Consider the following 72,089-nt stretch of genomic DNA (forward strand, 5'->3'; position numbering starts at 1 on the left):
CCTGGATAAAGTCGGTTTATAACGTTTGAGAAATCAAAAAACTCTTCTGAGAAAGATGGTATTTGCCATCTGAGCTCTTCTGCATATAAGGTATGAGACCTTGGACAGGTTATAACAATATCTCAGTTTTTTGTTAACAACAGATCCTACCACCCAAGTTGTCCAGAGGAAGGAAAGACCTACTGCAGGTGTGAAGGGCTCCATTCAGTGCTTGGCCCATGACGAGCCTGAACCAATGTCAGCTGCTACTCATCACTGTTGTCCTCATCTCTACTATTAAATGTAGTTGGAATGGAATTTGAATTGGTCCATGGTAGTTGTTGGATGGCATTAGAGTCACATAGAGGAAAGCAGCAGATGAATTTGAAGAAGTAGAAAATAATTCACCTTTCTAAGAATTTGTCCATTTCTTCTACTCTGTCCATTTGAAAAAGGAACCCTCCTACACTGTTGGTGGGAATGTAAGTTCATGCAGCCACTATGGAGAACAGTATGGCGGTTCCTCAAAAAAGTAAAAATAGAATTACCATATGACCCAGCAATCCTACTCCTGGGCATATATCCAGAGAAAACCATCATTCTAAAGATACATGCACCACTATGTTCATTGCAGCCGTATTTACAATAGCCAAGACATGGAAGCAACCTAAATGTCCACTGACAGATGAATGAATAAAGAAGATATGTTACATATATACAATAGAATATTACTCAGCCATAAGAAAGAATGAAATAATGCCATTTGCAGCAACATGGGTGGACCTAGAGATTATCATACAAAGTGAAGTACACCAGACAGAGAAAGACAAACATATGACATCGCTTATATGTGGAATCTAAAAAAAAAAAAAAAAGGATACAGATGAACTTCTTTACAAAACAGAAATAAACCCATAGATATAGAAAAAAATGTATGGTTACCAAAGCGGAAATGTGGCGGGAGGGATAAATTAGGAGTTTGGGATTAACACGTACAAATTACTATATATAAAATAGATAACCAATAAGGACCTACTATATAGTGCAGGGAAATATATTCAGTGGTTTGTAATAACCTATAAGGAAAAAGAATCTGAAAAAGAATATATAAATGAAAAAGAATATATAACTGAAACACTGTGCTGTACACCTGAAACTTACACAACATTGTAAATCAACTATACCTCAATTTAAAAAATACATGTATATATAGAAAAAAAACTTTATGAATCAGAAAAAAATCAAGAACAGTAATTCAGTGAGGTTGGAACTTAGGAATGTCCAAAAGAGAATAATAGAAGTATAGATGGAGATGTTGATGGAAGAGGACTTTGCATGTGAGGACAGGACTTAAGAGTTTAACTTTGTAGGTAATTGGGGAGACACTAACGACTTTTGAGTGATACGATTCCAGCTCTGCTTTGTTAGGTTCATCTGGTAGCAGGATGCATATTGCATTTCACAGAGGTCCCTAGAGAGAGGCACAGCACCTGGGCTCATGGAATTTACCTTGCCATTTTTACACAATTGTCTATCAGATTTCAATTTTAAAAACATAGTATGTCAAAGTTTTAAAAGAGTGAGCCTCAAATTCAGGAATGCTGCCACTGTAAAATGAATAATGTGGTTGGAATTTCAGAGTTAGTTTTGAGCCAAAAACAAATGGAAGGCAAACACTGCCAAATATTAATTACATTCTGTGGTTACATGAGCTTTGTTGAGTTTTATTTTATTATATTGGAAGAGGTTTAGTATTTGGTCACAAAATTATGTCTTATGCCTGATAGATAAAAATGTTGGGAAGAAATTCCTTTTGTACCATTGTATCCATATAGTTATCTGAGCTCTGAAACAAAAAGTTTGAACTTCATAAAAGTAGAATGATAAATTTGTTTTTCTTTGTCCCCATTTACTAATAGGAATTTAGTTAATGATTCCTAATCCCTTATTGTCTGGACACTGAGAATACAGTTGTAGTGAAATTCCAATGCATACCTATTGAGAGGTAGTAAAATCATGATGTAAAAAGAGCCATGTGGTTTTGGTCACTATTACTGCTGAAAAACAAAAGAATTAATCTGAAACTCTTCATTAACCACTGCAATGCCCCTCACATCCGTTTTTAGATAATGTCTCTCTTTCAGGAAGAGAGCAGTTGGAAAGGATCACGTGACACATTCATTTATTTTCTAGTCACAGGAGAACAAACCACATATTTATGGCTACATATTGATATTTAAGTAAATTTGTGTTCCTCTTGCATGGCTGAAAACACTGCTATTTTCTAATTCAAATACTGCCAACATGATGAGAGATCCATGGAGTAGAAATTGTACCCCAAATGTGATGGAGCAATTAGGGTTGCATTTCTGGTGTGGAGCAAAAATATCCTCCTCGGGGGTTCCATGTGTTGGCACCACCCAGCTGTTGGAAGAATTTGCTGGATGAAAGCAAAAACCGAGGGAGAAAGAGAAAAAAACAGGTGGTGGGTCAAGAGCAGTGTGTCAGTGTGATGTGTGCAGGTGTCTCTGTGGATCCAGGTCAGACTGACTCACTTCAGAAGAGTCCTCCTTGGGCTGCGTTCAAAGTCTGCTAACACTAAATGCCAACTGACAGTGTGAAAAGAGTCTTAAAAATAGAGGAAGAGGGAAAGAAGGCATAGCAAGGCATCCAAAAACTTCAGAAAGGGTCCTGTAGAATATATGTATTTATATATTAATCTGTATTAATATACACTTAATATTCATATCACTATTATTTTAGTGTCATGTGAAAATTATGAAATACTGTGTGTTTTATCATGTCCATAACTTAACACACACACACACACACACACACAAACCCCCCAAAACCTTTGAGACCTTCTATTGTCTTTTATTGTGGTCTCACACCAAACCAGTAGGGTGTGCTCATAACTCAACATTCTGCTGGTGTTCAACCACCCTGGCCCTGTGGTGTTTTCAACACAGGTAAATAAAAGCAGTACACACTTAAGAGGTGAAAATGCCCTGTTCACACATGGCTCGGACAGTCACTTTCATGCCTCATGAAACTGACATATTAAGAGACACGTCTCCTCCTCTGGCTCCTCTGCTAAAATGTGGACCAACCTCTTCCCCAATTCTTTTCTTCACTTCTTCTGGGGAGCAATCCCTCAATCCAGGTCCCAGTCACCAAAGGTTCCTCTCTTCTCCCCTGAGTCTCCTTTGGGACAGCTGGCATTCTTCAGCTTTGGATACAGGAATCTTTCTGGTAGATAAACATTTCTGTGAAGTGAGATAAGCTAAAGTATGTGGCTGAATCATGGCCACACACCACCCCATGCTTAGAAACCATCCAATCATCTACTCCATGGCTTTCAGCTTTTTAGGAGAAAACCTCATTTCTCTTGCTGCAAAGTGAAAAAGCACCATAAAAAGCACCATTTGGCAAAATGGACTCAAAGGAGAACTGAGAGATGAAAATTAAGGATGAATACAAACAGTTCCTTCTTGGATAAAAGTAGCCAGCAGAACATTGCATTGCCTCTCTTTGAGACTTTCTTTATAATTTGTGTAGGAGGAATATACTTAGTAGTCTTTCGTGGCTGTGCATGTGAAAACTCGGCTGAAGCAGCCTGACAAAATGCACAGTGTGAGCTCATCTGCCTTTAAACACTGTTGGTGGATGTCTGTGTGGACCTCTCTTGTTTAATGTTACCTGGCACAGCTGAAGAGGACTGGACCCAAACATTTCAAAGCATACACAAATTTAGATTGACCAACTTTGTGTTTACTCACATTGCTGTTCTAGGTCTAAGTTCATTCTTCTCCACTTGAGATAGGAAATACCTGGTATTCTAAGACATCCTAGAGTTCTCATCTGTGTGTCTTTATTTGAAGTGTGAATATGCCTATTCATTTCTTTATTATTATTTAAAATTTTTTTTAATTTAATTTTTATTTTATATCATAGTTGATTTACAATGTTTTGTTAGTTTCAGGTGTACAGCAAAGTGATTCAGTTATACATATACATATATTCACTCTTTTTCAGATTCTTTTCCCATATAGGTTATTATAGAATATTGAGTAGAGTTCTCTGTGCTGTACAATAGGTCCTTGTTGTTTATCTATTTTATATATAGTAGTGTGTACATGTTAATCCCAAAGTCCGGATTTATGCCTTTGAATATGCTTTTTATAAATTGAGGTAAAATTGGTGTATAACTTTATACTAGTTTCAGGTATACAACATCATAATTTGATGTTTGTATACACTGCAAAATGGTCACCACCAGGAGTCTAGTTACCATCCATCATCACACAACTGACCCCCTTCACCATTTTGGCTCACCCCAACTCTCTTCCCCTCTGATAACCACCAACCTGTTCTCTGTATCTGTAAGTTTTGTTTTGTTTGTTTGTTCATATTTTAAAGATTCCACATATTAGCAATATCATACGGTATTTGTCTTTCTCTGTCTGACTTACTTCACTTAATATGATAACCTCCAGGTCAATCCACCTTGCTGCAAATGGCATTATTTCATTCATTTTTTAGTATTATTTTTTAGTATTCCATTGTATATATGGACCACATCTTCTTTATCTATTCCTCTGTTGATGGACATTTAAGGTCTTTTCCATATCTTGGCTATTGTAAATAATTCTGCAAGGAACATAGGCGTTCATATATCTTTTCAAATTAGTGTTTTCATATTATTTGGATAAATACCCAGCAGTGGAACACCTGGGTCATATGGTAGTTTTAACCATTTTGTTTAAGGAAAGTCCATACTGTTCTCCATAGAGGCTGCACCAATTTACATTCACACCAACAATGCAAGAGGGTTTCCTTTTCTCCACACTTGTTATTTGTTGCTTTTTTGATGATAGCCATTCTGACAGGTGTGAGGTGATATTTCAGTGTGGTTTTGATTTGCATTTCCCTGGTGACGAGTGATGTTGAGCACCTTTTCATGTGCCTGTTGGCCGCCTGTATGTCTTCCATGGTAAAATGTTAATTCAGATCCTCTACCCATTTTTTATTAACATGTTTTTTAATGTGGTAGAATCAAAAGTACATAAAACGGAGGTTACATAAAGTATGAGGCTTTATATAATTAATAAACGCTTTATTTAAAAACTAACTTACTAAGGAGTGGAGAGTTAAGCAGTGACCATCAGGGACCCCATGCAAGCTCTTCCTTACACCCTGTCCTGCAGTCACTCAGGGCCACATGACTGGCTCTGGCCCATAGATTGTTTGCAGAAATGACGTGTGTCTGTTCTGGGCTTCTCATGCCTGTCTTTCATTGTGAGCAGTCTCAAAGGCCGCTAGTTCCAGATGTCATGAGTACTAGATGTATGAGGGCCATCCAACATGTACCAGCCTTTACTGAGTGAGAAATAAATCTTGTGTGTGTTCAACTTTGAGATTTTAAGGAGTTTTCTGTGTGTGGCAAGCACCAACAACCCTGATTAAAATATGAGGATATCAGTTATTTTTACAAATTAAAAAGTTTAATTTAATTTTTACTTATTTACTTTTGAATAAGTAACATATTCCCAGAGTTCATAATTTAAAAGTTCAATGGCACACAGTGTGAAAAATCTCTCTTTTGTTTCTGAATCCTGGCCATTCTCCAGCACACTCCTGCCCTGGGACAACCAATAATCAATAATTTCTCATTTATATTTCCAGAGATATTTCAACTATATATAAACAAATTTATATGTCGAATTCCCCTTTTGTATACAAATGGAAGCATACCATAATTATTCTTCCTTTTGTTTTTAGTAATCTTTTATGTAATAGAGAAATTTACCTTTTGTCTGTGATATGTGTTGATAATGCTTTTTCTTACTTTGTCGTTATCTTTTGACAAATGCTTTCATAATGAAAAAAATTATTTTGCTTTAGTTCAACTTATGCAACAAGGTTAGAAAGATCTCTTTGAGATTATATATATATATATATACATATATATATATTTAAATTCTCACCTGTTCTCTCTTCTTTTATTATTTCTTTTCATACATTAAAATCATTGATATACCTGAGGTAAGGTTTGAAGAATGGGACCAACTTTAATCTCTTCCAGATAGCTACCTGGTTGTCTCGATTTTATTAAATACTTTGCTCACTGATTTGAAATGTAACTTTTATCACCTCTACTTTTCCAGATGTTCTGGAACAGTGTTTCCAGTGTTCTAGATGCACTGTTTATTCCATTGATCTCTCTCCCTGTTTGTGAGCCAGTATAATTTATCCTTCAGCTCATGCCAAGTTGGCTTCTGTACTTATTACTTCAGTGAAATTCCTCTGATCCACAGATGCTCAGTGTAGCTTATGTTTAACACACTGTGGAGGTCTGGCCATGGATGGCAGGTGAGAAGGATGGGGATGGGTCTACAAAGGAAGAAAACAGTGGTACCATGAAGGGGAGAACTCTTAGAGTCATTGTACCTTCCATGGACTGTGGCCTGAGTTAGTCATTTTTTCTCCTTTTTTATATCTTGTGCTATGGAAGCCAGGTATACAGAGCCCTGGACAGGTAGCACATTGGTGGGTGTCTACATTTTTTTTTACACCTTTCCCTTCCTGGCATCCACTTTGAATAATCTGCTGAAAACTTAAATTCCCTTAAATTAAGAATGGGGATTTTCTGGTTACTCATTTTTTTCTCCTAGAATAAGCCAACTTTTTTACAAAAAAAAAATATTTGATCACGAAAGATTTCAAGCAGATCGTAGTAATTATATTTTAGTTATCCAAAGTTCTTAGAGACTGACTGAGCAGGGTACAAATATAGTCTCATAGTTTTTTGATATGATTTATATCTTTTATCATTCAATGTCTTTGATATATAAGCATGAGAAAGTCTTTGAGAGTAATGAATAACTCTGAATAAGAGCATAAACAAGTTAAAAAAAATATTTTCAAAATTGCACCTAACTTTTAAAAAGGAAACTCTGGGTACATTAAGGCTTCTTAATAATTTTCTGTCAGATTTAGAAACTTTTCATGGAATTGTAATGAAAAGTTTATGTATAATATTTGAAGTTTTAAAAAATGGAGTTACTCTGAATCAATTCTAAGTATAGATACTTATCTTATTTTTCTTGTAAACAGGCCACTAATCATCTGTCTCATACTTAGCATTTGTCCTTGTTTTTGTCTGTGTGCTTTAATTTAACTGAAATATTATTAATGAATAAAAGTTCACATAATTTCTTTTTTCATCAACCTACCAAAGAGAATATTATAATTTCCATCCCTGTATTGCTCCTGCTAAAAAGCATATCAGTTACCTGTTGCCATGATCATGATGTATATCAAATCACCTCAAATTTCAGGAACTTAATATAATAATAAGGGTTTACCTACCCACCAATCTATAATCAGAGAATCTGGCTGGGCTTGGTGGGTCTATTCATCTGTTCTTGGGTGGAATTGTGCACAGGTCCAGCTAGGATGAGAGTGATATCAGGACCAAGCGTCTCCAGCAGGTCAGCCTGGCCATACTCTCATAGTGTCAAAGCAGGAAAGGGAGCAAATCCAGTTGGACAAATACCTTCTCAAGCCTCTGCTTGTGTCCTGTGTCCCCAAATTTCCATGGCCAAAGCAAATCACATGGCTGAGACTTCTGTTAAGGCAGGTGGGAGATACAGTGTTTCTTGCCAAAGAGCTTGAAAGCTGAGGGGTGAGAACTGGGGCCATTAGTGCTGTCAATCCATCACAATGAAGAATAACAATTCATTACAGCAAAAGGTGTGAATTAATACTTAATTCATTGTAATTAATGACCAAACAGTACAACGGTGGGAAAGGGGAGGAAAGAACGGCCAGTGGACTGGATGTAGAGGAGATTTTTTTTTCCTTTTAGATTGGGAGGAAGCAGGGAAGAGAAAGAAAACTGTGAAGGGATTGGATGGAGACAAAGAGCACTTGAATGGATGTTTCTAAAGACTTTTTACTACAGTCACTTTAATATCATCCAAGAGGTAGTAGAAAGAAATTCCTCTTTAATCACTTTTGGATCCCTGACTGTAATATGCCTGTGTCCCAGCCCCATCTGTGGACTCATGGTCTGAATCTCAGACCCTCTAGCCTGGGTACCCATAGCCAGGCTCCACTTGACTTGTTTAATGGATATGTTACTTTTTTTTTAAGATTAAGCATTATAGTTTACTAATTAATTCTAACATTCAGATTGTGCCCCTACATTAGGGACAATGTAGAATATTGCCCCTCAGGTTAAAATTTCTTCTATTTCTTTTAGAAACATTCAGATCTTCAGAAATTGCAAATTGAAGAATAAAAAACATTTGATCATCTCAATACATGTAGAAAAAGCTTTGGATAAAACTCCACACCCATTTATGATAAAAACTCTCCAGAAAGTGGGCATAGATGGAAAATACTTCAACATGATAAAGGCCATATAAGACAAACCTACAGCTAACATCATACGCAATACTGAAAAGCTGAAAGCATTTCCTCTAAGATCAGGAACAAGATAAGGATGTCCACTCTTGCCACTTTTATTCAACATAGTTTTGGAAGTCCTTGCCTCAGCAAACAGAGAAGAAAAAGAAATAAAAGTAATCCAAATTGGAAAAGAAGAAGTAAAACTGTCACTGCAGATGACAAAGAAAATCTTAAAAATGTTACCAGAAAAGTACTAGAGCTCATCAATGAATTTGGTAAAGATGCAGGATACAAAATTAATACACAGAAATCTATTGCATTTCTATACACTAACAATGAAAGATCCTAAAGAGAAATTAAAGAAACAATCCCATATATCACTGCACCAAAAAGAATAAAATACCTAGGAATAAACCTACCTAAGGAGGCAAAAGACCTGTACTCCGAAAACTATAAGATATTGATGAAAGAAATCAAAGATGACACAAACAGATGGAGAGATACACCATGTTCTTGGGTTGGAAGAATCAATATTGTCAAAGTGACTATACTACCCAAAACAATCTACAGATTCAATGCAATCCCTATCAAACTACCAATGGCATTTTTCACAAAAGTAGAATGGATACGTACTTAGAACCCCAGCGGCTGCGTCCTCTGGGAAGTTGAAAGCCTCCTTAAGAGTGCTGGTTGTAAGTATTGTCTTGCAGCTCCATACCAATCCCCCTACAATTTGCTTTGTGACCCTTGGACTGGGCTTCTGCAAGCCATAGCTGACCTTTGCCGCCTGAATCTGTTAGGTTCTGCCAATAGGGGGCGCTGACGGGGTTCTAGAGGAAGAGGGGAGAGCTCCTTCCTGAAGCTCTTCATCCCAGCGTGTGGCTAGAATAACTGTGGCTGGAGCCTTTCCAGTGTTTTCCCATGTTCCAGGGGCCATCACCCAGCTGACATCCCTCCACTGGGGGCTGGGCCCAGCTCTGCAGGATGATGCTCCTCTGAGCACTTTTTTATATTTTATTTATTTTAAAATTTTATTATATATTGGACTACAGTTGATTAACAATGTTGTGCTAGTTTCAAGTGTACAGCAAAGTGACTCAGTTATACATATACAAGTATCAGTTCTTTTTCAAATTCTTTTCCCATTTAGGTTATTACAGAGTATTGAGTAGAGTTCCCTGTGCTACACTGTAGGTCCTTGCTGACTGTCTATTTTATATATAGCAGTGTGTGCATGACAATCCCAAACTCCCAATCTATCCCTCACCACCTTTTCTCTTGAGGAACCAGCAGGGGTAGGAAACTTTTCTTTAAGGCTTTAGCTGATGAGTGACCTAAAGCAATGTAACTAACCTCAAGGGACCCTAGTTAAAGAGATTCTAAGGTTACCATCCCTTCTAGTTGTCCTAATATATATTTTTTCTCTGCAATGCACTCCCCTACACACACACTTGAAACAATTTTAAGTGTTTAATTTAGAAGCCACTTCTTTGTGCAAATTATTCTAGATAAGTGATCTAACAGATTCACTGAACCATCTGGTGACCAGTAAGAGGAACTGTCTAATAGAAGGAAAATATAAAAGTGAGGTAACAAAGTGGAACAAAAAGCATTGTTTGAAGTGAATGAAGCTTGCCTATGTAAGAGCATATTGGAAATTAAAAATGAAATTAAAATTCTTACAATAGAAGATGAATTTGATGTACATTAAAATCATTAACTCCTTAAAATTGCAAATAAGCCTTTTCTGATTCAAGGAGTTTCTAAAATTTTATGTTAAATTTGTAACTTTTTAGTTTGAATTTCCCTGGTTAACTGTGAATCTCTTCTTACTGGTTGTCTTCCGTTTGTATAACCCTCTGAAGAATGTATTTATAATGGCAAGTGTTTTCAGTGATGTGTCCGGGTAGAATCTGATCATGATAAAAATGGTTACTGCTAAATTTTAGTATTTAAATTAAAATGGGAGTTGTTGTTTTCCTGGTGCTTGGGAGCCCCTCCCTCAGTCATTGACATAAATTTGAGTGAACAAAAGAGCTTATGGAAACAGAAGAGGCAAAATGCAGATTTACTGGCCTTTCTGCAGTGGCGCGGGGACACGGGGAAGGGAATGTGACTTTGCCTTTTCTTCGACTTCTTAGTGATTCCCTGTTACCTGTGTACCTGGAGACTCTAATAGCAGACACATTTTCATAAGTACAATAGCATGCTTCATACTGGCAAGGCTGTCATGCATCCTGGGACCTCTCTGCTGTATTGTCATTAGAGAGTTGCCATAGAGATTTCATTGAAAAATAAGGTGTAGATGACACATTCATTTTCAAACAATTGAAAAATACTAGAAAAAGACCCCCTAATATAATATAATATATAATATAATGTAATAATATAATATAATATAATATAATAATATAATATAATATAATATAAACAAAAGTTTTTGAGGACCACTCCCAGACCTTTGCTTATTCTATTATTTCTAATCTCAGGAAAAATAATTTTCAAAATTAAAAGTAAATTCTCAATCATACCATGTCACTGTTTGATTAACTAATTTAAGGACTCAATGTGTGTGGGCCTGTTTCTGTTTTGTAAGTTCATCTGTATCTTTTTTTAAATTTTATTTCTTCCTTCCTTTCTTCTTTTCTTCCTTCCTTCCTTCCTTTCTATCTTTCTTTCTTTCTTTCTTTCTTTCTTTCTTTCTTTCTTTCTTTCTTTCTTTCTTTCTTTCTTTCTTTCTTTCTTCTTTCTTTTCTTATTAGTTATCCATTTTATACATATCAGTGTATACATGTCAATCCCAATCTCCCAGTTCATCCCACCATCACCACCTCCTGCCACTTTCCCCCCTTGGTGTCCATATGTTGGGTTTCTACATCTGTGTCTCAATTTCTGCCCTGCAAACCGGTTCCTCTGTACCATTTTTCTAGGTTCCACATACATGCGTTAATATACGATATTGGTTTTTCTCTTTCTGACTTACTTCACTCTGTATGACAGTCTCTAGATCCATACACGTCTCTATAAATGACCCAATTTTGTTCCTTTTTATGGCTGAGTAATATTCCATTGTATACATGTACCGCATCTTCTTTATCCATTCATCTGTCGATGGACACTTAGGTTGCTTCCATGACCTGGCTATTGTAAATAGTGCTGCAGTGAACATTGGGGTGCATGTGTCTTTCTGAATTATGTTTTTATCTGGGTATATGCCCAATAGTGGGATTGCTGGGTCCTATGTTAATTCTATTCTTAGTTCTTTAAGGAACCTCCATACTGTTCTCCATAGTGGCTGTATCAATTTACATCCCCACCAACAGTGCAAGAGGGTTCCTTTTTCTCCACAACCTCTCCAGCATTTTGTTGTTTGTAGATTTTCTGATGATGCCCTTTCCTTTCCTGGAAAGGAAACCAGGGCTTTCTATCTCTCCACGTACACAGAGAGGAAAGGCCATGTGAGGATGCAGAGGAAAAAGATGAGAAACCTCAACAGAGGTGCCAACCCTGCTGGTGCCTTGGCCTTGGACATTCAGTCTCCAGAACTGTGGGAAAACCCATTTCTGTTGTTTAAACCACACAGTCTGTGGTCTAGTGTTATGACAGCCTGAGCAGAGGAATCCAAAGCATGAGCATTGTCTGGGAATGAATAAAAGTACTAAGTTAAAATAGACTCAGCATGTTAATCATGCAAATTATAATGTCTAGGCTAACAACTAAAAAAATAAAATAAAGACATATAATGATAACATGTTAGTAGAGGGTAAAAATTTAATACTAAAACCTGATTCTTGGGCTTCCCTGGTGGTGCAGTGGTTGAGAATCTGCCTGCCAATGCAGGGGACACAGGTTTGAGCCCTGGTCTGGGAAGATCCCGCATGCCGCGGAGCAACTAGGTCTGTGAGCCACAATTACTGAGCCTGCGCGTCTGGAGCCTGTGCTCTGCAACAAGAGAGGCTGTGATAGCAAGAGGCCCTGTGCACTGCAGTGAAGAGTGGCCCCCACTTGCTGCAACTAGAGAAAGCCCTCGCACAGAAACGAAGACCCAACACAGCCATAAATAAAATTTAATAAATAAATAAATAAATAAATAAAACCTGGTTCCTCTCATAGAAGATAATCAAGTTGAAAAATGGATCAAAGAGTAGATGGGACAATTTGAAAGATACTTAGATAATGTATGTAAAATCTATAAATATTTACATTAAAGATAAAAATTTGAATATATCAATTAAAGACGATGCTTACCATACTGGATTGAAAGTAAAAAATGCATACTTAATCTATAAGGGCATAGAAAAGTTAAAAGTAAAGTGATAGAACAAAATGTGTTATGCAAATGTCATCTAAGCAGTGGTTGATCCAGATTATAAACATTTTAGGCTTTGTGGGACAAATATGGTCTCTGTCACATATGAGTCTTTTGCTGTTGTTGTTGTCATATCTCTTTAAGACTGTAAAGCAGGCTGTGTGCTAGGCTTCACCCTTAGGTCATGCTTTGCTGATTCTCGGTCTACAGAAAAATTAGTGTAACTAAGCTCATACAAAGCGTTACAGACTCAAAGACATAGGTGTTACAGAATATAAAGGGCAACATTTTATAATAATAAAAGGTCAGTTTTACAGGAAGACAGAGCAGTGATAAGATGATATGTAACTATTGACATTGCCTCAAAATATGAAATGCAAAATGTGACAGAAATAAAAGGAGAAATTTTTAAAAATCTATATCATAGGTAGATCATCTTAGTAACTGTTAGAACAAAAGGCAAATAAATCAATAGAGATATAGGAGACAGAATGACTAACATACTTGATCTAATTTCCCCCTGTCCCCAGCCTCTGGCCACTATCATGCTACCTTTTGCTTCTAAGATTTTGGTTATTTTAGATACCTCGTATTAGTGGAAAAATGCAGAAAGAAATCACTGCCAAGAGTAATGTTGTGAAGCATTTCTCCTATGTTTTTCTACTAAGGAGTTTGGGTTCTTACATTTAAGTCTTTAGTTCATTTTGAGTTGATTTTTTTGTGTGTGGTTTAGGAGAAGGGTCCAGCTTTATTTTACATATTGATACCCAGTTGTCCCAGAACTGTTTGTTGAAGAGATTATTCTTTATTGTATAGTTGACACCCCATTAAAGATTATCTAACTGTATATGTGTCTGTTTATTTCTGGGCTCTCTACTCTCTTTTATGCAAGTACTATACTGTTTTGATTACTACAGCTATGCAATATATTTCAAAGTTAGAAAGTGTAAGGCCTCCAGCTTTGTTCATCTTTCAAAAGGTTATTTTGGCCACTCAGGATTATTTAGTAGTTCATATGAATCTTAGGGTTTATTTTTCTGCAAAGAATGCTATTGGGATTTTGATAGGGATTACATTGAAGTTAAGATCACTTTAAGTGATATGGCCACTTTGACAAAATTAAGTCTTCCAATCTATGAACACAAGATGTCTTTCCATTTAGTCATGCTTTATTTCTTTATGTAATGTTTTAGAGTTTTCAGTGTATAAGTCTTTCTCCTTCATTAAGTTTATTCCTAAATATTTTATTCTTTTTGATGCTATTGTAAATGGGATTGTTGGGGACAGAAATGCCACTAAATTTTCTTTGTTGATTTTGTGTCCTGCAACTTTGCTGAATCAGTTTATTAGGTCTAACAGTTTTTTTTTTTATTAAAAAAATATTTATTTATTTATATATTTATTTGGCTGTGCTGAGTCTTAGTTGTGGTGTGCCGGGTCTTAGTTGTGGCATGCAGGATCTTTGTTGCCACCTGCAGGGTCTTCGTTGTGGTGTGCGGGATCTTTTTAGTTGCGGCATGCAGGATCGTTTTTTTTTTTTTTTTTTTTTAGTTGTGGCACGCAGTATCTTCATTGTCACATGCAGGCTCTTAGTTGTGGCAAGTGAGATCTAGTTCCCTGGCCAGGGATCAAACCTGGGCCCCCTGCATTGGGAGCGCAAAGTCTTAACCACTGTACCACCAGGGAAGTCTCTAGTTCTAACAGTTTTTTTTTTTTTAATGAAATCTTTAGGGTTTTCTACATAAAACATTTATGTCATCAGCAAAGAGAGATAATTTTACTTCTTCCTTTTCAATATGGAGGAATTTTATTTCTTTTTCTTGTCAAATTGCTCTGTCTAGGACTTCCAGTACTATGTTGCCTTATTCCTGATTTTAGAGGAAAAGCTTTCAGTTTTTCACCATTAAGTACAATGGCAGTTGTGAGCTTTAATTTTTAAAATTTTTATTGGAGTATAGTTGTTTTACAATGTTGTGTTAGTTTCTACTGTACAGCCAAGTGAAGTAGAGTTCCCTGTGCTATACAGCAGGCTCTCATTAGTTATCTATTTATCTATTTTATACATATTAGTATATATGTATATATATACAGTATATATGTCAATCCCAATCTCCCAGTTCATCCCACCACCCCCTTTCCCCCCTTGGTGTCCATACGTTTTTTCTCTACTTCTGTGTCTCTATTTCTGCCTTGCAAACTGGTTCATCTGTACCATTTTTCTAGATTCCACATATATGCGTTAATATATGATATTTGCTTTTCTCTTTCTATTTTTTTTTTTTTTTTTTTTTTTTTTTTTGCGGTACGCGGGCCTCTCACTGTTGTGGCCTCTCCCGTTGCGGAGCACAGGCTCCGGATGCGCAGGCTCAGCGGCCATGGCTCACGGGCCCAGCCACTCCGCGGTATGTGGGATCCTCCCGGACTGGGGCATGAACCCGTATCCCCTGCATTGGCAGGCGGACTCTCAACCACTGCGCCACCAGGGAAGCCCCCGCTTTTCTCTTTCTGACTTACTTCACTCTGTATGGCAGTTTTTAGGTCCATCCATGTCTCTACAAATGACCCAACTTTGTTCCTTTTTATGGCTGAGTAATATCCTATTGTATATATGTACAACATCTTCTTTATTTATTCCTCTATCAGTGGGCATTTAGGTTGCTTCCATGACCTGGCTATTGTGAATAGTGCTGCAATGAACATTGGGGTGCGTGTGTCTTTGTGAATTATGGTTTTCTTTGGATATGTGCCCAGTAGTGGGATTGCTGGGTCATATGGTAATTTTATGTTTAGTTTTTTAAGAAACCTCCATACTGTTCTCCACAGTGGCTGTATCAGTTTCTATACCCACCAGCACTACAAGAGAGTTCCCTTTTCTCCACATCCTCTCCAGCATTTATTGTCTGTAGATTTTTTGATGATGGCCATTCTGACTGGTGTGAGGTGATACCTCATTATAGTTTTCATTTGCATTTCTCTAATAATTAGTGATGTTGAGCAGCTTTTCATGTGCTTCTTGGCCATCTGTATGTCTTCTTTGGAGAAATGTCTATTTAGGTCTTCTGCCCATTTTTTGATTGGGTTGTTTGTTTTTTTGATATAGAGCTGCATTAGCTGTTTGTATATTTTGGAGATTAATCCTTTGTCAATTGATTTGTTTGCAAATATTTTCTCCCATTCTGAGGGCTGTCTTTCTGTCTTGTTTATGGTTTCCTTTGTTGTGCAAAAGCTTTTAAGTTTCATTAGGTCCCATTTGTTTATTTTTGTTTTTATTTCCATTACTCTAGGAGGTGGGTCAAAAAAGCTCTTGCTGTGATTTATGTCAAAGAGTGTTCTTCCTATGTTTTCTTCTAAGAGTTTTATAGCGTCCTGTCTTACATTTGGGTCTTTAATCCATTGTGTGTGTGTGTGTGTTTGTGTGTGTGTGCGTGTATGGTGTTAAGGACTGTTCTAATTTCATTCTTTTACATGTAGCTGTCCAGTTTTCCCAGCATCACATATTGAAGAAGCTGTCTTTTCTCCATTGTATATTCCTGCCTCCTTTGTCATAGATTAGTTGAGCATAGCTGAGTGGGCTTATCTCTGGGCCTTTATTAGAGAGGTAATTTCTTTCTATTCCTAGTTTGTTAAGTGTTTTTATCATGAAAGGTGTGGAATTTTGTCAAATGCTTTTTATGTTCTATTGAGATGATCATGTGATTTTTATCCTTTTTTCTGGTAATGTGGTGCATCATATTGATTTTCAGATATTGAACCTTTTTTTTTATCCCCACAATAAATCCCAATGGGTCTTGGTGTCTGATACTTTTAATGTGTTGTTGAATTAATATTGCTATTATTTTGTTGAGGATTTTTGCATCTATATTCATCAGTAATACTTCCCTGTAGTTTTATTGGTTTTTCTTGTAGTGTCCTTCACTTGCTTTGATATTAGGGTACATGTGGCCTTATAAAGTGAGTTTGGAAATGATCTCCTCTTCAATATTTTAGAAGAGTTTTAGAAGGATTGGCATTAAATCTTTAAATGTTTAGTAGAATTCTCCAGTGAATCCAACTGGTCTGGGGCTTTTTTGTTTTGGGGAGATTTTTGATAACTGATTCAATCACCATGCTAGTTATAGGTCTATTCATATTTTCTCTTTCGTCATGATTCAGTCTTGGTAGGTTGCATATTTTTAGGAATTTATATTTTTTCTAGGTGAAACAGTTTGTGACATGCAATCTTTTTTATTTCTGTAGTGTAAGTTATTTTCTCTTCTTTCATTTCTCATCTTGTTTGAGTCTTCTTTCTCTTTTCCTTAGTCCAGCTAAAAGTTTTACAATCTTGTGATGTTTTCAAAAAACTAACTCAATTTTGATATTTTCTTTTTTTATTCTTGATTTTATTTACTTCTGCTCTAATATTTATTATATTCTTTATTCTGCTAACTTTTTCCTTATTTGTTCTTCTTTAAAACTAGGTTGTTCTTTTTTTGAGATAATTCTTTTTTTAATGTACATGTTCATCAGTATAAACTTCCCTCTTAATATTGCTTTGCTGTATCCTATAAATTTTGGTATTTTGTTTTTTCTTTTTTGTTTGTCTCAACTTATTTTCCAATTTACTGGATGATTTATTCTTTGATTCATTTGTTGTTCAACAGTTGTGTTGTTTAATTTCCACCATTTATTAATTTTCCAGTTTTCCTTCTTCTGTTTATTTCTACTTTTATTCCATTGTGGTCAGAAAAGATACTTTGTATGATTTAAACATTCTTAAATTTGTTAAGACTTGTTTTGTGACTGACGTGTGATCTATCCTGGAGATACTTCTGCTCATGCTTGAGAAGAAAGTTTCTTCTGCTGCTGTTGGGGATGTTCTGTATATATCTATTAAATGTGCATGATCTATAGTGTCAATCAAGTTCCTTTTCCCTTTTTGATCACCTGTTTGGATTTTTTATCCACTATTGAAAGTGAAGTATTGAAATTTCCTTCTCTTATTGTTTTACCGTCTATTTCTCCTTTCAGTTATGTCAATGTTTGCTTCATATATTGGTACCTTGATGTTGGCTGAATATATATTTATAAATGATAGCTCTTCCTGCTGAATTTACCATTTTATAATTATATAATTACCATCTTTATCTCTTGTGACAATTTTTGGCTTAACATCTATTTTGTCTGATATGATTATGGCCATCCATACTCTCTTTTGGTTACCACATAGCATTTTCATGGAATATCTTTTTCCATCCTTTCATTTTCAGCCTATGTTTGCTCTTCAATCTAAAGTGCATTTCTTGTAGACAACATATAATTGTATCTCACTGCTGTTGTTTCTAATCCACTCAACCATGCTATGTCTTTTGATTGGGGAGTTTAACCATTTACATTTAGAATAGTTTTTGATAATGAAGGACTTAACTATTGCCATTTTGTCTCCTGAGCTGTATTGGCTTCTCTCTGCTATATTGTGGGAAGTCTGGAGGAGGGCCCACCCCTGCATCCAGAGTGTGTCAGATCCCATTAGCACTCTGAGACAGGGAAGACAGGGAAGACAGAAACCAGCCCCTTGGACAGCACCCCTCAAAATGTTGGACATATGTTTCAGCTTTCTCCTTCTCTCCCCAGAAAGAAGATGGGGGCTGGGAGTTTTCTCCCAATTATGTCACACTGAGCTGGGGGGTGGGGCTACAGCAGGTGATTGAATCTTCCTAGCAGCTTTGCTGTGGCTGGGTTTGCATTTACCTGGGGGTACGGGAGTCTCTTAACTAGTTCTTGGATCTCTCATGAAGGGAATTGGTCTGTGTTGTTTCTGAGCCAGTGTCTCCTGGCAGAAGGAAGTTCTAGGACTTCCTCTTCTACCGTCTTGCTGATTTCATCTCAATTTTATCCATTTTTTTAACCTAAAATGTTAGTGTGCTATGATTCATGAAGGCCTGCAGAAGATGTGAGATTCTTCTTGAACCAGAAGCAGCGGGTTTTATTACTTACATAACAGCAGGCTTCACACACATTGGTGTATTTTGTGCCAGGTCCCTAAGCTACAATTCATACAGGATGATGGGAAGGCCAGGTAATATCTGCACATACCGTGAGTTGTGTTACAGGAGAAGAGAAAGGGCTTAGAAACTTGAGCTTTTTACACTGAATAGTAAACATGCCTGCCTGCTGTTCCAGAGAGAGACAGTCTTCCCAGTGTGCAGGAAAACCTGTCTTTTGTTCTGGAGGGAGATACTATCTCATCTTCCAAAGTTGATCTCTGCACAGACATTCCTCAAAGTACAGTCCAGACTAAGAAGAGTCAGGACTTCTGCCCCGTGGACTTGCAGAAACACAAGAGACTCACAGAGAATTGTCTCCCACTGGTATTAGCTGAAAGAGAACATATGCTGTACCATAAAGCAAATCATCACAAAATTCAAAATTTTGAAAATATTCATAGCATATTCTCTGGCCACAGAAGAATTAACCTCGAAATCAATTGCAAAAGTAAAAGTAGATAATCTGTAAAAAAGGTTGAAAATAAAAATGTACTTTTCTAAATTATACCTTGGTCACAATAGCAGTAAGAAAATATGTGATTTTCATTTAGTTAAAAATATTAAAACTTGTGGTATGCAGCTAAACAAAAACTGAGAAGAAAACCACAGAATTAAACCATACATTAATAAAGAAGTAATTCTAGAAAACAATTATCCAAGCATCCTTCTCAAGGTCCAACAGAAACCATAGCCAATTAAAGTTAAAAATCCTAAGAGAAAGAAATATAAAGGAGCAGAAACCAATAAAACCCTTACTGAAACAAATAGACAAAGACCCAACAAATCAAAATTTGATTATTTGGAAAGAGTTATAAAATTGATGAACTCTCTAGCAATATAAGTCATAAAAACAAAGGACAGGAAACAAACATACAATGCTATTATAAGGAACAAAAATATCATATTATTATAGATTCATAGACTGGAAAAGGTAATAAGCAAGTGTCATTAAGTTGAAGTGGGCAAATCCTGAAATACACAACTTTCAAAAATGGACACAAAACATAAAATCTCAATGCTCCTGTATTTTTAAAGAAAATGAATCCATGGTTAAAACTACTTATGTAATACAAAACTATACAATAACAAAAGAGAAAACTACTGCTGTGTGTAACATGGATGAATCTCACAGAGAGAATAGCAAGGAAAAAAGCTAAATACTTAACAGTACAAAATGTATGACACCATTCATATAAACTTCAAAAACAGGCAGAACTAATCTGTGGCGATAGAGGTAAATATGGCAGTTACTTTGGGTATGGGACAGTGATTCCACGGTGGCATGAGAGGTATGCTGGGGAGCTGGCGATGTTCTTCATCTTGATCTGGTGGTGGGTATGTGTGGGATGACCTTGTAAAAATTCATCAAACATTCATTTAAGACTTGCATTCTTTGTATATATGCTTATTTCAGTAAGCATTAAAGTTAAAACAACAACTATAAAAATTGTACAGAGAAAATGCACTCATTTCTTGAAGTTCATATCTGAGGTTGCCAAATCATTGTTCTGCCCTCCTCCCTCTGGACTTTTTACGTGAACATTGCATTAGTCTTTTGGGGAAGATTGTAAAGAGGATAATCGTTATTAAACTCTCTGTGCAGGGTTGGATTATGTCAGTAAAGAATGAAAAACCAAGTTTATTTTTAGTATTTAGGCCATCTAAATTCACCAGCTGACTTCAAGGAAGAAAAGAAATCCAGAGTTTATGAGGAGTCTCAGTGGTGAGTGTTTATATTAGATACTTAGCACTGCAGGATGCTGTGAGTTGGAAAACATAGGCAGATCCAGTTAACAGATTCTGCACTGTGGAAACTGAACCATATTAGGCTTTTGGACAGCTTTATGTGTGAATGTGAGAACATACTTATAAAAAATGTTATCGTTTTTTCCCATATAACTTCATGAGAATTTCTCTACAGGCTAGGGATTTGTGATTAAAATAGAGATAGGCTGGCTCCTCATGTTTGGAATTCTCTAATAAAATTCCTTGAGAATCATTATTTTAGGGAATAATACTGCTTTGGGAGGATGAGCGCAGAATATCTGCCTGTCCTGAGACAAGGAAAGGGAACACCTTTCCTTGTCCTAATGATATCTACCCTAGTGACCTGGTCCCGCTGTACAGTTGAGGAACTTGTACTTACATGTGTGTCAAGTTTGCAAAGGTTGTTACATGTGACCAGATGCTTCTGACGAACCTTCCAGCCACCCATCTGACTTTCAAATAATGCATTGTTTTGAAAAGACTCATTCATAATGGCCAACTATTGGTTACTGCAGTGGTGTATATTAAAAAAAAAAAAAAAAGAATCTACTCATAAATCCGGAGTTAAAATTTAACCAATGATCTCTTTAGAGATTAGTGGAATTTGGGTTGGAGACATTGTTTCTAGAAACTTATCCTGATATTTCTGACCTTACTGGCTGTGTGGAATGTTTACGAACACTGATTCTTAAATTGATATTTGTAGGTCTCTAGAGAATCAGAGCAAATCCCTAAAAGGTTGCAAAAACCAGAGCTATGGAAACTTAGCTTCTATCAGAGTTGGGAGAGCTCTGAGATATTCACCTGGCTTTGTTTTCCAGGTGAATATCTCAGAGCTCTCCCAACTCTGATAGAAAACAGTTTTAGTTCGGGAAAGGAGAAATATGTGTGAAAAGTCATGATAAAATCAGAGTGAGGCTTCCTGTGACAACATTGATCTATACATAACATTAGACATGACTGTGCAACCTGTTGTCAACAATTGATTCTGCAATTGTCACCTCAGCAATTTTTAAGGAGGGTTGATGGTATATAGGGAGGCTTCTGATTTTGAAAAATATATGCTGCTGAGTAACCCTGACCAGTGAGTTTTTAGTTAAATGCATGCACTTTACAAGGAAAAATAGTACAATTTTAATAATTGTTAAACTGAGAAACTCAGAAAACCAAATCTTATTTTATAGGCTCCCCCAACCACCCTACAATCAGCCCCACCAACTCCCTCTAGTCATCTTTACTCCTGTTTCCTTTCTTTTTCATTGTGTTATTCACCTTCTAAATCTCCATAGTTTTGTTCATATATTATATTCATTGTATATTTTTGGTTTCCCCCCACCAGGAATGGCAGGGATCTTTGTCTGTTGTGTATACTGATGTATCACAGGCTTGGAATGATGTCTGGCACATAGTGATACTCAATAAATATTTGTTGAAATCAAGGTGACTTTTATATTTGTGTTGGGAGAAATAAAAATAAGAGACAACATTTATTGAGCCATTCCTATGTGCCAGGTACCTGCTACATTCTTTCTTTAGTTCCATTTTTTCATTTAATCCCCACAAATAAACTCATGAAGTAGGGGTTGCACTTGGGACTAGCACTGCCCCTTTTTAGAGATGAGAGACTGAGGCTCTGGGTGGTCAACTCTAGGTCAAGTGGCTAGTGAATGGCCAATGAGAAGCAGAATTAGGGATTGAGCTGACGTCTGTTCAACACCAGAGATTCTATTTGTCATGTGAGGTGTCCTTCTTTAGGTAATAGTTCATTCTTTCCAGTGCTTGAATTTAAACAGATAAGTGTGAAGTCTAACTGGTCTTAAGGGACCTCCAAATTATAATGAATAATTCTAGCAGTCATTAACAAATTTGTCTACGGAAACTGGCATTCCATAGGAATAGAACTGTATTGACCCTTATTTGCTAGTTTTCAGAATATGGAATGCTGGACACTCTACCTGGTGACACACAAAGAGCCAGAAGGTGGTCACTGACCGTTCTGGCTTGGCCAGGATTGACCCTTCCAGAGACTGAGGTCAAGAGAAATGCAGGATTGTGATGGTGACCATGTGAAGCAACATCAGGGTCCTGTCCCCAGAGTAAAATGTGAGTCTGCTGGTGTGGATGACATCAAATTCTCCCCAGTTATAGGCTAAGTGGTCTTTTTAAAACTTCATGGTTATGGTGGTTAGTTAGTAAAGAGCCCAAAATGAAAGAGCCAGACCGGCTTGGCATCTAAGGAAAGCTCTGAGGGCCAGTGTTTGCTAATTTGATGTATGTGCAGAGTAGCTCTTAGGGTAAGCAAAGGTGAGGGAAAAGAATTATTAATTTTAATTTTGATTCACCCATTGAATGAAGTTGGCTCTAGATTTTGTCAATCTTTATATTTATATGTATGAAATATATATTTATATATGAATATATACATATATATTCATATATTTTTGTATATGAAAAGTGGGGCAAATCTGTCAATCACTTATTAATTTGTTGAGTGTCAAGATTATAAACCAGGTAAGTGAGGCATCACTATCAGTTATACAAGAGAAAATCCAACTAGGATCATGAATCACCTGGTTTTATAACCTGATTGTAACTTAAAAATATTTACTTGCAATTCTTATGTACACTCAAATTTTTATTTTAGAAATCCAACGTATTTAATGGAGGATAATATGTGTATTACACGACATATTAAAAAAATGACCAATGCAGAATGGCAAAACTACTATATATATGATACTAAGGCGTGATTTGGTTCCATAAATTGTATAATATGTGTGTGTGTATATATATATATATATATATATATATATATATATATATATATATATATGAATAATCTGACCTTTTTGGATGAAAAGCTACTTATACATTTGTAATATTAATAGCAGTATAACAACGATTCTTCACAGGAATATTTTTGGATATACTGTGGAGTTATAATGTATGACTAACATCTCTCATCAGATGAAGAGGGACCTTTTAAAATCCTTAGTAACATGGGTAGTACTTAAGACAGAATTGGCTTCTGCTTATGGAAAGGATGTATAACATTTATTCTGAAGAAAGGCAATGATTAACCTTAGATTGCATCTTGATTATTTCGTTCCATAGTGTTTGAATAAGTTCTAACAATGAAAGAATACTCAAGTGGACTTTATTTGCTGTGGTCTGGTCTATCAGGACCGAGTACTGCCACACGAGTCATATATTACCTTTCACTTCTGGATTTTTCTTTCTATGTACATGTGTGTGCTCTGAAACAGACAAATCTGTAGTTGATTTTTAAGTCATTTAAAAATTTTTAATGTTTGATTTTTCATTTATAATGAATGATCATTAAAATACCAAATGTTTTCTATAACAATATCAATTTCATTTATGTTTAGATTTGTTTTTCTGAGTATAAAAGATAAAGGTTTTTAGCAAGGGCCCAGGAAATGACCTAAAATCCTTAGAATGTCCAGGGAATTTACTACTCATGAATGTTAAATAATGGTCAGAAGCCATAGTCTGAAGGGTGCAAACTGTGTGTAATGACCCTTTCTGTGACCCTCTTCTTTGTTTCTCAGACACGCATAACTCTCTGGCTCAAACACAGCCACGATTGTTCCAGAAGTTTTGGGACATTCTTAGAATATACAGTGAGATGCCTGTAAAGTGCTACCTTGTCCCACATCCACTGAAGCAAGTGAAGAACTTTAATACATTGGTGGTGGATTAAGGGCAGTAAAACGGTGAGGGTGTGGGACTCAGTCAGATTTGGGTTTACATTCTAACTCGGCCACTTAGTAGCAAAGTGACTGCAAGCAAGTAACCCACCCTCTCCAAGCCTTTGTTTCCTTGTGTGTGAGAATAAGGATTTCAGCACTTACTCTTTTTGTGTTGTAAAGATTAATGAAATGATGTATTCGTGCATTCATTCAGTACTATTTATTGAGAGCCTACCTTGTGTCAGTTGATGTTCTTCCTAGCTTCCTGTGATGGATGTAGTGTTGAACTTTAAGCTTAGGGTATTAAAGTACTTATCAGAGAAAATAGTATATCATGAGTGTCCAGTCAATATCACCCACGGTATGGGCGTCAGATGAATAATTTTGTCACATCTGAAAGCCCAATGCTGTTATAAGATAGCTTCTCTCAGAACGCAAACAAATGTGTAAAGGATAAAGGAAAATTTAATATCAGTAGATACAAAAGAGAACCACAACCACTTAGGTTATACCATATGGTTAATTGTTAGCAGTGGGGAAAATCATAGGAAGAGTGAAAACTGTAAATTAGTTAGATGTAGGTTCTTGATATATTTGAATGAACCCTCTTCTGCTCTCTCCCCTTACCCACTCCGTCTTCCCCAGGCATGCTGACAGGGAATTCTGCTATTTGTTTGGTTTACTTCATGGCTATTGTGATAGCCTGTGATTAGTTGGAATAATAATTTTGAAAAAAAATTGATGAACAGATTTACTTATAGGGCCTATTACAGTCAAATTATAACCGGCTGGTGTTTCAAAATCTGACCAGTTTGATACATTGGCAGAAGGAGTGGAGTAAAATTTATATGAATACTGGAGCCATGGCTAAAGATTTATTTAGAGTGTCACCCTCACTAAAAAAGAGATGTCAAATGATATGAAAACCTACAGAGAAATTTCAGGGAAAGCGCGAGACATAGAAGTTTTGGAAGAAAGGCGCACAGATGCTCACTTTGGCCATTTTCCATAAAACAATATAAAAAGAAGGCACAAACCCAAAGTATGAGTTGGAGGGAGACTTTGGTATTAGAAACCAGCCCCAGGAGTTCCAGAAGAAAAGACAGTGCATGACTTGTTACTTGGGAAAAGAGACATATTTTAAGAAACAGTAAGAGAAGAAAGAATTCCAAGACAAGACAGTGAATGAATGAAATATTGAACTAAATTCTTTGGTTTGTATATCTCCCCTTAGCTCTGGTGTTTGAACTAATAGGGACATATAGCAGGTGAAGGGACAAAAGCAGCATCAGGTAGAGGGTCGATCTGTAATATAATTATGATGCTTTGAGGTTTTGCTTACTTTTATGTTTTACTAGCCTTTCACATACTCATGCCTGTGTGCAGATTAGTATGTGGGAGAAGCAAGGAATTCTGATGCTTAGAGAGACCCCAATGGCGACCACTTTCCAAGTTCTCAATTAATGGTGGAGGAGAGGAGGACAGTGGCGTGAGTTGACCGGCCAAGGTCACTGTGTGGAAAGTGGCCGAGGAGGAGGACAGCTTTCTTGACATGTCACTCTTGTGTTCTGTCTGTAAAACTGGTTTACTTTTTCTTATTAACCCGGGGTTCAACTACTGGAAAACATAACCATTTGGTAATTTATCTGTTCTTAGTAAAACACACATTTCATCAAGAATTTCAAGTGAATTAACACAGAATTGCACATACTATTATTTTAAAAATGTTTAGCCATATCTATTTGTTAATTATTTCATTCAAAATTTTGTGTGTACCTCTCATCATCTGATTTGCTTGGCCCTTAGGTTTTATGGGTTTTTAAAATCAGCTTTTTAAAAATCTGTTCTAACATCTCAATTTCATGTTTTTTCTTTCTTCATCTGTACCATTTTAGTCTACTTTTGTTTTCTTTCTTACTTTGAATGTTAATTTCATTTGTTACTTATTTTCATCCTTCTGTTAATATTAAGAAAGCATTTAAAGGTATACAGTTGCCACTGACTACAACTTTTGTCACATCGCATATGTTTAATAAGCACATTTGCATTGTTACTTTCTAAACAACCTACATTTGAGGTTTTGGTAGCTTCTTTGACTCAATTACACTACATTAATAGTAAGTGCGGGCTGTACAAGTTGTGCTATAAAAAAATGTCTTGATATGTTCTTTATGGACTAACATTTACTCAGATGCTTATATTTATACAGGTATTTTCAAATGTTATGATTACAAAATTTGTATCTTTATTAATTAATTATTTATCCTTTTATTAATAACTATTAATTTATCCTTTTATTGGTAATTATGTTGTATCACATCATGTTATTCTATTTTTACTTTTTATTTTATTTTTCTGAATTTTATTTTATTTATTCATTTTTTATACAGCAGGTTCTTATTAGTTATCTATTTTATACATATTAGTGTGTATATGTCAATCCCAATCTCCCAATTTATCAACCCCCCTTGGTGTCCATATGTTTGTTCTCTACTTCTGTGTCTCTATTTCTGCTTTGCAAATGGGTTATTCTATTTTTAAAGTTCACTAAATCATATTTCAAAATAAAGTAACTTACTTGTATTTACCTACTGCATTTTATCTTGCCACTCTATTCATTACAGTTTCTGAACTGTTGTCCTCTCCTGCCTTCTTTTTATAGTATTTGTATAAAAAAGTTAACCACTATTTTATTTTTAAATTTTAGTGTGCTTTTGAATTCTGCAATCAGCACAGCTGGACATTGCTGCCTAGCCATGGTCTGTTTGCTTTATCTTACTCTATTATTTAAATGTTAAAATTTTGTTGGTATATTTTTGTCCAAACATTTAGACTCTATATAATACTAATTTCCAATCAAATATTTGTTTTGGACCCCCCTTTATCCCAGAAGGCAAGACATTTCTATACTCCAAACCTCCCACCTACCATCTCTGGTCTTTATTTACCTTTGTATTTCTTTTTTTTTCAAACTATACATGTTAGCGTTATGTCTTCTGAGTTTTTACATATTTGCAATTATCCTTTTTCTTGTGGTCTGTACCCATAGAGCACAACTTGACAAGAAATGCAGTTTGGGAGATAACTTTTTTTGCCTCAAACTCTAGAAATTTACTTTTATTTTTATGCCATTTACCATTTGGAAGAAGTAAGGGCTAACCTGGCTTTTAGTAAATAAAAAAACAATGTTCAAGTACTTTTAGTATTTTTTTTTATCATTTTAACACCATTTTTTCTAAACATACTTTAACTCTATAATTCTTATGCTCAAAGATTACTAAGCTTTTCTGATCTATACGTTGGCCATTTATTAGCATAGGAACATTTTATTTCACTACATCTTTCCTTATTGCTTCTGCTTTAGGTATTGTGCTTTCTTCCACAGTAACTTCTATTAATTCCTGGTTGTCATTTTCTGTCTTTCACTTATGAATTTTTACTTACTGTTTTCCTTTCCTTGGGCCATTTTTTGTCTGTGTTATTCAGAGATGCATCTAGCTTAGTCTTCACATTAGGATTTTATTTTTATTCTTTGTCAATGTTACCATTTATTACAATACTTCAATATGCACTTTTTTAATGCTACTGTGATCTTTTCTCATCTAACCCATGTCACTTTTAACAGGTCGAGGATCTTTCAAAATATAAGATCTTTCTAAACAAAAGGATTTAAAAATTTTTTTGCACCTGTTTCACGTGGGCCTTAAGTTCATCCTTTTTTGTGTTTTTCTGAGAATGCCATATATTCCTAGAAATTTTCCTGGCTTCTCAGCTACTTAGCCTTCAGAAAGTGGTTCCCTTTTTCTTGCCCTGCAGTGTTTTGCAAGACCACATGGTTTTCTTTTTCTCACTCTTACTTGACTGAGCAGAGATCTCTCTAGAACTCGTGTTTTCCATGGACAAGCTGTGTCGACTGCCCGCGCCCTTGTTTCACTGATGTCACATGCATTTTTTTCAGTGCTGTCCTGTGTCATTGTGCACAGCTCCTACCTAACCCAGTTCTCAGAGCACTAAAATCTATCTTTCACAGAGCCATTAGGTTGAAAAGCAATGGAATATATAAAAATTATTATCGCCAGACTTTTGGATTTATTGTCTTTTCCTGCTGTTTACAATCCTTAACTGAGGGTTTACATTTTCCAAAGTGACATCAAACACCCAATCCCTTTTCCTCCAAAGCATTTTACTCTCTCCTTGCTTAGATGTTTCCTTTAAGCTGTAATTTCTAAAAGAATGAAGAAGGTATTAATGAGTGTGTGTGCGTGTGTGTGTTGGCGTATTGGGGTGGAGGGTAGGATTAAGTTTAATTTCAGCACGAAGGGAACTCTGAACTAAGCAATCTGTGACGTCTATTCAATAGGAGGACAACTGCCTTGTTTGCTTGTTGGTATGTATCTTGTGTAACTGATCCAGTAAGCAGGGCTGTGAACGTAGCTAAAGGGTCTTCCCTCCTTCCTTTAGGTAGGTGTGTGTTCAGTTCTGTCCAGTCTGCCTCGGGGTACATGGAATCTCTTTCATTCTGGGTTTCATACATTTTGGAGTTTTCATAGGCAATGTGCTGGGAAGTTGGGATAAGCTGCTTTGGGGATGACCAGGCTGTTTTTTGATTTTTGTTTGTTTTTTCATTTGAAAGTCTCCTTAAGTGACACTTTGAAGTGCTAGATGACCTTGTTTATCATCGCACACACTACTAGGAGGGTGAAAGGAAGGAGGCAGTGACCTTGGGCAGAAGTAGGCAGAGTGACGATAGTGATAATGTTGACTTTACAGCAAGCTAATTAATTATGAATGCAGTGGAGAACATAAAGTATATGGAAAAATAGTTGTAGGCATCTAAATGGATTTTAAGACCAATCCGTCATTAAGAAAATGTTAAATTATATTAAAATTTCTTTTGAATGTGGTGATGTACATAACACTTTGCTTATAAAAAGGAAAACATTTCAAAAATTCTTCGTAGGTGAAGAGGCTCAATGTTATTATCTAAAATATTCATTTAAATAGACTAACCAGTTCCTCGATATTTTTCACTGAATTAGATATTATCGTGCATACATGCATTCTCTACATGCATATTTGCCTTAGACTATTTGTTCTTGCCCTTTAGTTTTGGAGGAAATATGACTGAAAATTAAGATCCATAAATATACTTAAAAACATGACACCGTCACCTCATGACAAAATGTGAGAACAAATAAAATGCTCTTTACTTAGCATCCCCTCTACCATCTGAAGAGCATACACACACTTTTCTTTTCAGGAATTCCAGACAGCCTGAAGCCTTTGCTCAAAAAGATGAAGTTACCTTAAAGCTAAATGAAGAGGTCCCACAGTTGCTGTGGTTTCCAGCCACCCACTTTTAAGCCTCATTTTTCGAGACTGTGTCCCAGTGACTCTTTAAAAGTTATGATCTGCCTCACTTCAACTTGCTTTGCAATAGCTGCCAGGGCTTCTTGCTTTCATCTGAACTCTGCACATGGTCAAATATTTTTATGGACAATCCAGAGCTGAACGCTGCCATGGCATTCTTTCACCTGGGCTCTTTGACAAGTATGCAGAGAATGGACTACTAAAGAACAACACAGCCTGGGGAAGTTTTGCAGAGTGTTGAATCTGTGTGACACCAAGATCCAAGTCTAATGCAAAGCCGCTCAAGGGATTGTGTCTGAAGCCCTATGTGGTGTGAGGAAGTTTTCCATTAAATACAATGGAAACCCATTTTTACATATGCAAGTCTGTGTGTGTGTGTGTGTGTGTGTGTGTGTGTGTGTGTGTGTGTGTGTGTGCAGACAATGAGAAACAGAGAGGGAGAAAGAAAGGAAGAAAGAGAGGTGGAGGGTGAGGGGTGGTTACAGAAAAGTTGGCAGAGAGGGTATCTGTCCAGAGGATTGGGGGTGTTTTAACACTACTCTGACATTTCAAAAAATTAATTTTTTAAAATATAAACATACAGTTTATCAGCACATAGAACTTGCAGAATACTGAAAAGTTTTAGCATTCTATTACATTAATTCAAATTACAAATGTAATAATCTAATTTTTTAAATGTTTTTACTGCATTATCTTATAACGAATTCCTAATACTACTTACTATGTCATGGTAGTATATCATTCCCAGAATCTTTCTATGATTCTCCAGGTGCAAACTATCTTTTTTTATTGAAGTATAGTTGACATATAACATTATATTAGTTTCTGGCCTGCAACATAGTGATTTGATATTTATATACATTATGAATTGGTAACCATAGGTCTAGTAACCATCTGTCATGATACAAAGCTATTGAGATATTGACTATATTCCCTATGCTGTACATCACATCCCTGTGATTATTTTATTAATGGAAGTTTGTACTTTTTAATCCCCTTCACCTATTTCTCCCAACCCACCACTCCCCTCCCCTCTGGTAACAACCACTTTCTTCTTTGTATCTATGAGTCTGATTATGTTTTGTTTTATTTGTTTGTTTGTTTTGGTTTTTAGATTCCACATATAAATGAAATCATATGGTATTTACCTTTCTCTACCTGAATTATTTCACTAAGCATTAATACCCTCTACATCCATCCATCTTGTCACAAATGGCAAGATTTCATTCTTTTTTATGGCTGAGTAGTATTCTTACAAATATGTATACATATATACATAAATCACATCTTCCTTATTCATTTTTCTATCAATGGGCATGTAGGCTGCTTCTATATTTTGGCTATTGTAAATAATGTTGCAATGAACATAGGGGTACATGTATCTTTTCAAATTAGTGTTTTCATTTTCTTTGGATAAATACCCAGTGTGGGATTGGTGGATTGTGTGTTAGTTCTATTTTTATTTTTTTTGAGGAATCTCCATACTGTATTCCATAGTGGCTGTAACAATTTACATTCCCATCAATAGTGCACAAATGTACCCTTTTCTCCACATCCTCACCAGCATTTGGTATTTGTGTTCTTTTTGATGACAGCCATTCTGACAGGTGTGAGGTGTTTTCTCATTTTGGTTTGAATTTGCATTTCCCTGATGATTAGTGATGTTGAGCATTTTTTCATGGGTTTGTTGGCCATCTGTATGTCTTCCTTGGAAGAATATCTATTCTGGTTTTTTTGTCCATTTTAAATTGGATTGTTTGCTGTTTTAAATTTTTTTGGTATTGAGTTATGTAAGCTTTTAAAATATATTTTGGATATTAACTCCTTATTGGATGTATCATTTGTAGATATGTTCTCCCATTTAGTGTTACCTTTTTGTTTTGTTGATGATTTCTTTCACTGTACAAAAGCCTTTTTTGTTGTCCCATATTTTAAATTTGGCTTTTGTTGCCATTGTCTGAAGAGGCAGATACAACAAAATATTATTTAGGACTGATGCCAAACCATACTGCCTACGTTTTCTTCTAGGATTTTTATGCTTTTAGATCTTATAGTTAAGTCTTCAATCTATTCTGAGTTTATTTTTGTATATGGTGCAAGAAAGTGGTCTCCTTTCATTCTTTTGTACGTAAGTGTCCAGTTTTCCCAACACCATTTATTGAAGAGATTTTTCTTTCACCATTATATATCCTTGACTCTTTTGTGGTAAATTAATTGACCACATAAGTGTGGGTTTATATCTGAACTCTACAGTATCCTGTCCCAATGATCTATGTGTCTGTTTGTGTGCCATTACCATACTGTTTTGATTACTATTTCTATATAGTGTAATTTGAAATCAGGGAGCATGTTACCTCCAGCTTTTCTTTTCTTTCTTAAGATTGCTTTGGATATTTGAAGTATTTTGTGATTCCACACAAATTACAGGGTTATTAGTTTCAGTTCTGTGAAAAATGTCATTAATATTTTGATAGGGATTGCATTAAATCTGTAGATTCTTTTGGGTAGTATGAACGTTTTAATCATATTAATTCTTCCAATCCAAGAGCATAGTGTAACCCTCCATTTATGTGTGTCATCTTCAATTTATTTCACTAATGTCCTATAGTTTTCAGAGTACAGATCTTTCACCTCCTTGGTTAAATTGATTTCTAGGTATTTTATTCTTTTGGATGCTATTGTAAATGGGATTGTTTTCTTAATTTCTCTTCCAATAGTGTTTTATTACTGTATAAAAATTCAAAGTTTTCTGTAAATTGATTTTATATCTTGCAATTTTACTGAATTCATTTATTAGTTCTAGTAGTTTCTTGGTGGTGTCTTTAGGGTTTTCTATATATAGATCATGTCATCTGCAAATAATGACAGTTTTACTTCTTCCTTTCCAATTTGTGTACATTATTTCTTTTTCCTGTCTGATTTCTGAGGCTAGGACTTCAACTATGTTGAATAAAAGTGGTGAGGGTGGGCATTCTTGTCTTGTTCCTGGACTTAGAATAAAAGCTTTCAGGTTTTCACCCTTGAGTATGATATTGGTTGTAGGTTTAACATATATGGCCCTTATTATGTTACAGAATGTTTCTTCTATATCCACTTTGTTGAGAGTTTTTAATGATAAATGAACATTTAGTTTTGTCAAAAGCTTTTTCTGTATCTATTGAGATGGTCATGATTTTTACCTTTGGTTTTCATAATGTGGTGTGTCACGTTGATTGATTTGCAAGTATTTCTCTTCTTTATTTTTATTTTATTTTATTTTATTTTGGTTGTGCTGTATGGCTTACAGGTTTCCCCAACCAGGGATTGAACCTTGACCCATGTCAGTGAAAACACCAAGTCCTAACCACTGGACCGCCAGGGAATTCCCCAATTTGCAGATATTAAAACATGCTTTCAACCCTGGAAAAATCACCTCTTGATTATGGTGTATGACCCTTTTAATGTATTGCTAAATTCATTTGTTAATATTCTATTGAAGATTTTTGCATTTATGTTTATCAGGAATATTGTTCTGTAATTTTTTCTAGTGTTTTTATGTGGTTTTGGTATCAGGGTGATGCTGCCCTTGTAGAATGAGCTTGGAAGCATTCCTTTCAATTTCAATTTTTTGGAATACTTTGAGAAGGATAAATGTTAATTCTTCTTTAAATGTTTAGTAGAATTCACCTGTGAGGCTTTTTTTAAAACATCTTTATTGGAGTATAATTGCTTTAAAATGGTGTGGTAGTTTCTGCTTTATAACAAAGTGAATCAGCTATATGTATACATATATCCCCATATCTCCTCCCTCCTGCATCTCCCTCCCACCCTCTCTATCCCACCGCTCTAGGTGGTCACAAAACACCGAGATGATCTCCCTGTGCTATGTGGTTGCTTCCCACTAGCTATCTATTTTACATTTGGTAGTATATATAAGTCCATGCCACTCTCACTTTGTCCCTGATGTCTTTGAGACTGTCCTCAATTCTCTTCATTCTTTTATACTTATTCTGCTCTGCAGTAGTTATTTCCACTATTTTATCTTCCAAGCCACTTATCCATTCTTCTATCTCAGTTATTCTGCTATTGATTCCTTCTAGAGAATTTTTAATTTCATTTATTGTGTTGTACATCATTGTTTGTTTGCTCTTTAGTTCTCCTTGTTAAATGTTTCTTGTATTCTCTCCATTCTATTTTCAAGATTTTGGATCAACTTTACTATCATTACACTGAATTCTTTTTCAGGTAGACTGCCTGTTTCCTCTTCATTTGTTTGGTCTGGTGGGTTTTTACCTTGCTCCTTCATCTGCTGCATATTTCTCTGTCTTCTAATTTCGTCTAAGTTACTGTGTTTGGAGTTCATTCCAGTGCCTCTGGTCTGTAAAGTTTCTGCTGAAAAATCAGCTGGTAGTCTTATATGGGTTCCCTTGTAAGTAACTAGTTGTTTTTCTCTTGTTCCTTTTAAGATTTTTCCTAACTTTAACTTTTGACATTTCAATTATAATGTGTCTTGGTTTGGGTCTCTTTGGATTTATCTTGTTTGGGACTCTGTGCTTTCTGGACCTGGTTATCTGTTACCTTATCCAGGTTAGGAAAGTTTTTAGCCACTATTTCTTCAAATATATTTTCTGTCCTTTTCTCTCTCTCTTCTCCTTCTGGCACCCCTATAATATGATTGTTAGTAAGGTTGATATTGTCCCAGTGGTCTCTTAAACTGGCCTCAATTTTAAAATTCTCTTTTCTTTTTGCTATTCAGATTGGGTGATTTCCACTCTTCTCTCTTCCACATTAATGCTCTGTTTTTCTGCATCTTCTAATCTGCTGTTGAGTACCTCTAGAGTATTTTTCATTTCAGTTTTTGTATTCTTCAGTCTGACTGGCTCTTTTTCATACTTCCTATCTCTTTGTTGAAGTTCTCACCAAGTTCATTTTTCTTTGGAATTTGGTGAGCATCTTTATGCTTTAACATTTTACCTGGTAAACTGCTTATCTCTCTATTGTTTGGTTCTTCTCCTGAGACTTTGTCTTGTTCTTTTATTTGGAAGATATTCTTTTTTCTCTTCCTTTTACCTAAATCTAACATATGGTGTTTCTATGTATTCAGTGTGTTAGCCATGTCTCCCCGTCTTTAAAGAGTGGCCTTATGTAGGTGTCCTGTGGTACCCAGTGGTGCAATCCCCCACCCCAGTCACCAGAGCCAACTCTCCAGGGGTGTCCCCTATGTGGGTTGCCTGTGTTTTCTCCTGTTGTCTTTGTCCAGTGATTGCTGTGGGCATGCTGGTGGTTAGGGCTGGCCCCTGGCTGACTTCTTCCAGGCCAGGCTGCAACTGCTGTGGGTATGCTGATGTGTGGATCTGGTGCCAAGTGGGACTGGCTACAAAGCGTGGCCATGGCTGTTGCAGGTGTGTGAGCCTGGTACCTCCAAGTGGGAGCAGCTTTGGAGGTTTGGGTGACAGTGCTGATCGAGGCCAACCACATTGTGGTTCAGAGCAAGAGCAGCTGTAGACTTTTCAGCTACCATAGCACCTTCCAATCCAAGCTCAACACACATGCTCAATGAGCAAATTTATTGACAACAGTATTTTTTTTTTAAATCTAAGATACTAAATAGTGAAATGTCAGATTTCATGGTCTTTTAGGAAAAAAAAAACTGGACAAGATACTACCTGATACTACCTAATGTCATATGTCTTCAAGATATGATTCCTTGTCAGAAAATCATATATACATATATATATATATATATATATATATATATATATATATATATATATATATATATATATATATAGTATAAACTATGTTAGGTTCAAAGAGACCTTGAGGGTAATTTTGTATGAGGTAATTCCGAGATTCTATCTCATTTTAACAAGTTAAGATGATCTTTCATAAGGGGTATCAGAGTTGAGGTTGAAGAATTATATTTTAAGAAAAAAATCTATTCTTTCTATTTCTTTTCCTTTTTATCTGATTATTTCAACAATAATGTGAATTTATATTTACTGAGAATGATTTTGTTTATAACAATGCTTCAGAAATGAACTGGAGACAAACTTCTCAGTAAATTTGTCTGTATGGATTACAATTTATATTAGAAGTACATGCATATTTTGGTTTTCAGACCTTCGATTCACCTCTCATGTTTCTTTTGGAAAGGAATAAGTGCACATATATTTTCAGGGAGCAACAAACCTTGGAAATTAGGTCATCTTGGACATACAATAAAAAGCAAATTAAGACAAGCCATCCTCAAGTGGACTCTGGAAGGATCCTTTAGTAAAATAATTTTTTTCAACATCCCAATCACACTACCATCAATGCCACTATTAGAATATAGTTTTACTATTAAGAATCCTTAAAGAATAAAAACTCTTCTAATATGGTGGATTCAATCCTTGGTGGACACAAAAAAATGGCTTTTCTTTCCTTTTGTGAACTGCCATTCACTCAGATTGTATGTTATCAATTGTGACATCTTCTCTGTCATGGGAGTGGAAAACCAGTCATTGCTGACTAATCACACTCGTGTCCCACTAACCTTGGGGACTGTCTAGCTTGGTCACATGATCCAAGCAGAACCAGTCAAGGCCCTTTTGGGGAAAATTTTACATATGCTGAAAGAGAAAGGGTCTTTCTCCTTCTGTGACTGTAGATAATAAGTGCCATATAAAGTTATAGCTTTCCAGACCCATTTTTGCTCTTCATGGGCAGAACCTGACTAAAAATAAATAATAAATGATAAAATAATTGCATGCAAGAGGGAGATTCCTAACAACGTCATTCAAAATTCTGGATCCATTTGTGCATAAAGGTTATACAGTCACTTGGATTTCCCAATTAAAACAGCCAGTAAATTCTCTTTTGGCTTAAACTCCTTGATCAGGGCATTTGTCCCGAGGAGAGGTGGAGGGAGAGGGTGATGGAGCATACGTGATTGTCCAGGGAGGGTATTTCTGGAGAGTCCATTGGATTGGGGATTTTGAAAAAACTGAGGTGGAGTATGGAGACACCCCGTGGATTTGGGAACCAGAGGTAGAGGAAGAGCATGGAAAGGAATAAGGGAGGCATGAAAATCAAACTTTGGTATAACCAGCATGTTGCTAGAAAGAGCCCCAGAGAAATCCTATGTATTTTTCTTTCACGGCATTTCAGATACTTATCAAATAGTAAATAATGAGCCCTTGTAGCCTGTGCGTTTAGAGTTCTATAATTCTCTGAATTTTGGCAATGAGAAAATAAGGAATAAAAAGAATGTGGGTTGTAACATTGTACTCCAGAATTTTTGTTGTTTTAACTTTTTGAAAGTTAAGCCATTTTGACAACGTAATTGGGTAAATTCTATCAGCTTTCCTGTTTAATAAAGTGGAATCTTTAGTATTGCAAATAAGCCTGACATTTTATTTTTACATGTGAGGACATATTAAAATGATAAAATTCTTCAACAGAATGTATATGAAATGTCTCCATAGTTCAGAAATAACCTAATCTCAGTAATAAAGAGATTTAAGTATTACAGTCACATAAATTGTCACCTTTATCATATAAATAAACATTTTGAAGCCAATTGTAAATTGTTGGCATCTGGTAAGAAAAAGCTACCTTTTAGTTCCACCCCCCGATAATTTTGTGAAAAGCATAAAACTTAATTTTTTCTCTAACTATAATACATTTCAAAAATATGTGTAACTATTCAAAAGCTACCTCTTGTAACTATGTGCCATGTATGGTGTTTCTAATTGGCTAGATGTTAAGCAGAATACATTACTTCTTAGAGTGTTGATGGAAGTAAAGGCTGAGATTTCATGGGGAGGATTAGCATTTGGGGGAAAATTTAAGGGAGTGGAAGATAATTATACCAGAGCTAATAGCAACAGACTCGAATTTCAGAGGGCCACCTGGGTCTCTTTTTCTCTGTCACTTTCTCTCATGCTTCATTTTCTCATCAAGCAGGTCATCAGTCATGAGGGCTTTTCTTAACATGTAGGCAAATCTTTGCATTAACTTATTTGTAAGTGTTTAGAAACCACATATTTTGTTTTTAGCATTCAAAATATTCAGCTTCCACCATTTTTTCTTTCTTCTTCTTCTTCTCTTTTTTATTTTTAAAGTTGAAATACTCTGGGAATCAATAAGTGCCAAACACTTTCGTCAGGCCCATAAACAATGCAAGATTCCACAATAAATGAAGTTACTTCTTGGGGAGTTTCAACAAAGCACATTTTCACTCATTCAGAGCTAGGATGACTAAATCTTGAGGTCTTTCAAGAAAGGCACACTTTAGTCCCTAGGAGGCTGACACAGTACTGGATTACACACAAAATGATCACAAAGCCATCCTGCAGGCTCAGTAAATTCTGGAGGGTTCTTGGAAGGTTTGACATGCATCTCAGTGTTGGAGCCATTTCTCTTAGCCTCACTGTTTATCTCTTGACCCAGCAACTTCGATAAAATAGGAGAGCAGATAATCAGCTTTCAAGAAGCTATCTAGTTTTAATCAAAGAGAATAAAAGTGAGGTCAGGTTATCATCTGAGGGAAAGGTCAAATTGTTGTGTCATTGTTTCTCACTGTCTTATGATTTTACACTTATTTTCCTTCCTGACTAATATATATCTGCTATGTATTTTCATTTGTGGCTTGTTCTATATTGTGATAATTCTGCCAGCCTTATATGCAAATTAATGTCATTTAAAAATTTTACCTGCTGGGATATAATTTAATTAGGAGAATGATTATGCAGTAATTATAAACTGAGGAAGTAAATAGGAGTAAACAATTTATTTCCAGTACATGTGCTGATAGGACAGTAGAGAACTATACCCTGAAAATGTATTCTCCTCAACATTCCTTTCCAGCAACTTGAGAAAGAAAGCTCCACTGAGTCTCTCCTGATAGAGCCTGTATTGATCGCTCTAATTCATAGAATAATAGTGTCAAACTAGGAAAAACATGATGACATGCATTACAGGTGGAAGACCAGTAGTTTTCACAGTATTGTAATCCAAAGACTACCTGTCTCAAATAATATGTGGTACTTTTAAGCAGTTTAGATTTCTTAGAATTTCAAATCCTTTGATTTGATGTTTTCTAGTGCCTGGTACCAGGACTCTGCATTTAACAGGCTTCCCCATGTGATTCTGGCCTTCCTTACAGTTTAAAAGCTACTGGTGTGTGTTGGGGATATTGTTATCAAATTTGGTTGGGATTGCCATGTCTTTGGGCTGAGGGAGGGGTGGATCGGAGAACAGCTGGCCTCAGAGAGCCATGGTCAGCAATTCGTTTACACCTGTCCTTAAGTGGTAGTTCTGGATTTCCTCTGTGGTAGCAAGGTGAACCCATGAGGCACTAGGCCAGAAAAGAACATCAGTGACTATGCCCATAGGCACTTCTCAGAAGTGCTTTTGAATCCTCTTTCTTCCAGGGCTGAGTTGGTGGCAAGAGAGCACAGTCTGAACTACATAGGCTGGAATCCTGATTGAAGAGAAACTAAGAGTATAGAAAAATAGATGCTCAGAATTATTCCCCAAATAGTCCTCCCAGAAGACAAAAACAGGTACATCTGACTGAAGAGTATATGATTGAGATGAATAGCCCTGGGATGTAGCCAAAAGTCTCAGAGATTAACTGAGGACCCAATGAAATTCATCGTTCAATGTGCCATTATCAGACACATAAAACAAGATGTCCTTATAGAAGTGGTAGCACAATGAACTAATGCTTAAATTTAATCCAGCCTGTAACTGTTTGTAGAAAACCTCTCACCTGTTTCAGGCAAAGATTTAGTGTTGAGGACAATACAACTGCAAGTCAATTAATTAAACACAGGAGAAGAAATTTCACAGAGTATGTGTGGACATGTGAGGTAGTAGGAGGGCATGAGAGGTGCAACAGGGAGCTTGTTCTTGTGGAGGAAGTGGAGGCTGGAGGTGAGGGTCCATAACTTGTGAGATATATTCCTTCTAAGAATTTGCCAGAACTTGAAACTCTGCATTTGAAAAACCTTCATATCTGAGAATCCATGGCAGTTAATCTGGTTATTGATTGACTTTATCATTACCATTACTATGTTTTACAATATATATCTACTTCCCTGGATATTCTTGGCTAGAAAAAGTTCTGCTTTTCTAATGTGTCTACCTGAGGAGGAGCACTTGCCCAATATTTAATAATGGTCATTTGCATGAAAGGTATTACTATCACACCTTAGGTTAGGGACATTCAATGGAGCACAGATGACTAAACTGTCCCAATGCAGTGCCAGACATGAATGAAGTAATTTATGGGCAGGACAGAGACCACATTGAAAAGCACTGTTAGATGAAAATACTGTCCACCTAGGAGCTGACATAGACTTTGCAGTATCAGTAAGAAGGAGCATTTCCACTAAATGGAATTAATAACAACCTGCGTCTCGAGCTTGTGGTAAGTTTTAAGAGAAGATAATAAACCCTCCCTTCCTTTCTTCCTTTCTGTGTCTGCATTTTCTTGCATGTGACTCTGTTTCATGAGACTCAATGTGGTGTGTGATATAGAGTCCTTGACCAGTAGTCAGAGGACAGGCAGCTTCCCTGCTGAAAATTACCTGTATGATAATGGTCTAGCCACTTAGTCTCTTCAGGTTTGAGTGGACTACCCCCTGAGAGTAAGAAGACTTGAATGAGTCTCTTTCATTAAGTCAGAGAAGAACTTGCTCAGTAGCAGGTCATAAAATGGAAAGGAAGAGCGCAACCTACAGAAAATGTGAACTCTGAGAAGAGATAAACAGGAAAATAAATGTAGTGCCTGTGTCTCTTGAAGAACGTCCAAGCTCAAGGAAATGAAATTAAATGGATTCAGGCCCCTCCTGTCACATCCCATGGGAAAGGCCCTGCCTCTCCTATATCTGGATATTCCTGGGAAATACACATCAACATGGTCAGTTTTGGCTTCAGGTTTGGGGTCTGAGTTCCTATTCCTTCTGAACATTTGATTTAGCTTAAATTTAACCTCCTGCATCTATTCTGTCTGCTCAAGGGTGGGGCACAAAACTCAACCCCTTTCATTTCAGAAAGTCGGCAGTGCACAGAGCTTGGTTGGTGACAGTCTCTCCGCTCAAGACCTGAGGTCTCTATGGCCCTGACAACATGTGTGAATTGGCCAAGGATCTTTACCTCAATTCTCTCATTTGTAAAATAGGATAACAATTGTTTTAATTATTAGTGTTTTGTGAAAAATAAATGTGATCGTTTAGGTACTTAACGTAGAATGTGACACATAAATACTCAATATATTGTTTGCTCTCACCTTTAAAAGTCACTTATACTGGATTTGTGTACATAGCACATACTCTGGAGGCCAGGGTGTGTTGGGAGAGTTATTTACTTTGTAGAAACACAAACCCTTGGCTATTAGATATCTTTGTTTGCTAAGAGCACATCTGTTGAAATTTTTTTACTACGCTACAAAAGTCAATTGTAAAACATGGTGATAAATGCAGTAGTACAAGATATAAAAACAGAGGGGTGATAGTAATTAACTCTGCTTTCGGAAGTGGCAGATGAAAGATTCAGGTGATATCTGCATTAGGTTTTGATGGGTGAATAGGAATTTATCCAGCCAGCAAGTTACTACAGAGCATTACATGTAGAAATAAAATGTACAAATGCTGTAGTTTTTCCTTCTCTTAATAATTTCATAGAATACCATTTGGCATCTAGTACAGGAAAGGCATTACCTTAACAGCTGGGGTTACAGGAGAAGATACACAGATACAAAGGCAAACACTGAAAGGGTGCATCCTGTACAAGGACAGGGGTCAGGCCCCTGGGAATGTGTACCGGGAAATCCTAACCTGGTCTGACATCAGATTTCCTCAAGGACATCACACAATTTGACACTCGTATCCAACCCCTCAGTCGGTCCTGTCCAGCTCTGCTTTCAAGATATGCAGAGTCTTGCATTGTCTCATCAACACCAGCAGGAGCACCCTGCTCCCGGCGGCACTGTCTTCCACGTGAGTGCTCTCCAGCCCCCCCCCCCCCCAACCACTCTGTCCTCAACACGGCAGCACGGGGATCCTGGTAAACCCTGGAGTCGGAGGATGGCACTTGTTAGTACAAAGCCCTCTGACACTTCCTGCTTTACTCAGAGTCGAGTCCGATGTCCAAAGTGCCCATCCGGTCCCTCTGTGGGCCACTTGGTCCAGTTTCTTCTCTGAGTGGCCCCGGATGTCCCCTCCCTTGTCTTTGCTCCACGCATTCTGTCAGCTTTGGGAACCCTCAAACCTGACATGTGTGCTCCCCTGCAGGGTCTCAGACTACTTGTCTCTCTGTCTGGAATAGACAGGTGACTCAACCCTCACCTCCTGCAGGTGGTTTCCCACATGCCATTGGACTGCAGTCTTTCTAAGAGTCATCACCACTGTCCCAGTACGTTATCCCCAGTTCCTTCCCAAGTCGTTGCTGCCCTTGGTACTTACAACATCTGACCTCTTCCCCTTGGATGTTTATCTCTTGCCTCTGTCCCTTTCCTAGAATGGGAGCCCCACGAGCTCTCTGGTGTAACACCCCATCTCTGCAGTGCTGGGACACTGCACTTTCACTCACCCAAATGCTTGAGTGAAAGGATGAAGGCATGGGATATGCTTGGTGAGTCGGCTCTGGACACACGAGATGGAGGGGTCAACAAGTCCATTGGCTCAGAGACGGGAAAGGTCTAAGGATGCTGGACGTGGACGGAGCATGGAAGGCAGAGGAAACTGGAACTAGGTGAACTTTCCTTTTTTCCTCTACAATTCTACTGCAATGATGAGAAATGAGATTCTTTTATCATGTTTTAGACTTGGTGATGGGAGGTGGAAGGGGCCTCAGGATTATAAAATGATGAGATTATAGCTATACCGCAGAATATTTTGTTTGTAAAGAAATTCTGCCTTATTGTTCTGAAATTGTAGATTTGATAAACTTTGCTGGAATGATTTGATGTTCTTATTTGATGGAGAATACTCTTTTGAGGATGAATCTTTTAGGTCACCAAAATGGAAAATGTGGCTTTCTCAATCTGCATTTTTCTCTGTCCAATTTTAGAGACTGTCCTTCCTTCGTATTTTGTACTCAACATCTGAAAGCATTTTTGGAATGGTTTAAAATATTATATTCTCTTTGCTTGGCTGTGAGGTTCTTTCTTTGTCTGTTTCTTTCAAGCAGCCCGAGGAGTCTCCTTCTGGGGGATGACCCCCACAGCTGAGTGGTGAGTGCATCCTTTCTGGTTTGGGGACAAGAAATCAGAGCCCTGCCAGGGAATCATGGCACTTGGGCTGGCCACTGTCATCCACCATATGGAATGGAAAGTTCACTCTTGAAAAACACATGTGGTGAAAGAAAAAGTTATTTTTATTTAATCATGTGAATAAAACATAAAAGGGAATACATTCCCCAAATGAGAACTCTGCTGAAATTGCTGAATTAAGGGAAAAATAAATGTATAAATTTGCTCATGAAGCCAGGGATTGTTGCTAAAAGAAAGTATACTGAGAACTTTTGAATTCCATCATATTATTATAAAAATGCTTATTGGCTCCTTTACTTCAGCTTAAATAATTTCTTCATGAAGCAAAAATTGCCCTTTGACCTGGAGCTAATTACAGTCTAGCCAAGACGAGCTGGAGGGATCAGAGAAATTGAAGATTAAGTCCTAGTTTTTGTCACTTTGTCCCTGAGGCTGCTGGGACCTCAGCTGCCTGGCTGCTGCTGCCGAGCAGGTGTGTGTGTGGGAAAATGTGGTGGGCAGTGGCAAAACCAGGGTAAAGTGAACAGAAATATGGCTTTAGGGAGGGGGTTGAACTTTCATTCAATGTGTCTTAACTCAAGGATGTGGCAAACATGACTTTCTTTCTGACAAATTTCTATGATAAAAAATCAAGAATTGCATATGCGACCCAGCATCATAATTTTCCAGATAAGTCATTTGTGGATGGCTAGAGTCTGCAGCTGTGAGATGCACATACCTGGTAAGTGAAGCCCATCCACAGTGTGAGGGCATCGTTCTCGGCAAGTCAGCCAGAACCTGGGCAGAGCACTAAGATTAGTATGGAAAGACATTGTAAAGCAGGAAACAAATTATGTGCTGAGATTTGGGGGGATGGGGGTGGGAAGAGAAGTTTGTTCGAATTATAGCATAACAGGAGGACTGAAAAGCTCATCTTTTTGAGAACACAATCATCGTGAGTGGATATCATAATCAAATCTCCATTTTATTTTATTTATTTCACAAGCAACTCAAGGACAGTTTGTTCAGACAGTACAGAGAGGTATAGAATGAAAAGCAGAAGACTTGTAGCTGGTTCTACTCTCCAGGAGTAATAATTTCATATTCCTCTTCTTACATAATAAGAGTTTAAGAAACACTCTCTAATGTTGCTTAACAGATTCAGATTCAAGTTTTGTACATAAACTTAAAAAAATAACAAAGAGAAAAATCATAAATCATCATCACCACCACCATCACCATCATCGCCATCACCACCATCATCACCATCATCACTATCAACATCATCATCATTATCACCATCACCACCATCACCACCATCATCACCATCATCATCACCATCACCACCACCACCATCATCACCATCACCACCATCACCATCATGATTATCATAAGCAGCAACAGCATCATCACCACCATCACCATCATCATCACCACCATCATCATTATAATAATAATAATAATAATAGTATTAATAACACAGAGGAGTGGCCTGGGGAGAAAAACGTCTGATTGTTGTTTGTCATAGCAGTGAGTCAGTAGGTAAAATGTGGACTTTATAGACCAAGATTTAGAGGTGAGATCTAATTATGTAGTTATATGATGTCATAACCGGAAAACTATACATTAAGGAGCTGTAGATAAAACTGCATTTAGCAACAAATGTGGAGCACAGAGTGAAGACAGGAGGCGGAAACCTGAATTGAGGCAAGAAGGCTGGTGAAAAGTAGGAGATCTTGGTCCATGACAGCATAATGGGGGCAAAGGTGGGGGTAGGTCATGGTGAAATCATGGAAGTAAAGTCTGATGGAGGTGTTGGAACCGGAAGACCAGGGTATCGAGATGGTCATCTACGCAAATGATGATGTGGTGCAAGGTGTTAGGAAAACAGAGTGGAGAAAAGAAAAACAGACTTTGAGTCTCATTTCAAATATTTTACAAGACATAAAGAAGTGACCTATAGTCAAGGATGCAAAAGGATGCAGGAGAGAGGTGACAAATTCAAAGCCAGTGTCACATTGCTAAAAATAGGGACTGGGGAGGGACACTATCACTCATATCTCAGAGGGCAGACAACTGCAGGTGATGATGCTTCTCTTTGAAAGTTATGGGAAAACTGCTATTTCTTGAGTCATCTAGAGTAATAAAGTAGATGATGCTAATAAACCGTGGTACACAGGGTTTCTTGACCTCATAGCTTTGGATGGAGGAAGAGCTGGTTAAGTGCCTGGATGAGAGACCAGGGATGAGAGAGGGAGGAGCAGGGCTGGATTAATCTGAAGTGAGAGTGGAGAGCAGGACAACATGTAATATGTATAAATTAAGACACAGAAAACTTGATCTGTACTCCAAACATGATTCTAGTGTTTTGTTAAAGATGTCTTACACATATACACAACGTTCACTTATATTTAATTTTACTCATGGATTATTCACTTAATAATTTCCTGATTTTTAAGTACTTAATCTCCCCTTTAATATTCCAATTTTTTTTACTTAATTTCCCTAGAATTTAGGGGAGAGAGGGAAAGGGCTCATGCATGCAGACGTGCATTGCAACCACCCTACGAAAATAATTCCGTGACTTTTTAGACAGCTAGACAGATATATCTTACTAGTAATTTTCAAATCACTTTTCTTGATATTCTGTAAGTTAAGGAATAAAAATACTTAGACTTTCATTGATTTCAGCTAGGTTTTCTTTTCTCATTGTGATTCATATCTTTCCAAGTCTGAAGTTTATAGCTTTGGTGCCGTTTAATTTACATGAGTGAAAAGAAAAATCTTAACAGTACTTTTTATAACTGGAGAAGCATATTTCTTCTATGTTCCTATAACTCACAAACAGCCAGACATATTTTGCTTAAACTTTCAAAAGAAATTCCATTTTAGACTAGACACTAATGTGGAAAATTTGAGGCCAAATGATTCAGCTTCTTCAAGTGTTAATAACTAGGAGAGAGAGAGACAGAGAAAGAGAGAGAAGGCAGAGGCAGACAGAGACAGAGAGAGGTAAAGTAATTTGTGAATTAATTGGAATACTTTTCTGAGTCATTCCTCTAAAGTTTACATATGTATGTATATTTTGACATTTCCTTGCCAGTTCTATGAGGCACTTATCGTGCATATATGAGCACCATTTGCTTAAGGCATAATGCATGTTTTTCATTTTAGTTGAATAAGTATTTTTGTTTCTGGAAAGTATACAGGTTAACTCTTCCTCTGGATTATACTATTTGCATGCAACTTTGTATAATAGTATGAAGAAAAGCAGAAGATAAAGCAGGAATATATGTTAGTTCCACACTAAACATTTACAAGACTTGGGGGGGGGGGGAAAGTGAAAAAGCAAAGACCGGCCTCACCAGACACAATTCCTTCTGCATATTGAGCTCCCATGGACTGCAAAGGGTTCTCTACTCAAAACCCAGACTCACAACTCAGGGAGGGAGTGAAAACCGGCCAACGATTGCAAATCGCAGAGTTTTGGCCAACTTTACAATCTTGGAAGTTGTACTCTTTGATTTTTTATTAGTGAAAAATGTCTGGAATGAAGGGAGACACTTCTAAAGTTTTTCACTTCTTTATGTTTGTACAGACTAAAATAGGTTGGAAAAACTGGATTTTCACTAAACATGTCCCAATTATAATGTAAAGTGTTCATCTCTGTATTTCCTTCAGGAACAACTAAATTAAACAAAACAAAACAAAACAAAACAATTTCTAGGTATTTATTAAAATTATAGTATTTTAGGCTTTGAAAGCTTTTGGCGATTATAGTGCAAAGTTAAAGGGTGTTATAGGAGAAGATATTTGACGTTGCATTTTCACTTGTGTTTTCACACTTTGTACCATCTTCCTGCCCAGCGTGTGATGTGCTTCCTGACTGTGGTCTGCTTTCCACCAGTAAAATAAGATCTTCAAATATCCTCACCAACTGCCTTCTTTGCTTTTGAGCCAGTGACTTGACCACAGTAGGAAAAGAAATGTGACGTTGGGTTACAGGTCCTAGAGGAGGTTAGTCTTGATGGAAATCATCACCACAGAAGTCCAGCACAACCAAGCCTGTGTTTTTTTTTTTGTTGTTGTTGTTGTTCTTTGGAACATAAATACCTATAAAAGGACAAAAGAAATCTAAATGATAAACCCGAGAAATTCTAAATAGACAAAAAGAATAAACATTGTTATTGTCAAGTGGTTGTCTTATTGACCATCACATTTGCTGGACGAAACAGGCTTGAGAGAATTTTTTTGGAGTAATTTGTCAAAATCACATTTAAACGTAAACATGTCCCACTGTCTTTTATGGTAAAATGTTTCTGCCTGTGTGTTTGCAGGTGTGTGTTTGTAAGATGCAGAATGACTTAAGATGGGTCTGAGGTGATGGCTTTTACAGAAAGAACTGTTCTCTCTTGCCTGTGAGCATAATAGAATCATACAAAGCCAATGAGTTGACATGAAGAGATATGTGTCTCTATTTTTTAGAATGCCAAAACAATTTTTTGGAGGATAGTGGACTAATAACTAGTTTAGCCCATGCATTGCAAGACAACCAGCTTACTTCATTTTGTCCCTTGAATGTAGGGTTTCCTTCTCTAACCTGCAAACAAGCAAACTATTTTTGTTTGTGTGTAGAAAGAGACTTAGTAGGTTTCCTGCCCCTTCTATTGTGTGCTGACAGCTGCAGCGAGTACACACATCTGCCATATTGATGTCAGGTGGTCCACGGGCATCCATCATAACAGCTGTTGTTGGAAGATCATTTCAAGTATCTGGGGATGGATGGAATATAAATGATCGTTGCACAAAGTGTAGAAAGCTGGGTTTATGGCTTGTGACACTGGTTTATTATCAAAATATTCTATGTCTTCTTCCCAGTACTTCTGTGATGGTAAAAATGTGGTTCCAAATTTTTTTAAAAAATGATTTTTTTAATCTAATTACCCAAATATTCAAGAATGCAGAAATGTTGCTGGTATGACAGACTAGTGCCAGAAAAATGTTTTGTTATAAAACAGTTTGGTGTCTAGTTGAAATATATCACAATGTGTACTTAAAAGTATATACACAACTCCAGCATATATATGCTATATATTGTATATAACATAATGTATAAAAATATACAAAATAATATATCGGATTTAGTACATTGGTAAAATTCTAGTGTTATATAATAGGCCTCACATTGTTTTAATGTTATTTATAAAGCCTCTCTCTCTCTCTCACTCTCTCTCTTTCTCTTTCTCTCTCTGATCAGATACCACTTCTCTTAAAGAACCATCCTGTTAGGTCTCCTATGTGCCTTGTGTGTTTGGTCACATTTTGTTTCTGCAAAATCAATGCTTTTGAACAAAGTGAAAAGATTGTTTCAGGAGTTCACATTAAAATGAAAATGTGTTAAACACACACCCGCACACCCACACCCGCCTACAGGGTTTGTAAGTAGATTTGTTCAATCTGTTTAGAAATAAAGAAGGCATTTGGATGAAAGGAAATTATTGGCTACGTGGATGAATTACAAAGATGAAGAGATAATTGGGGATAATTATCAACAAAGGGAGGATTATTGGAGGTAATTATATGGTTTGGTACATTTTTTTTTTCACCATTTACCATTCTTTGTCTGACATTATCACAGTCAACCATTAATTTGTGAAAAAACCTTCCATAAATAGATATCTCCAGAATTTAGGATTTTTAACAACACATGGGGAAGGGAGGACCTTTATGAAAGGTGATGCCAGGTTTAATTTGTTTGGTACGAATTCTGCAAAATATAGAGTATTTGAATCCATAGGAAACTCCTATCTTTGGAGCTTTTGCTTGGGAACATGTTCATGAAAAAAGTCCATGCAGTTCCGAGTTCCCTTTTGTTTTATCTATCTTCCACACTCCTTTCTGTGGTCTCATCCAATCCCCTGGCTTTAAATCTATCTCCGTGTGCTGGTGACTCAGATGCCTACTTCCAGTCTTGACTTTCCTTTAAACTTTGGACACCTTCATCCGACCACTTAGGAGACATTTTCCATTGGGTATCTAGACATAGCTTGTCAAACTATTCATTTCTTCACCTAGCCCACTATTTCTATGGATTTCCCTTTCCTCAAAGGGAGAAAAGCCTGTTCTACTGATCACTGGGGCCAAACAACTTGGGTTATTCTTTATTCCTTTTAATCTCGTTCTTCCCATCCAATCCACCAGGAAGCAACACTCGCTTTTCCATCAAAATATACCCAGCGTCAAATCACTTCTCAGCCCTGGCCTCCTACTTCTCTTACCTCTCCTCAGAACTATTTCAGTAGCTTCCTAATGAGTTGTTGTTTGTTTGATTGATTTTTCCTTTCATAGCAGTCAGATTTTTAGAAAAGTTTGAATTTTAAAACTTGAGTCAGACTGTGTCACTCATCAGCTTCCATCCTTGTAACTTCCTGTTTCATCCTGAGTAAAAGCCAGAGTTTTCGCCATAGACCATGGACCTGTAGGTGTTACAGGATCCCCTTCTCCATTCCTTGTTTTTCCTCAGAGATGCTGAACGTGTTTTTGCCTCAGAGCCTTTTCACTTGCTTTCCTTCTGCCTGCAATATTCTTTCTTCCAGTCATGAATAGACGGACTTACCCCTTCCTTTGTGTTTCCACTCAGCAAGCTTTCCTCTGACTCTTGTACCCACCTGCACTGTTGATATTACTTGACTTTAATCTCTTTTGAACAACTTTTTACCACCATCTGACATAATAGTCTGTATTTCTTCACTAAAATAAACTTCCGTGAGTCTGGATTTGCTTTGTTCTCCAGTATAACTTCAGAGTCTAGAAAGGTGTATGGCATATAGTAGGCAGTCAATAAATACTTGTTGACTTAAATTAACTATGTTGTTTTAATCTCATTTGTAAAGTCTTATTGAATGCTAAGTGTATTCAAAAGATTGCTATGAGAACAAGAAGAAATAAATAGCTTTTTCTAGTTCTGTTTTACGACATGACAGATATGGACTTTTCTCCCAATAAAGACAATAGTGGTCTTAATTCAATCAACACTGTTCTTGTTGGCAAAGGAAAGCTTTCTGTGCAGAATGAAGAGGCAACATGACCTCTAAAAATTCCTTCCCCTGTCCCTCATAAACCAAAAAGGAAATGTATTTAAATCAACTATACTTCAATTTAAAAAGAAATGTATCAAAAAAACAAATTTTAGAATATGCCCAATTGAATTAAAATCTCCAGTGGAAAACTGAGATAAAATGTTTTAAAATACTGAGGAGTCAATATATTCCTATATGTTTTTGCCTTTGTTTCCTATCAATATAAGATAATTAATGATTATTTTATCAAATGCATTACTTGAAATTAGGATCATAAATAAACACCTTCATATAAGGAATGAGAAAGAGGAATAAACATATCAGAATATTATAAGGGCCAAGATAAATGTATTTTAATTTTTAAATATTTTATAGTCAAAATATATGGATTTTCCCCTCACTTCTCCTCAATGGGCAACTTCTGAGAAAAATCCAGAAATAAAATAACTGTGAGATGTGAGGTCACAATAACCTGATTTAGTGCAGAAGGTGAGCAATCCAACAGAAGACATTTTTTGATGCTCCAAATTCTGTCTTTCAAATCAGAAAGATACTTTCCCTTTCAGGCACCTTCCTATACATGCTGTGGTTTTGTTCCAGATGATATAACCATGGCAAGTGACCCATGGCTGCATCCAGAGTACAAATGACAGGGGGAGATTTACTATTCAAATGTAATGATTTGCCACATATGCATGGAATTGAAGGTCCCAGACTGCTCTGGTGTCCCATGTAAGATCTGTTGTTCTGAACGTAGAAAGTAGAAGAGTTAAGAGATTTTAAGAACATGTAGAACGATGCTGATGACTTCCAGGGCTTGAGGACTTAGTCTCAGAAGTGAAGGAGCCTGAGGACCTGGATCCAGGGCTCAGCAGCGTAATTTCCTAACGACTGCCTGGGTGGCCTCCCCTCCAAGCCTTCACAGCCTCATGTCAAAATGGGGACAATAATTGTTGTCTTGCTTAACTACAGGTTATAGGGGATATTCAAAGGTATCATAAAATAGTTGGTACATGTTAAGAAGTGTTTGTACATTTTTACATGGATGAGTTCACAGCAGACGGTATGGGAGCAGGATGGAGGAAACACCAAAATTCCAAGTCCAATGATAAAGTCAACACATAACTGATCAGATGAGATGTATGCAAAAAGCAACATAGACACAAACTATTTCTCGTGCTGGAAGCAAGGTGATCCTGGCCAACTGAGGTCCTTTCAAGCCGGTCAAGAGCAGTTCATTCAGAATGTGTTCTGTATAGAAAGGCAGTTGTCTTGGGCTGGGTTTCCCAAAAGCAGACCTTGAGATTGGCTTCATGTACCAGTTACCCATCTGGAAAAAATCCTTAACAGATGTTGAGGGTGTGGGTAAGCAAGATGAAAGGGAAGGAGAGGGGCAAAGGGTTGTTGTCATCACAAGACCCACAAGGGTAACTGTGTTGAAGCCCTCAGCAGAGGTTTGAGACCCTGTAGGTCACACCTGGGACTTGGGGGGCAAGGGAGTAAAAGCAGCATTGTCAGAGTGCATCCCGAGGGGACACACTGCACACAAGTCTGATCAACTGAATTCAGACACTATTGGTGGTTCTGTAGTGTGGTTGTAGAGATGAATAGACATTTTAGAATATTCCTCCATTGAGCCCTCCGTACATTCTGTGGAATATGTATCTGTATAAGCCACACTCTGGGGGAGGCTCCAAAGGGTACCTGGGAGAAATCAGCTTATGGTGGGGAGGACAGAATTAGAGGAGGATTTGTAACAAAGAAGGCTGGATGTTATGGTGCCCCCAGAGATTTACCTGGATCCTGGCACGTATTGCTGAGGAGATAGCAAAGCAGGGAATAACCTTTAAGTGCTCTCCTGGTTTCCAATTCTGGCTCCATCATCCATCCCTGTGTGACCTTGGGCAAACTCCCCAAACTCTCTGGGCATACGCGTTCTCATTGTGCCACGGAGATGACCCTCTCTAACTGCTGTTTGTTTTGTGAAGACTTAGTGAGGCAATGCATTACAAAAGAAAAAGAAGACTTAGAAGACTGTTAGGAAGTTTATATCTATTTCTACTGAATATTCAACACATACAAATTGTCTTCATTTTTCTGATTCTGCTTCTACCAAGAATCCTGAATATACATAGGCTTTTCATAAGCATCCGCCAAGAGGAGGAAAAAAGGCTGCAAAAGGCTTTGTCTCCTGGCAGTTATATTCCTTGCTGTAACTCAAACTTCGGTTTTATAGACCTACAGCAAAATAATAATAATAATAAAATGTTATTTAACATCTTCACTGCAGTCTACATCAAGGTAGGGTCTGGGGTCTGGAGGACCCTTTTCTACTTCTTGTTTGCACTAGAATGCACATCCCTGGAGAGAGTATAAGTGGTGTCCAGGTGGGGTGCACACCTGGGAAGCAGAGGGAGCCAAGCTCTAGTTTAGATGCTTCCACAAGTCTGGGGGTCAGAATCCTCATGTTGGGAGGGAAGGGATGGTACTTTATTCTCATCCCATTCACTCCATTGGTGTGTGTGTGGGACTCCTGCCCTGGACTTTCAGGGATGGCTGAACACACACCCCTGACATTGGACGGAGGAGACCAAAAACAGTTTATGAGTCACTTGTACACACAGACCAGGGAGCAGGGCCCCGCTCATCACACAGAGCCCGTGGGACGCAGGCGTGCAGCATCCAGAAGTGAAGCCCCTGGTTCTGGGGAGAATGTGGACAGCGGGTTGAGTAATTCTGTGGGCTGGCGGGAGCTGAAGCCTGTTGCCCAGGGAGAAGCAGGAAGGCATCTGGTCCCTCTGATAAGGATGATGTTTGGCTGGGCCTTATCAGCTGGGTCACAGCAGGAAGGGGAAGTGTGATTAAGGCCCGCCAGGCCCTCAGGATTCCAGCAGTTGTCAGGGCAGCTCGCAATCTCTTTTTTTTTTTTTCTTCTTTAAGGTTTGAAATTTTTATTTATTGAATTTAATGGATTCTGTATAACCAGTGTCACTGTTAGATGCTAGGCAGGAGGGTTGCTGGTGTGGAAGGAGCGACTTTGAGGGAGTGTGTAATTAATGAGATCATTCTTATTCCGAAAACGACACGCATAAGTGTTGTCTTAGTCTGGGCTGCCATAAGGGACTGGGTGGCCTAGACAGTAGAGATTTCCTATATATATAACTGGAGTAGAGTCGATTTACAACATCGTGTTAGTTTCAGGGGTACAGCACAGTGATTCAGTTATATGTACACATACATGTCTATTCTTTTCCAGATTCTTTTCCATCATAGGTTATTACAAGATATTGAGTCTAGTTCCCTGTGCTATATAGTAGGTCCTTGCTAGTTATCTATTTTATTTTATTTTTGTTGTCATTTTTTAACTTTTTATTTTATATTGGAGTATAGTTGATTTACAATGTGGTGTTAGTTTCAGGGGTACAGCAAAGTGATTCAGTTATAAATACACATATATCTATTATTTTTCAGATTATTTTCCATTATAGGTTCTTACAGATATTGAATATAGTTTCCTGTGCTGTACAGTAGGTCCTTGTTGTTTATCTATTTTATATATATGCATATGTTAATCCTAAATTCCTAATTTATCCCTCCCCCCACCTTTCCCCTTTGGTAACCATAAGTTTGATTTCTATGTCTGTGTCTGTTTCTGTTTTGTAGATAAGTTCATTTGTGTCACATTTTAGATTTCACATATAAGTGATATCATGTGGTATTTGTCTTTCTCTGTCTGATTTGCATCACTTAGTATGATAATCTCTAAGTCCATCCACATTGCTGCAAATGGCATTATTTCATTCCTTTTTATGGCTGAGTAATATTCCATCATGTGTGTGTGTGTGTGTGTGTGTGTGTGTGTGTGTGTGTGTGTGTTGTGTGTGTATGCGTCTGTATACCACTCGTTCTTTATCCATTCATCTAACATATGATCATTTTAAGTTAAGTTTGCTCATGTTGAAATACACTCACCACCTTTCCTCTCTGATATTTTTTTCTGGGTCAGATTTTTTCATTTCTTTTTTTGTAACTTCTTTAGAGATTACACAGCAGGGAGCAAGTATTTTAGAAAATGAATTACCTTACTTTTCTGTTAGGTATTTTCACAGAATTTCCTTTGAGTAAGATTTTATTCTTAAACAGATTTTTATCTCTCATATATGTAGCTTTTACCTTGTGTTGGAAAATTATCTTTAAGAGAGATGTAGAGAACAAATGTATGGACACCAAGTGGGGAAAGCAGGGGGTTGAGGGTGGGATGAACTGGGAGATTGGGATTGATATATATACACTAATATGTATAAAATAGATAACTAATAAGAACATGCTGTATAGCACAGGGAACCCTTCTCAATAATCTGTAATGGCCTATATGGGAAAATAATCTAAAAGAGAGTGGATATATGTATATGTATAACTGATTCACTTTGCTGTACAGTAGAAATTAACACAACATTGTAAAACAACTATACCCCAATTAAAAAATAAAATTGTTCTCCTTCCACAGAGTAATCATACTAGAAATCAATGATAAAAGAATACTTTGAAAATCCCCTTATATTTGGACAGAAAAGTAAGAAATGTACTTCTAAATAACCCATGGACCAAAGAGAAACCTCCTTACAGTAATTAGAAAATATTCTAACTGAAGACAATGGATAATTATGTATTAAAACATATTAAACCAACTAGAGCTATGCTTGAGGGGAATCTACAGCTCTAAGTGCATATTTTAAAGAAGAAGAATGCTGCAAATTATTAATCTAAGTATACATCTCAAAAACTTGGAAAGATAAGGCAAATTAAGCCCATGAAAATAGAAGAAAATAATAAAGAGCAGAAGTTATGAAATAGAACAAATATGCACAATAGGGAGGATGAATAAAACTAAAAGGTAATTCTTAGAAAAGACTAACAGAATTGATGTTTCTACTGAGACTGACAAGAGAAAAATGAGACATCACAAGTAACCAAAGTCAGGAATGATGAGAGATCTAACACTATAGACCCTACAGACATTCTAAATATCATAAAATGACACTATGAATAACTTTATGCCAATAAATTTGAAAATGTAGATAAAATGGATAAATTCCCAGGAAAATACAAATTCTTAAAACTTACACAAAAGGAAGTACAAAAATCTGAATAGTTCTCCATCTATCTAGAAACAGAAATCAAACCTATAATTATGTCTTCACAGAAAATTTTATAAATCATTTGAGGAATTATTCTAAACTCACACAAAAACTTTTCCAGAAAACAGAAAAATTTTAAAACTGTCCCATTCATTTTATGAAGCCAAATACATGATGAGGACAGTACAAAAAAGGAATATCACAGGTCAACTCACTCATGATGAAAAAGTCTTAAACTAATTTATAGCAAATCCAGTGATTTATAAAAAAGGATAATGTCTATATTAAAGTTGGATTTATTCTAGGAAAGATGGTTGATTTAACAGTAAAAAAAAATCATCCAATATAATTCAACATACTATAAAATAAAGAAAACATGTTATGGATATTTCAACAGGTGCAAGAAAATCATCTTATATACTCAATATTCATTCATGATTGAAAAATGAACAAAAACTTTTTTCTTTTTTTTAAATCTTTGAATTTTACTTTATTTTTTTATACAGCAGGTTCTTATTAATCATCAATTTTATACACATCAGTGTATACATGTCAATCCCAATCACCCAATTCATCACACCACCACCACCCCCCAAAAGCTTTTGGTAAACTAGAAATATAAAGGACTAACATTAATTTTATTAAGTGTTTCTCAAAAAAACAAACAAAAACAAAACTAAACAAAACAAAAAACAACCTAAGCAAACATCATACAAAATGGTGAAATCTTGAAAGTTTTCCCATTGGGACCAGAAACAATATAAGAATGACTGCTCTCAATGTTTTAAATTTAACATATCAGACTTCTATTCAATCCATTACAAGAAGACATAGGTAGTACAATAAGGAAATAAAATAAACAAAAGGTATAAGGAAAGGAAAAGAAGAAACAAAATAGACATCATTTAGAAATCATCATTTTTCTTAAACCAGGATTTATTTATTTATTTTTAAAATAAATTTATTTATTTATTTATTTTTAATTTATTTTTGGCTGTGTTGGGTCTTCGTTGCTGCGCGTGGGCTTTCTCTAGTTGCAGCTAGCAGGGGCTACTCTTCATTGTGGTGCATGGGCTTCTCATTGCAGTGGCTTCTTTTGTTGCAGAGCACGGACTCTAGGCACATGGGCTTCAGTAGTTGTGGCACGTGGGCTCAGCAGTTGTGGCTCACGGGCTCTAGAGCACAGGCTTTGTAGTTGTGGCGCAGGGACTTAGTTGCTCTGCGGCATGTGGGATCTTCACAGACCAGGGCTGGAGCCCATGTCCCCTGCATTGGCAGGTGGATTCTTAACCACTGGGTCACCAGGGAAGTAAAAAAATCCAAAAGAGTCTACAGAAAATTCTAATTAAGCGGTAAATTAGAAAGTTGCTAGATTTAAAGTCAAGAAATCAATTTTATTTCAATTTACCAAAACAAAATCTTTTTTTAAAAAGTATCATCTATAATAGCAATAAAAATATCAAATTCCTAGAAATAAATCTACAAAAGATGTACAAGATGTACAAGATGTCTCCTAGAAAACTGTAAATCGTCATTGAAAGAATGACGAATGGGAGATTGGGACCGACATATATACACTAATATGTATAAAATAGATAACGAATAAGAACCTGCTGTATAAAAATAAATAAATAAACAAATTAAATTTAATAATAGAGCATCACTACGATTTCCAAGAAATGCATCTGTGATTGCTTTGAAGTAAACAAGAAAGAGAATGCAGGACAGAATAGATTCTTAATGTCTTCAAAAATATTCAGAGAGAGGTGAGAGGGAGTGCACAGATCTAAAGTCAGAATAATGATTTTGCTAGCCCGGAGGAAGATGGCGGAAGAGTCAGACGCGGAGATCACCTTCCTCCCCACAGATACATCAGAAATTCATCTACAAGTGGAACAACTCCTACAGAACACCTACTGAACGCTGACAGAAGACCTCAGACTCCCCAAAAGGCAAGAAACTCCCCCACATACCTGGGTAGGACAAAAGAAAAAAGAATAAACAGAGACAAAAGGATAGGGACGGGACCTGCACCAGTGGGAGGGAGCCGTGAAGGAGGAAAGGTTTCCACACACTACAAGCCCCTTCGCGGGCGGAGACTGCAGGTGGCGGAGGGGGAAAGCTTCGGAGTAGCGGAGGAGAGCACAGCAACAGGGGTGTGGAGGGCAAAACGGAGAGATTCCGGCACAGAGGATCGGTGCCCTCAGGCACACACCAGCCCGAGAGGCTTGTCTGCTCGGCCGCCGGCGGGCGGGAGGCTTGTCTGCTCGGCCGCCGGGGCGGGCGGGGCTGGGAGCTGAGGCTCGGGTATCGGCTTTCAGTCGGAGCGCAGGGAGAGGACTGGGGCTGGCGGCAGGAAGAGAGCCTGAAGGGGTTAGTGCACCACGGCTAGCCCGGAGGGAGTCCGGGGAAAGGGTCTGGAGCTGCCGAAGAGGCAAGAGACTTTTTCTTCCCTTTTGTTTCCTGGTGCGCGAGGAGAGGGCATTAAGAGGGTTGCTTGGGGAAGCGCCGGAGACGTGCGCGAGCCGCGGCTAAAGGCGCGGACCCTGGAAACGGGCGTGGGACGCTGGGGCTGCTGCTGCCGCCGCCGCGGGGCCTGGGTGCGAGCGCGGGTCACTGTCCGCCCCGCCTTCCGGGGGGCCTGTGCACCCCGCCACTGCCTGGGTCCCGGGACCCGGGGACGGCTTTCCCGGGAAAGCGCACGGAGCGCCTCGGGCTGCTGCAACGTCACGCCGGCCTCTGCCGCCGCAGGCCCGCCCCACACTGCGCGCCCCTCCCTCCCCTCTGCCTGAGTGAGCCAGAGCCCCCGAATCAGCGGCTCCTTTAAACCCGTCCTGTCTGAGCGAAGAACTGACGCCCTCCAGCGACTTACGCGCAGAGGCGGGGCCAGGTCCAAGGCTGAGACCTGGGAGCTGTGAGAGCAGAGAAGAGACAGGGAAATCTCTCTGTGCAGCCTTGGAGGCAGCGGATTAAAGCTCCACGGTCCACTTGATGTACCCTGCGTCTGTGGAGTGCATGAATGGACAGCGAATCATCCCAAATTGAGGAAGTGGACTTTGAGGACAAGATTTAAGACTTTCCCCACTTTTCCTCTTTTTACAACGAACTATCCCAAATTAAGGAGGTGGACTTAGAGAGCAAGATTTCAGACTTCTCGCCCTTTTCCTCTTTTTACAACGAATTATACCAAATTGAGGAGGTGGACTCGGAGAGCAAGATTTTTGATTTTTCCCCCTGCTCTCTTTTTGTGAATGTGTATGTGTATTCTTCTGTGTAAGATTCTCTCTGTATAGCTTTGCTTCCACCATATGTCCCAGGGTTCTATCTGTCCGTTTTTTTTCAAAAATTACTTTTTAATTTTAATAACGCTACTATATTTCATACTTTATTCTATTTTACTTTACCTGCTCTTTCTTTTTTTCCTCCCTTCCCTTCCTCCCTCCCTCCCTCCGCCCCTCCTTTCCTTCTCTTTCTTTCCTTCCCCCTCCCTTCTTCCCTCCCTTCTTCCTTTCACTTTCTTTTTCTTTCCTTCCTCCCTCCCTCCCTCCTTTCTTTCTTTCTTTCTTTCTTTCCGTCCTTCCTCCCTCCCTCCCTCCTTTCTTTCTTTCCGTCCTTCCTCCCTCCCTCCCTCCTTTCTTTCTTTCTTTCTTCCTTCCTTTCCTTCTTCCTTTCTTTCTCTCTCTCTTTCTTTCTTCTACTAATTCTTTCTTTCTACTTTTTCTCCCTTTTATTCTGAGCCGGGTAGATGAAACGCTCTTGGTGCTGCAGCCAGGAGTCAGTGCTGTGCCTCTGAAGTGGGAGAGCCAACTTCAGGACACGGGTCCACAAGAGACCTCCGAGCTCCACATAATATCAAGCAGCAAAAATCTCCCAGAGATCTCCATCTCAACACCAGCACCCAGCTTCAGTCAACGACCAGCAAGCTACAGTGCTGGTCACCCTATGCCGAGCAACTAGCAAGGCAGGAACACAACCCCACCCATTAGCAGAGAGGCTACCTAAAAATATAATAAGGCCACAGGCACCCCAAAACACACCACCAGACGTGGACCTGTCCACCAGAAAGACAAGATCGAGCCTCAACCACCAGAACACAGGCACTAGTCCCCCCCACCAGGAAGCCTACACAACCTACTGAAACAACCCTAGCCACTGGGGACAGACACCAAAAACAATGCGAACTACGAATCTGCAGCCTGCAAAAAGGAGACCCCAAACACAGTAAGATAAGCAAAATGAGAAGACAGAAAAACACACAGCAGGTGAAGGAGCAAGATAAAAATCTACCAGACCTAACAAATGAAGAGGTAAGAGGCAGTCTACCTGAAAAAGAATTCAGAATAATGATAGTAAAGATGATCCAAGATTCTATTTCCAAGATCCAAAATCTTGGAAATAGAATAGACAAAATGCAAGAGACAGTTAACAAGGACCTAGAAGAACTAAAGATGAATCAAGCATCGATTAAAAACAGAATAAATGGAATGAAAAATACTCTAGATGGGATCAATAGCAGAATAACTGAGGCAGAAGAACGGATAAGTGAGGTGGAAGATAAAATAGTGGAAATAACTGCTGCAGAGCAAAATAAAGAAAAAAGAATGAAAAGAACAGAGGACAGTCTCAGAGACCTCTGGGACAACATTAAACGCACCAACATTCGAATTATAGGGGTTCCAGAAGAAGAAGAGAAAAAGAAAGGGACTGAGAAAATATTTGAAGAGATTATAGTTGAAAACTTCCCTAATATGGGAAAGGAAATAGTTAATCAAGTCCAGGAGGCACAGAGAGTCCCATACAGAATAAATCCAAGGAGAAATATGCCAAGACACATATTAATCAAACTGTCAAAAATTAAACACAAAGAAATCATATTAAAAGCAGCAAGGGAAAAACAACAAATAACACACAAGGGAATCCCCATCAGGTTAACAGCTGATCTCTCAGCAGAAACTCTACAAGCCAGAAGGGAGTGGCAGGACATAATTAAAGTGATGAAGGAGAGAAACCTGCAACCAAGATTACTCTACCCAGCAAGGATCTCATTCAGATTTGATGGAGAAATTAAAACGTTTACAGACAAGCAGAAGCTGAGAGAGTTCAGCACCACCAAACCAGCTTTACAACAAATGCTAAAGGAACTTCTCCAGGCAAGAAACACAACAGAAGGAATATACCTACAATAACGAACCCAAACAATTAAGGAAATGGGAATAGGAACATACATATCAACAATTACCTTAAATGTAAATGGATTAAATGCTCCCACCAAAAGACATAGACTGGCTGAATGGATACAAAAACAAGACCCATATATATGCTGTCTACAAGAGACCCACTTCAGACCTAGAGACAGATACAGATTGAAAGTAAGGGGATGGAAAAAGATATTCCATGCAAATGGAAATCAAAAGAAAGCTTGAGTAGCAATTCTCATATCAGATAAAATAGACTTTAAAATAAAGACTATTAGAAGAGACAAAGAAGGACACTACATAATGATAAAGGGATCGATCCAAGAAGAAGATATAACAATTGTAAATATTTATGCACCCAACATAGGAGCACCTCAATACATAAGGCAAATACTAACAGACATAAAAGGGGAAATCGACACTAACACATTCATAGTAAGGGACTTTAACACCCCACTTTCACCAATGGACAGATCATCCAAAATGAAAATAAATAAGGAAACAAAAGCTTTAAATGATACATTAAACAAGATGGACTTAATTGATATTTATAGGACATTCCATCCAAAAACAACAGAATACACATTTTTCTCAAGTGCTCATGGTACATTCTCCAGGATAGATCATACCTTGGGTCACAAATCAAGCGTTAGGTAAATTTAAGAAAATTGAAATTGTATCAAGTATCTTTTCTGACCACAATGCTATGAGACTAGACATCAATTACAGGAAAAGATCTGTAAAAAATACAAACACATGGAGGCTAAACAATACACTACTCAATAACGAAATGATCACTGGAGAAATCAAAGAGGATATTAAAAAATACCTAGAAACAAATGACAATGGAGACACGACCACCCAAAACCTGTGGGATGCAGCAAAAGCAGTTCTAAGGGAGAAGTTTATAGCAATACAATCACACCTTAAGAAACAGGAAACATCTCGAGTAAACAACTTGACCCTGCACCTAAAGCAATTAGAGAAAGAAGAACAAAAAAACCCCAAAGTTAGCAGAAGGAAAGAAATCATAAAGATCAGATCAGAAATAAATGAAAAAGAAATGAAGGACACGATAGCAAAGATCAATAAAAGTAAAAGGTGGTTCTTTGAGAAGATAAACAAAATTGACAAACCATTAGCCAGACTCATCACGAAAAAAAGGGAGAAGACTCAAATCAATAGAATTAGAAATGAAAAAGGAGAAGTAACAACTGACACTGCAGAAATACAAAAGATCATGAGAGATTACTACAAGCAACTCTATGCCAATAAAATGGACAACCTGGAAGAAACGGACAAATTCTTAGAAATGCACAACCTGCCAAGACTGAATCAGGAAGAAATAGAAAATACGAATAGACCAATCACAAGCACTGAAATTGAAACTGTGATTAAAAATCTTCCAACAAACAAAAGCCCAGGACCAGATGGCTTCACAGGCGAATTCTATCAAACATTTAGAGAAGAGCTAACACCCATCCTTCTCAAACTCTTCCAAACAATTTCAGAGGAAGGAACACTCCCAAACTCATTCTACAAGGCCACCATCACCTTGATACCAAAACCAGGCAAAGATGTCACAAAGAAAGAAAACTACAGGCCAATATCACTGATGAACATAGATGCAAAAATCCTCAACAAAATACTAGCAAACAGAATCCAACAGCACATTAAAAGGATCATACACCATGATCAAGTGGGGTTTATTCCAGGAATGCAAGGATTCTTCAATATACGCAAATCAATCAATGTGATACACCATATTAACAAATTGAAGGAGAAAAACCATATGATCATCTCAATAGATGCAGAGAAAGCTTTTGACAAGATTCAATACCCATTTATGATAAAAACCCTGCAGAAAGTAGGCATAGAGGGAACTTTCCTCAACATAATAAAGGCCATATATGACAAACCCACAGCTAACATTGTCCTCAATGGTGAAAAACTGAAACCATTTCCACTAAGATCAGGAACAAGACAAGGCTGCCCACTCTCACCACTCTTATTCAACCTAGTTTTGGAAGTTTTAGCCACAGCAATCAGAGAAGAAAAGGAAATAAAAGGAATCCAAATTGGAGAAGAAGAAGTAAAGCTGTCACTGTTTACAGATGACATGATACTATACATAGAGAATCCTAAAGATGCTACCAGAAAACTACTAGAGCTAATCAATGAATTTGGTAAAGTAGCAGGATACAAAATTAATGCACAGAAATCGCTGGCATTCCTGTACACTAATGATGAAAAATCTGAAAATGAAAACAAGAAAACACTCCCATTTACCATTGCAACAAAAAGAATAAAATATCTAGGAATAAACCTCCCTAAGGAGACAAAAGACCTGTATGCAGAAAATTATAAGACACTGATGAAAGAAATTAAAGATGATACAAATAGATGGAGAGATATACCATGCTCCTGGATTGGAAGAATCAATATTGTGAAAATGACTCTACTACCCAAAGCAATCTACAGATTCAATGCAATCCCTATCAAACTACCATTGGCATTTTTCACAGAACTAGAACAAAAAATTTCAAAATTTGTTTGGAAAAACAAAAGACCCCGAATAGCCAAAGCAATCTTGAGAACGAAAAACGGAGCTGGAGGAATCAGGCTCCCTGACTTCAGACTATACTACAAAGCTACAGTAATCAAGACAGTGTGGTACTGGCATAAAAACAGAAAGATAGATCAATGGAACAGGATAGACAGCCCAGAGATCAACCCACGCACATATGGTCAACTTATCTTTGATAAAGGAGGCAGGAATGTACAGTGGAGAAAGGACAGCCTCTTCAATAAGTGGTGCTGGGAAAACTGGACAGGGACATGTAAAAGTATGAGATTAGATCATTCCCTAACACCATACACAAAAATAAGCTCAAAATGGATTAAAGACCTAAGTGTAAGGCCAGAAACTATCAAACTCTTAGAGGAAAACATAGGCAGAACACTCTATGACATAAATCACAGCAAGATCCTTTTGGACCCACCTCCTAGAGAAATGGAAATAAAAACAAAGATAAACAAATGGGACCTAATGAAACTTCAAAGCTTTTGCACAGCAAAGGAAACCATAAAGAAGACAAAAGACAACCCTCAGAATGGGAGAAAATATTTGCAAATGAAGCAAGTGACAAAGGATTAATCTCCAAAATTTATAAGCAGCTCATGCAGCTCAATAGCAAAAAAACAAACAACCCAATCCAAAAATGGGCAGAAGACTTAAATAGGCATCTCTCCAAAGAAGATATACAGACTGCCAAAAAACACATGAAAGAATGCTCAACATCATTAATCATTAGAGAAATGCAAATCAAAACTACAATGAGATATCATCTCACACCAGTCAGAATGGCCATCATCAAGAAATCTAGAAACAATAAATGCTGGAGAGGGTGTGGAGAAAAGGGAACACTCTTGCACTGCTGGTGGGAATGTGAATTGGTACAGCCACTATGGAGAACAGTATGGAGGTTCCTTAAAAAACTACAAATAGAACTACCATATGACCCAGCAATCCCACTACTAGGCATATACCCTGAGAAAACCATAATTCAAAAAGAAACATGTACCAAAATGTTCATTGCAGCTCTATTCACAATAGCCCGGAGCTGGAAACAACCTAAGTGTCCATCATCGGATGAATGGATAAAGAAGATGTGGCACATATATACAATGGAATATTACTCAGCCATAAAAAGAAACGAAACTGAGCTATTTATAATGAGGTGGATAGACCTAGAGTCTGTCATACAGAGTGAAGTAAGTCAGAAAGAGAAAGACAAATACCGTATGCTAACACATATATATGGAATTTAAAAAAAAAATGTCATGAAGAACCTAGGGGTAAAACAGGAATAAAGACACAGACCTACTTGAGAATGGACTTGAGGATATGGGGAGGGGGAAGGGTAAGCTGTGACAAAGCGAAAGAGAGGCATGGACATATATACACTACCAAACGTAAGGTAGATAGATAGTGGGAAGCAGCCGCAGAGCACAGGGAGATCAGCTCGGTGCTTTGTGACTGCCTGGAGGGGTGGCATGGGGAGGGTGGGAGGGAGGGAGATGCATGAGGGAAGGGATGTGGGAACAGATGTATATGTATGACTGATTCACTTTGTTATAAAGCAGAAACTAATAAAAAAAAAGAATAATGATTTTATGCATATTTATATAATTATTTCAAAAATCCTCTTGTAGAGCCAACCGTGTCTCTAGGCTATATGTAGCGCCTTCAAAACATATTGTATAGCAGATGAAAAGGTAGGAAGAGATGGAAAATGACAGTAGAAATTCTAAAGCACAGATGCTAGAGAAAGTTCAGGGAGAGCCTTAGGAAAAGGTGGATTTCCTGGTGGTCTCTTTGTATTCTTTTACCTTTTAAGGTAAAAGCATTCTTTACCTTTTCTGCCTAATTGCCAAGAGGCCTTTTCAAATTTATTTGCGTCACCAACATTTTTTTAAACTTCTCAGAAACCCACTAACTGGTGAACTCTGTGGTGTATAGCTGACCCACAGTATAATTAAAAAAAAACATTGGCCTTAACCTTGATCTATTTTGGCCTGTCCTCCACTTCTTGTCTGAGGATGTGGTATTTGCTGTTTTGAGATCCCAACCTCTTGTCCGTCTCTTTGTGGTGATGGTGCCGTTTCTTGCCTTGGATGAATGATTTCATTCTCACCCTCCTCATGCTGCACCCTCTCCTGTGCTTATGCTATGAGTCACTTACATTTGTGTAATACCCTTGAATGACTGTTTTATCTGTACTACACTAGGTTATAAATTATACCCTAGAGGTAAGCCAACTCTTTTCATCCCATTTGTACATTAAGCATTAAATGCCTGGGAGGAAAGAGTTAAAGCAGATGGTCTGAGATCCTCTTTCTCTTTTTTACAGATGATGAAAGTGCTCCCAGGAGAAAGAAAAGGAGGTAGGTGACTGCTTTCTGATCTCCTGGTCAACCTGACCTCTGGGTCATATGCTAATGTCATTTGCTAGGAAGAAAAGCCCTTGACTCTGAGCTGTTGTTAGTAGGACACCCCTAGCTAAGGATTTCCTAGGAATGTAGAACCCAGGATCCACAAGATGTGGCCTCCTGAGTAATGTAGGCGATGCCACTCCCTGGAGTTATTTCATATTTAAAACGTTCCAGCCGTATGAGGAACCCCAAGAAACTCACGTGGAGAATTCATCTATTCTGAGCCAGAGACTGGGGAGCTGCCATGGATGGCTCAGATGTCTCTCTGTTTTCTCTGAGCCTCGCGCTTGCCTACATCTTTGGAATGATTTCATAAAGCTTGATATCAGATAAAATCTCTGATTCTTGTGAGTCTGATTTGACAAGCAATTCTGTGAGTCAGGTCAATGACCTAAATTGTTAAAGAAATGTTTGACTGTATCATCAGAGATGCCAGCAAACTCGGCCTACAAGGGAGTTCACTCCAGGTCTCCCTTAGAGTCTCTAAAGGGTGAGTGTTGGGATGTGCTTCATTTGTGTCTCATAAGAGCCTGGTGGATTAATGTGTATGGCTCTGTTTCTACCTTGTGAATGTATAATGTTGTAGAGCAGCTTGTTAAAACTGAGCACCCTCAGAGCCTCATTCTTGAATGAGGTGTAAAGATCACCAACAAAAGCATCATGGCGAGTATCACTATTTTCCAAAATGATATGCTGGACCATCCATGCAAGACTTGAGAAAGAGGTGAAGAAACCTGGCTCAGGACCTCTGACCCTCCACTGATTCAGAGGACAGGACGTCAAGTCGGAGCTCAAAGGCTAAAGATGTTGGAAGCCAAGTCTTTCTCTGGAGAACGCTGGGTGCTGTGAATTCCCACAGGGAAGGAAACACGTCTCCCTCAAGACTGGTGGGAAGGTTCACAGAGACCAATCAAAGTCTGGGAATCAACTGCTCATGCCTGAGGCTGCAGAGGACTGAGAGGGAGGTTGGCTCAGTGGTCAGAAGCCACACTTCCATCCACACCAGAGAGTTTCTCAGGACCAGATGTAGCCCACGTGTAGAGAGAGAGTGTGCTCGCCACCATTTCCACCTTCCAAAGGGTCGACTGGAGTGATGGGGCCAATACCTTTGGCTTTGGGTAGAGAAGCAAATCTAGCAACTCAGAGGAAACCATGTTACTTGTGTCCTAGGAATCGCCTTCAAACTTTGGATGGGAGTGGACTTGGGAAGAGCACACACAGAACCTGCTCTTGGGATTCAAACGCTTGCGATGCTGAGAAGACATCAAGACCAGCTCAGTGCTGGGCAAGTCCAATTTCCTGTTCCTTTAACTTTGCTCTTTACTAACCAAACTGCTCCCCAATCCTCACATCTCCCTGCCCCTTCCACCCAGAACAGGAGGGATCAGAAACAGCAGACACACTGGGGCCAAGGGTGGGGAGAGGCCAACCTGGAGGGAAAAGAACAAGAAGTTCACTCAAAGGTCCTTTCCTGCAGGCAGCTAGTGTGAAGGAGATAAATCCTGGGAAGGGGAGAATTCTAACCCTAAATTAAATTCTGAGTTTTAAAAAAATGGTATGGATCATCCTCTATTCATTAGTGAAGTGCAGCTGAAGTGCCACAGTAACTAGAAGGGACCAGAGGATGTTTACACTTGGTGAGCCTGCCGAGTGTTCACCCAGGATCACAGCCCTGAAAGTGGATCCAGGGGAGCTGTGCTGATGCTGGGAAAGGAGCTGTCTGACCCTAACAGGGATTTTTTCTGAACGTCACCAATCAAACACATCCTCGTCATATTCCTCTTTCCATAAGTTTTGGCAGCATTGCTGTGATAAGAGAAATGACATGTAAATGTAGCCATAGGGGTAGGGAGGGAGGCATAGCTGATACCTGCTGTGTCTGAAGGGCTCAAGGTCATGTCCCCTTCCGGGGGGGGGGGGGGGCGCTATGCAATGACGCACAGACGTGGGCTCTAAACATCTGGGTCCCGCGCCCCGTCGGGAGAGCTTGGAGTGTCGTCTGGGCCTCAAAGCCCTGCCGGGGCCCACGGAGGCCTTTGCTGGGACTGCAGGGCACTCACCGCAGGTGGGCTTTCACAGGTGTCGGTCACAAGGGCTCGTCCTCATGTGCCTCCTGCATCCTAACCTCTGCTTTCCATCCCAGGGCCAGACTCCCAGGAGCCCAGACCATGACCGTGACCATCCTGGTATTTAAATCAAGCTCAGGAATCTCACAAAGAAGCAGCAGGCGCGTACTATTACTTGATTCTTAGATGTCTTAAATAACAATTTGATTTATTCTAAGGATAGCATTTATTTTCCTAAATGTTTTCAAATACAATTCTTTAAGTCATGGAAGAAGCACTTTTTATTATGTGGTCATAAATTAGTTTATGAGGAAGTATTTCAGAGGAAAACGAATACTGTGTCATGTGAAATAAAAACATCTTTACTTTCATTGCCTTAAAAATACATAATCTCTTTCTGGGTATATACATTGTTTTGTTTCTTTTAGCCAGGATGTCCTCAACCCTGTCTGAAGTAAAGAAAACTGGGGAAAAAACTGGCTTACCCAAAGCCACTAGTAGAAAAATTGTCCAGGTAATTTTCTGAGGGTATATCAGTTAGAAATACTATGTGGTTGTTAGTAATAAAAAGCTGAAAATAGTGGCTTGTAAAAAAAAAAAAAAGCATACATAAACCTAATTAGATAGTTTTAATCATTTATAATTTATTAGTTCACCAGCTACAATTTGTTCTAATTTGCATTCCTTACATATATTTGTTCACTTTGGAGGATACATTTTCTTGTGATGATAATACATAGGTATCTTCCCAGAAGCACGCAAAACTAATAGACATCCATTCTTGCTTTCAAGATACAATAAGGCATTTCTCCTCATGTCTGTTGCATTTATTTTTTGGTTAAGTATTTTTCTATTAAGCTGAACCATTTGATTTAACTTTTCATGAAGATGACAGAAAATTTCAAACTGATTGCATGTTTATAAATGTTTACCATTTCCAAGACATTTCCTGAAGCCTACAAATAAGAGGCAAGGTAATGTTTTTCTGTGTTTTCCAGACTTGGGACAAAGAGGGGTGGGGAGGTTGGACAGGAGGGAGGAAAATAAAGAAGCACTCAAATAATCCTGAAGGAGAAAGACATTTACACATTCTTTATTTTGTGTCCAGAGTTCACAATATACAAAAACATGGAGCTTTTAAAAAATACGTTCTGATGCTTAGGAAACGTACCATTTTATTTTCTAGTTAATGACGTGAATGACACATTTACTTTGTAGCCAAGAAGAATCACATCAACATCAGAGGAAATAGGGTTCTTTGAATAACAACCGCAACAGCAGAACAGTAGAGTAACTCAGAGTTTCCCTGACAGAGGCCGAGAGAAGAGCCTTCGTGTTGAGTTTTATTGATCTCTGGAACAGTAGCTCCCCTGAACTGCGGACCATAACGGAATTAAGGAAAGAGGTTTCCATCCTGGAGACCAGATGTTTGGAGGGCAGCCATCGTGAGTACAAAACGCGAGCCTGGCCGACTGCTTTACTCCTCACTGGATTCCTGGCTCTTCTGACTCTCAGCAGTTCGTGAGTCATGACTGACCGTGTATAGGCACATCTGCAGTCCCTGCTTCTGAGAGGAATCTCTCCAGGGATCCCCGCTGCTTTCTTTCAAACACATCAAGGGGGAGCACACATCAGACCCAGGAGCTACAGAAGCAGGGCCAGAGCAGCCCAGACTGCAGGGCTCTGCTTTCTCCCACACAGCTAAGGGTCAGGGTCACTGGGGGCCTCCAGTCACTCCAGAATTGCATCACGAGACCCTGGGATCTCGAGAGCTTCCTGGGAAACAGAATGAAATTATGCAAAGGACGGCAGGACTTGGGGTCGGCAGCGCTGGGTTTCAGTCCTGGCTTCCAAGCTGTCGTGTTGGGCGAGTCATCTAAATCCCCAGCCTCAGGTTTTCTTTTGGCAAATGAGAGCTAGTGCTGTAAACCTGTGCGGTGAGATGAGCGGACATTTCAAGGACAGCTGGAGTTTTATGTGAGATCATCCAATTTTAAACGCTCTGTTACATTTAACTTTGTAACCGTACACAATAAAAAAGGCATTGGATGAGACCCCTTCTCTGGGGCAGACCAAGCACCGTTCCATCTTTCTTCTGCCACCTTCTTTGCTCAACTTCTCAAAGAAATCCTGCTGCCAGCCCTTCTGAGTCTCTGTTTTTCAGTCCTTCACACCCTACGCTCCGACTTTGGCTCCATTCCCTCATGAAGAGTATCTTCATAAAACCCCCTTAGGGGGCCAGGTCACCAAACACCGTGGATATTTTCTGTCTGCACCTTCCCTGACCTGGAAGGGGAACCTGCACATCTCAGGCAGCCCTCTTCCATCTAGAACCTGCTTCCTGGGCTTCCTGGACACGGATCTCACTTACTCTTATTCCTCCGGATGCCGTTTCCAGAATCCCTTTAGGAAGGTGACTTCCTCCTTCCTCTGACCTTTACATATTACATTTAAGGCTTCTTTCCAGCCCTTTTCTTTTCTCACCCTCTACTCTGGTCCCACAGGTAAATCGTATCCATGCTCATGGCTCCACACACCTTTTATGCAACTGATGACACCCAGACGTATACCTGTAGACAACCAGAGTCAATTGCTTCTTAAATATCTCATTTTTAAGCTATTCAAACTCAACACACCTTAAAAAAAACTCATGATGTTTTCCCCCTAAAATCTGGTTTTATCCCAGAGTCTCACATCTCTATCTAGGCTCCTTATTATATATTAATATGTTATTAATTCTATTATGATTAATCATATTAATATTTGATACTGTATTATATTATATATTATATATTATATATTATATCCAGTCGTGAGAGCTAGAAACCGAGGGAGGAAGTACCACCCCATCTCTCTCTTCCCACCTTGAATTTCCAATCTCTGGGCTCACACACGTCTTAAGTCGCCTACGCTTCTCCGTCTGCATGCTGTTCTCTTGGTCTCAGCGACAATCCCCCTGTCGAGATGACCTTCTCCCCTTCAAAACATTCGACAGACAGATTGATTTGTCAAACAAAATCTGATGACATCGTTTTCCTGCTCAAAATCATCCATGGATTGTTAACTTGGGGGGAGAGCGGGGAGGCTTTTTCAATCTTGTGGCTCTAAGGCGGGTTGATGATGCAGTCTGGGCTTCCCTCCCCTCACGAGCTCATCTCTCCCTCCAGCCTCCAGCCCTCTTCCCGTTGCTGGAATTCACCAGGGCGTTTTCTGCCTCAGGTCCCTGACCTGCCCCACACACTTTCCTTCTGTCTGTCCTTCAGGCCCTCACTTCTTGAACTTGCCTTGCAGACTTGCATGCAGGCACGACTTCCACTGCGACGCTTGCTGAGCCCCAGCCTTGAGCAGCTCCTCCTGGGTTTGCAGGTCTGTCCTTCCCCTTCCAGGCACTTGCTACCCTGTGTGATCACACTGATGTCAGTGTGTGGTGGCCATACGCTCCCAGCTCATCTGGGGGCTCCACAGAGAGTGGTAATGTATACATTTTTGCTCATAATTATATTCCAAATGCCTAGCACAGTTCCTGGTATTTAGAGAAAAATCAGTAAATAGTGACTGAGGGAATGAATGCATGATTTTGAAGCGGCTTTACTTTCACAGTCTAATATTCTCTGTATGCTCAGAGATCACAAGGCCTTTTTTGTGGTCCATAATAATTACGTTGCCTCTCCCACCAGGCCTTGCAGTGTGACACCATCCAATCTGCTCTGCTGTCTGCCCAAGACACACAGCCCCTGGAGTGATGTCTATTTACACATTATCTCTGGAGAAGTTAGAGAATCCTTTATTTCTTTATTAAGGCACTAACCTCGCAGAAAGTGATGCACTGTGTAATTTCAGAGTCTGGAACAAGTGCCCTTGCTTAGGGGAACAATCATCAGGGCCCTTTATTTCCATCTTCTGTGTTTCAAATAAGCAACTTTCAAGTCTAGATGTTAATCCGATCTGCCTTGCGACAAATGCTTTGCACTCTGCCCTCTTTAATAGGTGTTTGGATGAAAAACTTTCATTTATACGCAAACTTTTTTTCATAGAAGTTTCTAGGCTCTCGGAACCCCCTTATTACCTAGCGACTCCCTCGGGTCACTTTCTTACAAACCCAGCTTGGATCGTTGGTCCATGACTTAGAAGACCCCTGACCATCACCTCAAAGTTCCTGCTTCCTTGTCTTTGTGCTACATTCTTACTGTAACTCCAGCCTCTGTGTTTCGATGATGGTTGCCTTTGAGTCTCTGGAAGGACTCCTAGCGTGAATATCAGCGTGGCTTGAAAAAATGCCTATGCGTGGCCCCGGCTGACGCTCTTTTCATTGTAAAGCTTCCACTCTTTCCTTAAGATCCCGACTCGCTCCATCCTGCCCTCAGAAATACGAGAGGGTCACTTTTCTTCCTTACAAAGGAAACGGACAACTAAACATGATTAGATTTCTTCCAGATTAAATACAAAGAGCCCTTCCTGGGATCTCTGTCCATCTCGAGATACCGTTCTTACTTTGTCCTGTGTTAGGGAAGGGCCTGGTATTTGTACCCATTTCTCCATTTCATATTCTCTTCCCCACCAACTGCAATTCGGCTTCCCTGTGACTTTACCTTGCAGTGGAGGTTGCCTCTATCCCCCTAATTGCTGACTTCTAAGAAATGTATATATTTCTTGACCTCTGAACTATTGTTAACACCTTTCCCAGCCTTCTTTTTTTGAATCTCTCCCTTTGTTTGAGATCTTTGATGTCAATTTTCTCCTAATTTTCTTTTTAACTCTCAGCCCCTCTGTCTCCTGTAAGCCTCTCTCTTCTACCTTTTTTTTTTTTTCTTTTTGACT

Source organism: Hyperoodon ampullatus, assembly GCF_949752795.1.
Source record: "Hyperoodon ampullatus genome assembly, chromosome: 1".
Taxonomy (NCBI): Eukaryota; Metazoa; Chordata; class Mammalia; order Artiodactyla; family Ziphiidae; genus Hyperoodon; species Hyperoodon ampullatus.